This window comes from Saccostrea cucullata, unplaced genomic scaffold (genome assembly GCF_032062105.1).
Source record: "Saccostrea cucullata isolate Sc308-1 unplaced genomic scaffold, CSIRO_AGI_Scuc_v1 ctg5375, whole genome shotgun sequence".
Classification (NCBI taxonomy): domain Eukaryota; kingdom Metazoa; phylum Mollusca; class Bivalvia; order Ostreida; family Ostreidae; genus Saccostrea; species Saccostrea cuccullata.
This window is the reverse complement of record NW_026937197.1, coordinates 4,967-77,055: the sequence shown is the minus strand read 5'-3', so window position 1 is coordinate 77,055 and position 72,089 is coordinate 4,967. Positions and strand designations below refer to the sequence as shown.

Here is a 72,089-nt window from a genome sequence, read left to right as displayed (position 1 = left end):
GATTGAAAACATTGTGACAAAGACTTCTGATATATATTTACAAATGTAGGGTGGAAAATTACTGAAAATAAATAGAGTTCATTTGCCTATAGTTTTGAAAATTTCGACTTTTCTTTTATGTCAATTGAATAAAAAAAAATTTATTCTCGGGAAATATTGTTTAATACTGTTCAATTAATAAACAATAAAAACAACAATGTTTAAAGAAGAAATTCTGGGATTTTGTTGTCTTCTTTGCATGACAAGTACCCCTAAAATGACTGAAATTGTGAAGTCACAATACGTATTTATCATTCCATGTTTAACTGGCTGCACTACATTTAATAACAAGGAAACATGTCATATGCTTTTAACTGATTGATAAGCAAGTGCTAATTTATCATTATAAAAAGTTTGAAAATCTTGTGACAAAGACTTCTCCGACATAGGTTCTACCTTAATTAACATAAATGTCAGGCATATATGCCTAGCGACGGTCTAGAAAGTTCGCGTAATTTTCTAGCCGCGGATTAAACAGAAATTGAGATTCCGCAGAATTATGACCCCGTGGGAAAAAGTATGTCTTACAGTAATTTAAATTCATCACAAGTAAATTTTTTTTGTTCTTTTCACTTTTATAAAATTGGTCAGTTTGTTCTCGTTTTCTTCGAATACTAATTGTCAATGAACGTTGAACATTCAATGTTGCTTTACAACTGTCAAATAATAAACAATGTCATGTACATGTATTTAGTTATTAATTAGTAGCTTAATAAAACTGGGTCATATTTATCAAGTTAATTTTAGTATCTGATTACATCCAACCTTACCAAATTTTCTCTGGTCCTTTCAATACTTGATGTCGTGCTCTGAAGGGATGAGGACCAGTTTAACCACCAGTTTCGTCCCGTGGTGGACGTGTTGGTCCACAGTTGTTGGTACAAATCACAGAGTATCTCACACAAAGTGTTACTGACAACTCCCTGTAAATAAATGTGAAATTGGCATATCATAATAATTACATTTTTATTGTCCAATAGCAGGTTCTCTAAAAGTACTGTGTGTATATATAATTTGGCGTAACTATTCAAAATTTAGAGTAACTACTGGGTATGGAATTGTTGGCATTATCACAAATTACTGCTTCATATGTCTGTTCAGTGTATTGCATACGTAAATGATTTGTTAGTGGAATTCATTAATCAGTGCATTGTTGTCTACGCAAAAGCCATTAAAATATTAAACCTGCTTTTTAAAGTACACAAACAGTATTACGTAACTTAAGACCAAAAAATTAATCAATAGTTTCCCAGGCACCGTCACGTCAGTTCAAAAATCATTTTTTTTTATTTTGATCAATCTAATTCTTCGAAGGTGATTTCACGCAATGTACATTGTAAACAAAGGATTATTTTTTTGTGTGACCTAAAAAAAATATTTTTTTAACTTTTGAATTTTGATATCTTAAAAAGAAAAAGACTTTGGGGATATATTTAACAAAAGTTGAAATTATTTATGGACAATTAATTTTCAAGAAGAAATACAAATACATTTTTTTGACGAGATTAGAATCGGACCAAGGGTTTTAAGAGAAATAATTCAATTTTCTATTTTTTTTTCCAAGTTAAAAAAGAAAAACGAGTTATTCCCCTTTTCATAAATGCTAAGAAAGACGTTTTTATTAGAAAAACAATATATTTATTCTAAATTTTCAGTATTGTATTAATTAACTTTTAAATAAATGTTTTGAGTAACATTATTTAAAGTTCAATACATACTACAACCAATTTCAGAGGACAAAAATTAAGAATTGGTAGATATTATCATTTTATTGAACAAATGGTTTAGAAAAGGTGCTTCAAAAAAAAATAATTAATAAAAAAAACCTGCCTGTCGCATTGATTTCTGTTTTTTTTTTGACTGAGAAACTATTGATTAATTCACAAATCATTAACACATTTCAGATGACCTCAGATTCATTATAAAACACTGGATTACCTAACTTTTGGCTTCACACTTGGTTTTCAGTTTTGTTAAAGCCATTGGTGACACAGGTGTAAACTGGCTTCCATAGTTAACTAATGCCCCTATCTCTGGTGAAGCAGTACATTCTAGTGATGTCAACATTCTATTGACTAGCTTCAGCTCAGAGAGAACAAACATGTGATCATGAAGAAGCCAAAGGTCAACATTCTTCCCAGATGTTGATTGACTGAACTGTAACAATACATTGCTGTATTCTGATTGGTCCGTTCCCATTGCACTGTCCACTATCTTTCTTTCCTCTCGTGTCAGGTTATATTGCTGCCGGAGTTCTCTAACATTTCCAATGGTCTCTGTGTTATTGCCTGAAAGTTGATCAATTCAAATATTTGCAATAGGTAATGAAATGGAAAAATAAAATCATGAGGTTCAAATTATATTAAAACAGCATATGCAAAACTGATACACGTAATTAACCAATTCAGTTGAAAAGTAAACTTAAAAACAAGAGAATTTCCATCTTACAAAAGAATTTATTTTTCAGTTAAAGTCAAGCAAAATTCATACCATGTTCAATTCCAGCTTTCACTTCAGTCCCTGCATTGATTACTAATGATAAGAGTTCGCTCCTTCTGTCTAGACGTAACTGGACTTTATACTCCATAATGAGGTCAGCAGCCTCTCTATGGATGTCAGATAGTTTACAGAGGTCAGTTAGAGGCAAACAGTCCTCCGCCTCACTCTGGGTTCTGTAAGGAGATGGGTGACCATGGGAATTCCAGAACCTGATGTAACAATCTGTCTCCTCATATCCTGACAGCAGAACTTCACCTGCCTGGTACAGATGTGGGAAACACTCCATAAACCTAAAGGTAGAAAAACTATGTTTAATGAATACATAATATCTATGTTTTCCTTCTCACAGTTAAAGAATTCCAGTATAACATAAATTTTCTGTCGAAATGCCAAAATCAACAATTATCAAAGCACAGAGAAAAAAAAATTAAATTCTTTATTTTTGTCTTTTAAAAAATTTGATTTCAATGAATTTAACACAATAACTTAAGACTTCTTTTCAGTTCTACATTTTTTTCATTCACTTGAACAAGTTATTGACATGCCACTGTAATAAATCTTTCCAATATCCTTTCACTTGACTTATTTCTTTACCAGTCACCCATTACAGGCAGAAGTATGTCCTTGACCCAGGAGTAGTATAGAATGACCTTGTTAAGGTCATGATCCTGTGTGTAGGTAACCAAGGACTCCCTCATCCTAGCAACCCAATAAACCTGTCCATCACCTAGTAACCAATAAATAAATATTTTAACTTTAATGAAAATCCAGCTTTCTATGGTTAGGTAAAACTGAATCTTGAATGTTTTTTAAAATTGTGAAGTGAATTAGTGATTTGAACACTATCAATAGCTATATGGGTCAAGAGGAGTGAAAACTCAGAAACATACCTTAATTATGCTTTGGAATTCCTTGTCTTTACCTAATTGGTTGAATTGTTGAAGGATTTTTATCTGTATGTATTATGTCTGTATTATGTCTATCATCAGATTCTCAAGGATCCGATAATCTACTTCAAAATTCTCCTTGCTCCCATCTACAAACAAATATGATCAAAATTACTCTTTTTTTTCAAAAATTAGATAAAGGGCAACACAAATACATGACATTGCACAGTACCGTGTAACATTAATAAAAAAAAAATCATAGAAGCAAAGTATTATTATTGCTTGGTAGATATTGAACTACCCCCTAAGAATTTCTTCAGTCTGTCCCCTTGTGGAGCCCCCTACAGCTAAACTCCTACTGACGTGAGACACCAGCCCATACAAAACTATCTCCCTCCCAGACAGACCTCAGAACCTGGGGACAATGACGGGGGTCCATATAGTACTGTCTGACACCAGTTGATGAACAGAACATTAGTGTATTCAGAACTTATTCATCAAAACCATTAAGTAACTATTCTGAACTTTGTTTGCTGTTATTCTCTTTTATGTACATGTATGATATTATACAACATTTTAAAAGATGAATTTATAGAGAAAATTTGAAAAATAAATGTATTGCTACATGTAACAATTCGAACTTACCATTATCAATTTTTCTGTATTTCTCCAGCACCAGACTCTTTACATCGTTCACCACCTGTCCCATGACACCCTGTACAAGTTCAAGGTGACTTTTAGTGTCGTCAAGCAGAGAACTTGATCTTGACCTACTCAGTGCCTCCCTGTAACTCTCTAACATCTGCTGTAAGAGTCGGGAGCGCAGTGGGAGTGTGTCTGGTGTAGAGAGATGCATATACAACATACAGACAGACAGCAGACTCTGCCACGTACACAGGTCAGGTGACAGGTCATGTGACAGGTCAGGTGATTTATTGATAACATCTCCAGTAGGCAGTCTACAATATAAATAATTGTAATTTAACAAGCCTAAAGAGATCTAAACATATCAAATAGCAAAACGATCACACCTTACTTACTAGCATAAAAGAGTGAGAATTTCTTTATGCAATGCAGTTAAAGTTTTCAAATAAAGATTTGTAGTTATAAAACCTTCGATAAGTTTAACTTAAAGCTCATCTTAAATGCTTGTTTACTAACGTTTTAAATATTAGTATCGCCTTATAATGTTTCACTTTCAATATTGCTTCCTGTTTATCATGTCCTGTAGTATAATGTGTACCAGGGAGCATAAAACTGTTCAAAATTCCTCGACTGTATCCAACACAAAAATCTGTTTATCAAATTTTCATTCAGTATTTGCAGTGAAAATTAGTTATAAGTACTAGCTTTTACCTCCCATCTAAATAAATTTTCACCCCTCTGTTCCTAACTGCTCAGGAAACCTCTACAAACTTGACAAAACTTTTAATGTTACTTATACTCTCAGTTCTCTGGCAAACTGTTTTTTGTCAAAACATGACACATTGAAAAATACTTTATTTTCCAGTATTTAGAGGCCTCGCTTAACAACTTAACTTCAACATTAACCAAAGAAACAGTAACATCCCTCAAACAAAGTTCAATTCGAATAATGTGCCTCATGGCATACTTTCAGTTGATAAACTAAAAATCACACATGCATGTTTCAACCTCCCCTTTTCACATACACGATTTGACATTTTTATCAACTGTTACTTTGTCAAACCATATTATAGTAAATTTTACAAGTGTCTTACTGGTCTTGTGAAAAGTTCTATCAAAATGCTGCCCATACAATGGTTTATTGTTTATAACAAAAATGACTCATAAAAACACTTCTCGTCCAAAAATTATAAACTAATTTTTTTCAGCTCTCTTATCACTTGGGAGCGTACATTAATATTATCATCAAATTTTGAAATGTGAAAAAGAATATTTATCTAGACTAAGTGTATAACATGGTATAATGTTTCACTAGAAACAAAATATTTAAAAAGATATTAAATATTGTTACAATAGATTAATTCTATAACTTGTATGTCCATTTTTTTAATCATTTTTTTTTTTATTTAACACTTATATAATATCATGTATATTTACATATGCCCTCTCAAACCACAGCACATCCATATACAGGATAATCAAGAAGTTAAATTGTCATACGGCATCAAATAACATCTTGCACAATGCATACCATTTACAAGATCTTGTCATACGGCATCAAATAATCTTATTTTCCCTCTTTTTCATCACATCATAGGTTAACATGTACACAGGATAATATATCCACAGCTTTTACAAGATCAACCATTGTCACATCGACATCAAATAACATTTACACAGAATAATCATCTACAACAAAGCATCTACACTAGATCAATAAATATCCACAGCTTTTACAAGATCATACAAATGACATAAAATAACATCTACAAGATCAACCATTCATACACAACTTTTACAAGATCAACCATTGTCATACGGCATCAAATAACATCTACACAGAATAATCATCTACAACTTTTACAAGATCAACCATAGTCATACGACATCAAATAACATCTACACAGAATAATCATACACAACTTTTACAAGATCAACCATTGTCATACGGCATCAAATAACATCTACACAGAATAATCATCTACAACTTTTACAAGATCAACCATTGTCACACGTCATCAAATAACATCTACACAGAATAATCATCTACAACTTTTACAAGATCAACCATTGTCATACGGCATCAAATAACATCTACACAAGAATAATCATCCACAACTTTTACAAGATCAACAATTGTCATACTGCATCAAATAACATCTACACAGCAATAATCATCCAAAGCTTTTACAAGATCAACCATTGTCATACGGCATCAAATAACATCTACACAGAAATAATCATCCACAGCTTTTACAAGATCAACCATTGTCATACGGCATCAAATACATGTGTAACATATACACAGAATAAATCATTCACACCTTTTACAAGATCAACCATTGTCACACGTCATCAAATAACATCTACACAGGCATAATCATCTCTGCTTCTAGCTCTTTTTTGTGGTAGCAAGAATATATTCAACCATAATCACCACAGCTTTTACATCGTTGTTATACATCACAAAATAATCATCTACACAGCAATGTAACATCTAAACAGCAATAATCAAGCTTTTACAAGATCAACCATTGTCATTCTTACAGTTTTATCAAATAACATCTACACAGGAATAATCATACACAGCTAAGATTTTGTATTATAATACAAGGATCATCATAATTTTACAAGATCAACCATTGTCACACGTCATCAAATAACATCTACACAGGATAATCATACTCAGCTTTTACAAGATCAACCATTGTCACACGTCATCAAATAACATCTACACATAATTAATAATAAAGCACCTCTGATACAGCTTTAAACAAGGTGTGTAAAAGGCATTACACAGAATCTACACAGAATAAATTAAACATCCACTGCTGTCACAAGTTCAAACCATTGTCTTAAGGCGTCACACAACACGTGAGGAAGGGAGTTAATGTCTCGCAGTACGATGTAGAAAGGAAAAGGGAAGTAATCCATGTAGGGATTGATTTCTGGAAGCTGAAATTGACAAATACAAATGAATTGTACATATTAAGTCAACATGACTATTTTCTTGAACATTACTATGCGTGCCATCAAAGTCAGTAAAATGAACAAACATAATTTATTGTCATTCCAGGCGAAAAAACTTTTGCAGTTCTCCCCTTGATGTGAACATACTTTATTTTTTATAATAACTAAGATATTTGGATTGAACACAAAGTTTTTAAAACATTATCTGCCCTCTCCCTTTTTATAGGAAATGATTACAAAATTCCTGTAAAGAAATAATTTTCAGGAAAACATCAACAACAAGAGGATGAGGGACCACAATGTTACTTACTTTAGTGACATAAAGAGCATAGAGGCTTGCTATTGATTACTTATAATTTAATCCATCTCTGATTTGTTGAGTTCTTACCTGGCTTCTGCTTCTAAAAACTGGGACATTTATATCTAATATAGAATCCTGGAATTGGAAACATATGATATATAATATTTAAAGTAATATGAAAAACATTAATTCATTCCACTCAAGTTATCCAAAAATAGAACATTGGGAATACGGGAGTTATGTACCTTGTTCTGGGGATTATCAATGATAACAAACACCAGGAACACCCCAGCCTCCCGCGCCTGTCTGACGGCCGATCTGACCGTCTCCATTCCCTCATTAAACAAGCCCCGCCCATCAGACACGATCAGCAGTAACTGTGAAGTCTCAGGATTACCCAGCATTCCCCGCTGTCGGGACCGAGCGTCCAGCATCACTGATGTGGCTTTCTTCAAAAGCTGAAAGGAGAATAGAGTAACTAAGAATGATGTAGTACACAGACCTGTTGTCATAACTTTTATTGGCTACATTTGGTGCACATGTGCTAACATCTTTTCAGTCCTACCTGAGCCACTTTGGTTTTCTTCTGTTCAAATGTAAACTGCTGTAACAATCTGGACCCGGAGTGACTTGTGAACTGCTCAGTAAACGGGTGAAGGACTTGTACAGACTCTCCAAAACTGTGGATATAATTTTTGCTTATTAAAAAATGAACTCAAAATTCATACTATAATCTTTTTTTTAAATTCCCATTAACAGAAACTTACTTTTACATTGACCTATAGCATACCTGCAGATACTTAGATCTCCCGCCTCTAACAAAGTCAGAGCATTAGAAATCAACGCCAGGGACTCAAAGGCCAACTGTTAAAAGAAAATAAATCTGTGTTACTAAAACCTGACTGGTATTTCTTTTGACATAGACATGAAAAATCATCCACACAAATTTATTTTTCCCCATCATTTTGCATGTCTTTCTATAAATTTAAATCAGATTTATTTTTGTGTGTTATTTCTTTTCTTTATCCTTGATTTTTTGATTGATTTAAATTAATATGTTTCTGTCCTTGACGTTTTTGTTTGATTTATCCTTGTTTTTTTGTTTTAAATCTGTCTGTATCTTGAACTACCCTTCATGTTTTTTTATTACAGACCTGTTTGGAGTGGTTGTCCACCATACTTGAGGAGTCGTCTATAGCCAGCATGATCTGGTACTGTCGTTTGCTGGGTTTGGTACGACGGAGCCAGATTTTGTCTTTCCTGAACTGACTGGCGATGTATGGAATGACTTTCCTCATGTTTAATCTCTTCCCAGTCCTGTAGTCTCCCCTAAAACATATCAAGCGTGGATATGTATGGGATTTATTCAACTGAGAACTTTAAAACATGTACCAAATAAAAGCTACATTCTTTTACTTTTCTCAACTAAATTCACATTTTCCAAATACGCCTTTACTTTTTGTCGATACAATTTTAAAGTCGATTGTTAAAATTACATGTTTTACGCCAATACCAGTTTGACCACTGCAATAAACATTTGAATTTTTCATTTCTTTCAATACATTTCTGCGGAAAAAAAATATATGAATAGTTTCTTAAAATTTTCCTGATTCTTAGGTAATTTTTTATTTGAAAACATTATTTTTTTACAATAAGGAGGAATGCTGTAGAAAAAGCACATTTTAATTTCGAAGTTTTTTCTCGTAATTAAGTCAGAGTAAATTAAGAAATAAATGTTTATATTTTATAGGTTTTTGCAAAAAATAAACTTCTATAGAGTCTCAAGATTAAAATGGTACCTGACTTTTGGAAATTTTTTAGAGTTACGCTAGAAAAAAAAGGCTTATCGGTCGGATTTGACAGATACGATTGTCAAAGGGTTAACGTCATTTTTTTTCTCAGCAAATTCTTCCTAAAATGCATGAATTCCTTTAGTTTAAAACAAAACATGAGCATGAGGTCAATTCATAACCATCAGGATTATATGAACCACTTCTTTTTATCATTTAATTGCAAACAAAGAACCAGCCAATATTGTTTAACATTATGGTCACCTTTTCATGCTACCCTTATCTTCTTTAAATTATTGGAACCCCTTTTTCTTTAAATCCCGCAGCTTTGCAAAGAATACAAAGAGATTTAAATGTTTTTGTTTGAAGAAGGTAGTATACTGCGTTCTTCTTAAATGCACATAAATTACCAATGACTGACACTAATCATGAATGTGGGATATTGTAAAAGATATTCATTTTCCAGCTACATCATATAAAAGGTAATAAGTTTAGGTAGCATCTAGCAAGTGTTGTAAGATAAACCAACTTATAAGTACCTCGCCTTCACTATGATAATAATGATTTTTTTTTTACAGATTTGATAAACAAAAATGGATGAACTACATGTACCAGATACAGCCCAGCACTATATCGAGTGTGACATAAAATCTTGTAGAAACTTCTCTGAGTTTTATTGCAATACCTGTCATCAGGGATTCTGTGGCCATTGCAAACAGCGCCACCTAGTGAAGAACAAAGGACATGAGATTGTCCTTTATCAGGAGAAAAAAAGAAAACTTCCGTCAGAAAAATGCATGACCCACCCAACACAAGATATAGATATCTACTGCGATGATTGTCAGAATCCTATTTGTTCTACCTGCTTTACCCAGCACCACGGTGATCATGAAAAGTGTGACCTTGAAAATATCTACAATGAAATTCTACAGCAATGTCAGAGGGAAATAACTGAGATCTGGAAAAAAGCAATTCCTGGGGCTAAAAATAATGTCAAATCAATTTTAGAAAAGAGGGATAATGTCAAGAAAGAAATTGCCAAGGTAAGATTTTCCATGAAGAAGAGAGCAGATGAAATGAAGGACATTGTTGACAATATACTAACTGATAATAATAAAATACTGGATGAGATCGAGAACTCTGTGCTAAATATTATGGTGGAACATCAGAAGGAAATAGAGGACTACATAAAGTACCTGGAAAAAATGATTGTAGACTATGAGAGTAAAATGTCATCAATAAATCCCACTGAATTAATCAAATTCCATCTAGATATTTCATTAGCTACTGTGAAGATGCCTAACAAAGCTAAACCAGAATTGCCTATTTTCACAGTAGGTACACTAAATAAAAAAGAAATATCCAAGCAGTTTGGTGGAATTGAACTAGAGTCATCTGCAAAGTTTCAGCTTTCCTCTGTCACAAAAGAAAGTGAAATAGCTATCCAGGGACATGCTTATCATTTGTCTCCCTTGGCTCTCGATAAATTTTGGGCTAGTGATGTCTCAGGATATCTCATTCAGTATGAAGGAAACGTCTCATCAAATAATATACACATCAGTTCAAGGTATTTCCAAGGTAACCACTCAGTCACCACACAGGGAGAACTTCTTTGCACAGATAACAGTGCAAACACTGTCTACAGAGTAACTAATGACATGTCCATCAACAAACTAATTGAGACAGGGAAATGGATACCTGGAGCCATCTACTCCTCTCTTATCAATGAACACATACTGGTTGGGATGGAGAAAAATAAATTCATGAGGATAACCAGATACAGTAGAGAAGGAAAAAAGCTACAAGACATACAGTGGGATGATAAAGGACAAAATCTTTATCAAAGTATTTACTACCTCACAGAGAATATCAACTGTGATATCTGGACATCAGACTTGGATGCTGCTAAAGTTGTGGTGGTGACTGCAACAGGAGAATATCGGTTTTCTTACTCTGGTCACCACTCTCAGTCTGGATTCCATCCTTATGGAATCTGTGCAAATGTTCTTGGACACGTATTAGTGTGCAATGGCTTTAGTAAGAATTACTCAAGTGTCCACCTGCTGGACATTAATGGTCAGTTCCTGTCTTTCCTACTCACACCAGATCGATGTCCTCGAAATCCCTGTGCTCTCTGTATTGATGATCAACACAATTTCTGGGTTGGAAGAAGGAACAATTCTACTGTTTCTGTGTTCAAGTATTTGCACAAGACGTAAAGATAATAGTTTATGTACTGTATTACGAATGCCACCAGCAGGTTGTAGCTTCCCATATGAGTGAAAAATTCCCGAGAGGGACGTTAAACAATATACAATCGAACAAAAACAAATGTAAAATCAAATAATGTCTCAACCCCTGTCAATGTGAACTCAGTACAAACAAACTGGTTTGACAAATGAGTTTCTGTTTTTGAAATTATTTTTTACTCAAGTCCTAGAAGAGCTTGAGTTATCAAAAACGATGCTAGGTCATCGATTTACGAAAATATAACATTTGAGTAAATAAAAACATTTCAAGAGACAAAAATGAAGCTTTTGCTGAAAATGTCTATATATTCTAAGATATTAAGGGTTAAATGTTGGATTCTTTTCTATGTCGAATAAATAATCTATTCAGAGATTTCGCGCTTTTCTTTGCGTAGGGATCTCAGGTAACTTGCATCCATGGACGAGTTCATCGGTTAAACTGAAAGGTGATACAGGATGACTTATCGTTTAACATTGCTTACAATGATCTGCCTAAACTGAGTGACAATTATTTTAATTACACTAAAACTAATGTTAAATTCTACCCTTATAAGTCTATAATTTCGTTTTTTTTAAATCAGGATATCACGGCCGCAAGTGGCATGTTTCTGGATTTACGAGGGCCGTTCAAAAATTACGCAGACTGTGCTATTATTTACTTTTACAGACGACATATAGTTATGAAATTTCACATAAATATGTATCTTAAAGATTCCAATTAATTTTGGGCAAAATTTCTGTATTTTAAAAAAATTCTACTAAAATTATCGGTATGTTGATATCGCTGATTGAGAGGTATGGAGCACGACAAAAACATTGAAGCAAAAGCATGCGAAATCAAATATTTAATTCTTTTCAAGTTCGTGATTTATTTTCCACAGTTTTCTCAAATGTACCTTTAAATTGTTCTATTATTATGTATTTAGATTTCTGACGTGATATCTGATGTGCTAACAGAAATATAGTGATTTTTCTGTGATGCAATTCCCGTGAAAACGACTGTAAAAATGAGGTCTGCTGAATTGACCGCGCATCGCACTTTTGTTAAATAATGTGTAATGCTCGAGACATCGCCAACATAGATCCAAAATGAAACATGTAGTAAACTAGGGTATTCGTGACATTCGTCCACAAATAGCAAATTGAAATTTTAGACCGTTAGACCTCTGTAAAAAGGCTATAAGGGAGGAAGGGAAGAAGATAAAAGACAAAAACTTTATCCGGAATGTAAAGAACGTGATTGAGAGTCACCAATATCACCTTATATCTCATAAATACCTGTAGTTTTTGGTTTTAAAACAAAAAAGAATATTTTTTACTTGTTTAATAGATTTTAAGCTTGACAAGAAATGGTGATTGGATGTTGAGTAGATAAGGTAACTCAAACTATACAGGTACTCTTGGGAAAAAGTAGAGAAGATGAAAGCTCAATCACATATTTTTTATAATGCCTGTGACGTCGACGATTTTGCTGCTCCATGATTTAATGACATGTCCTGAAAAATCACTCAAAATTGATACCAATTTACAATATTTTGATATGAAATTTTTAAGACCATTAAGTAAAGATTCTTTTTTATTATGTGTCATATTTTGCCCGATTATGTCATCAAATAGTTTTTCTGTGCAACAAGTCCGCGTAATTTTTAAACGGCCCTCGTATACGGAAGATTCTATCATTGAAAAGGTGCACACAGTCACTTTGAAGTCATTCCTATAGGCCTATTTCAAGCTATTCTGATTGCTTCAAATCAGATTTACGATGTTATTTTATAAATACAAAATACAAATAAATGCGCACATTATTTATTACTTGGATTACAATATTTCAATTTTATAAAAAAAAAAAAGAATCTACCGCCGTAGTACTATGCTTCATAGACTATTCTTGGGAAACGTTTTTTTCCCTTTTTTTAAATACACAATTTGTTTTAGAAAGTAGTATACAATCATAATACATGTATTAATTTTAAGTTCGATTTTGAATTTAATTTAAAAATAAATTCTGAGGGTGTTTTAATTTTATTTCAGACACGTGGAACTTCGTAATAAAGTCACTACATGCATGTAAATGCGGTTTTTTTTCGTCGTATATGTATTGATGTTGAAACGCAATTAATAGCCTGCGTCTTCTTTCTTTTTAAGATATTCATGATACTTCAGAGCTTACACTCTACAGCTTGAGTATCTCTGACGTTTTGTAAGTAAATTCTTGCTTTTCTTTTGTGTGTTTGCCGTACCATAATTTATCATGTTTAGATCATATACCAATCTCAATCATTTTTAAGGAAAAATGTAAAGAAAAGCCTATTGAGTTTACAGTCCTTTTAGTGGTCCTTACATCAGAATTATTTACCCACAAAAAGTATTATATCCATTATATAAATGTCAGATTTAATGCGCTTTGAACTTCAGGGTCTTTGATTTGTGGAGGAGCATGCCCAGTAGACCTACATACACCCACTGTCTCCCTACTGTAATCATATCAGTCTCATCATCAGATACTATAAGTATTCCACTCAAACACTCCCTGACTATAAAGAGTTCAGTTCCCAGAGCTCCACACAGGAGATCTCTTATGGTTTGAATTATTTGCTCATAGTCCCTATGAGAAGGATCTTTATTCTGGAGGAATGTGATCAACTCTGACACAATTTGTTTGTATTTGTCCTCCAATTCCTTTGTTTTAAGCATTGTACAGTGGACAGAAGTATAGATACAAAAACTTGGATGATGTGCTCTCTCAGCAGTTTTCTAATAAAACAATTTAATTAATTTGTATAGTTTTTAATCTTTATCATTATAATGATTAAATTTTTTATATCTTTTATTTTTCCCTTGCTTTTTGAATTCCATGCTAAAATACACAAAATATATTCAAATCAACCCATGAATCAAAATTAGTTTTAATTAATAACTTTCCTTTTGAAGAAAATCAATGGTAAAAGATCAATCCAATTTTTATATTTTTAATTTATAAAATCAAAACTATGATTGATTTTGACTGAAGAGAATTTGGAAAATGAGTACATGTACATGTACTGAAAAAAAACCTGCATTTAAATGCATGCATCTTGTAAATACCTACATTTTAAGATTTAATTTAAACCTGGATAAAACTGACCTAGGCTTGATATTCCCATACATAGCACTGAACCTTGAGAACAGATGTGCTGCGATAGAATCTGAAATTTGTGTAGACTTGTTCTTCAGTCTTTCAGGGGGGGGGGGTGTCAACAATTAGAGGTCTTTCTTGTTATGATTTCTGTGTTTCATCAGATTCTCCACACATCAGATGGTAAGCAGTCTGACTTAGTCTGGGTTTGTGAAGAGTTTCAGGACCCTGTTATATTGAATGAATATTCAAAGCCTGAATTTTTGATTAAATAATTTATTTTCACTTAGGGTTTCAGCGGCGAGAATTTTTACAATGGATTCTAGAGGTTCACAGAGCCAAGTCAAGAGTGTCTCGCCGTGAACCTCTAGCATGCTGGAGTAGGTTTTAAGCTTACAATTGTCATATAAGTGGGTCAAGGGAATACAATAAAACATTAAGGTTTGAGTCCTTCTCCATTGAGAATTGTACATTTTATAGTTTATCATGGTCTTGATCCAGTTCATATTTTAAAGTTTATATATGACTTTCAGTTTTTTCCAAGCAAATTTTTGCTTTGTGATAGACAGTGAGACAGCTAGACAAACAGATTCTGTTACTCCCCTTTTAAAAAGAGATACAATTCAAATGCATGTACTGATAAAGCTTTTTCCCCTTTAAAATCTTATTTTGTTAATCAATCTGTTTGTTGACCTGAAAAAAAAGCTTAAACAGTAAATGCATTTGAACTTCTTTAATGACGATTCTTACAGTATATTCATACTAAAATGCACAAATTCCTTCAGTTTAATAATTATACATGAGCCTGAGATCATTCCATAGTTATCATAATTTTCTTATTCTGAAATCAGATCTTTTTTATCATTAATGGTAAACAAAAACATACAATTATATTGTTTAACATAATCGTCCTCTTTTCATGCTACCCTTAACTTAATTACTTCACGGTATTAATTCTAGTCCCATTTTGTTTCTTTAACTTCTGCAACTTTACAAAGAATGCACGGAGATTTAAATATTTTTCATTGAAGAAGGTAATATATTCAGTTCAATTAAATAGATTATCAATGACTGACATCAATCAGGACTGTAGGGTATTATGAAAAAAAAATCATTTACCAGATCACAGAAAAAGGTTTTAAGAAGGTAGGTTATTCTTCTTTTTCAAATGTATAGTAGCAAAATTGTTAGCTTTAAAAATTACAGGGCCTTACATACACTCTAATAATAAATATAATTTTATTTCTAGAGTTTTGATTAATAATAATGAATCAAGTACCAGATACAGCCCAGCACTTTATCGAGTGTGACACAAAATCCTGCAGAAACTTCTCTGAGTTTTATTGTAATACCTGTCATCAGCGAATCTGTTTCCAATGCAAACAGCACCATCTTGAGCAGAACAGTGGACATGAGATTGTCCTCTATAGGGAGAGAAAGAAAAAACTTCCTTCAGAGAAATGCAAGATCCACCCCACAGAAGAATTAAATGTCTTTTGTGATAATTGTCATGATCCTATCTGCTCTACATGCTTTGCCCAAAATTACAGTGATCATGATAAAAGTGACATTGAACCATCTACAATGATATTCTACAGCAATATCAGAAGAAAATAACTGAGGTCTGAAAACAGTCATTCCTAAGGCTAAAGATAACATTGAATCAATTAGAAATAATGTCAAGAAAGAAATTGCAAAGGTTAAAGATTCCATAAAGAGAGCAGATGAACTGAAGAAGGCTATTGACAGTGTATTAACTGATAATAATAAAAACTGGATGAGATCGAGAACATTTTCCTGAATGATATGGGTTAACAACAGAAAGAAACAGAGGACTACATAAATTACCTGGAAAAGATCATTTCAGAGTACGACAGTAAAATGTCATCAATAAAACACTCTGATCTCATACAATTCCATTTAGATATTTCATTAGCTTCTTTGAAAATGCCAAACAAACTTAAGCTCGAACATTCAACTTTAACATTAGGTACACTAAATAAAGAAGAAATAGCCAAACAGTTTGGTGAAATAGAAATAGATTCCTCAGTAAGGTTGAAAATTTCTTCTGTCACAAAAGTATGTGAAAAGACTATCCAGGGCAAAGAAATGTCCCTGAGTCATATGTCTTTCTTACCTCCAAATAAATTTCGGGTCAGTGAAAGGTGGGGGAATCTCATTCAGTATGACATGGAAGGAAACATCCTAAAGAAAATATCCACCAGTATGTCATATTCCAAAGGTAACCACACAGTCACCACAGCGGGAGAACTTCTTTACACAGATTACAAAAAAAACCACTGTCTACATAGTAACTAGTGCCACGTCCACTAACACATTTACTGAGATGGAGAGCTGGAGACCTGGAGCCATCTACCCCTCTCCTATCAACGGACATATATTGATCGGGTTGGAGAGAGATAGAGACCACAAAATAGCCAGATACAATAGGGGAAGACGGAAGTTACAGGACAAGCAGTGGGGTTATAAAGGACAAAGACTGTACAACAATGTGACGTACATCACAGAGAACATCAATGGTGACATTTGTGTATCTGACTTGCATGCGAGAAAGGTTGTGGTGGTCACCACATTAGGAGAGTATCGTTTTTCTTATTTTGGTCACCACTCTGTCTGAATTCTGGCCTCAGGGAATCTGTACAGATGTTTTAGGACACAGTTTGGTATGTAATGGTTTGTTTTTTTAAAATGCTCCAGTGTCCATCTGCTGGACATTAATGGTCAGTTCCCTATTCACACCAGAACAATGTCCTCTTTTCCCCCGTGCTCTCTGTATTGATAATCAAAATAATCTCTGGTTCAAGGGATTGACAAAGCCTACTGTCTCTGTGTACAAATATTTACAGAAGACTAAAATATGATTTTTTTATTTACTTTAACTAGTGTTTATGCTTGATCAATTTGTAATATACACAATCTCTCTTAGTGTTATTAAAGGAAGGATATGGAAATAACGAACAGTATTCAATCTCAACGTCCACCAAACAAATATACAAAATAAGAGCAGAGCAAACACGGACCCCCGAAACTTCAGAGGTGGGATCAGGTGCCATGGAGGAGTGAGCATCCCCTGCTGACCGGTCACACCCGCCGTGTGCTCGTTGTCATAATCAGGATATAACGGAAAAAATCCGTGGTCAATTCAGTGTATAAATAATGGACTAACAATTGGTATGAAAAACGTCAGTCAGCATTTCATTCAATGATAAATTGTATTTGCTGACAAGGTCATTGTATCGACCATAGAATTTACGAAATGATGACTTCAAACGAGACCGCTGATATTCTTGTTTCATCAACTTGCTTGTCAATAATTTACCTCGTTTAAGAAATTGTTCATACGTAGAGCATGCTCTTGCATATCGAATCAACTGAGATATAAATACTCCGTATGCAGGTGACGAAGGTATATTGCTGCATAAGTAAGGGAAGTTGACGATAGAAAAGTTAAAGTCATCACGTTTATCTATTGATAAATAGGTTAAAAAGTTTACTGGAAAATGGACTAATTTGGTTTACCTGATAAAATTTCAAGCCAAAAGAACTTGTAAAAGATTTCAATTGTGACACGATAGCCTTTTTTTCTTTTAAGTTTACTGTTCTGTATAGGCAATACAGATCGGGACTGTGGTGGGCGGAGCTACTTTCCGTTCTGTATTAGCCCTGCATATAGTACTGTATTTGCCAACTATTCTGTATCTAAAATACAGCACGGTCTAAAAAAATCTTATTCAATTTATCAAAAGCACGTACAAATAGTAAATGCTGATGTTTTCTCATTATAAATTTTAAAGAAAATATTTCCCCTTTCACTTTCAGATTGCTTTAATGTCGCATTTCAGTTAGAAAATAAAAATCCATGACATCGAATCCATCTTTATAGTATAATATCTTGCTTTTGTAAATCCAGGCAGTAAGATTTAAACCGGGATTATAAGACCCCTGAAATATATAATGATAAATCTCCATCTACAACAGACCACAACAATAACGGTTACCTTATCTACCTTATCCATCAAGACTGACCATCACTCGATAACGTATACGCCATTAAATTGTCAAACTAATCTGACCAATTCTTACGTTTTCCGTGGAAATATATTTGAAGCGGGTGCATACCCCCCTTGGGGCCTCCTCCACAAAACTTTGGCGGAAGTTTGGATGCTTTACAGATATAAAGTGGGCGGAGCTATTTTTGGTTGATCGTGTCACAAATTATTTAGAGAACTCGACAGGTTCTGTTTCTAAGATACAAAACCGTCACGTTCTCTACATAATACGTAGATTTTTTTTTTCTTAACCATATACTTGATTACTATATTTACATATACGACAAATATTAAACAAATATCAAGCCAGATGAGACAACTACCTTGTAACACACATGTCAATAACCTTGAAGTAGTTCACTTGCTCCCAGGGTTCGACATAACAGTAGACCGGCAGCCCAAGTCGACCATATAATTGGAAGGTCCTCAAAATGTTCTGGACAGGTGGACAGTCGGTGCACTTAAAATCTAAACACTGTTTGAGACAAGATAGCGGTATTTTTCTTTTAAGTTTACTGTTCTGTATTAGCAACACAAAACGGGACTGTGGTGGGCGATGCTACTTTCCTTTCTGTATTAGCCCTGTTTACAGTATTGTATTTGCCAACTATTCTGTATTTACAGTGGAGGATATAATGAAAAGGGGGGCTCCACCCTCCCCACCCCCATGAGTTTTTTAACAAGTGCCAATTCATCATTTTTAGCTCACCTGAGCCAAAGGCTCAAGTGAGCTTTTCTGATCACATTTTGTCCGTCGTCCGTCCGTCCGTCCGTGTTTACGAGAGTGCATTTATTGGGTATTTTTCATGCCAAGATTGTACTTATTGGGTACTTTTTGCTTATTGGGTACCCAATAAGAAGTGTCGCTGAATATGCTTAAAACACCCTAATTGGGTATTTGCAGGTTAGTATCCAACAAAACTTGGACACGACGATTTGTCCAAAAAAGTGTCCAAAAAAGTTGCTTTCACGGACTCACCGTGTTTTGTTGTTTCAGTTTTACATTCGGAACTCTAAATTCTCGAGAGTTCCGAAAATCAACTTCCGTTGATCCTGATCATAACAACGTTTGTTTTCATGGAAAAAAAATATGGCGACTAAGAAACACTTAATGTCAACAAGATTTTCTGACTGACAAGAGAAAAGGTAAGTTTATTCGATTAATATTTATCTATTGCTGGGTTCTTGTTTAAGGAAAATTGATTTTAATGTAATTTTGAAAAAAATTGTGCACAAAATTAAAATAGATATATCGGAACAATTAATCCTAAGTTGCACTTGTATGTATTTTGAATTTTCTCTGTCTTTTAACTCTCTTGAGGGCGAGAAGTATTTAGTAAATGATCGTATATTGTTAGATAATCTTTAATAAATCGAAAGTGTTTATTATTTAATTTTATATCATAACCAACTAAGTATGTTCTGACAATGTATATTGGAAAGGGAAATGAAAATTTTAACAATCGTGTGTTCATGAATCAGCTGTAAATTATCGGTTCAAGTAGACAATATTACAATCGCATAGTGAGCTGAGATGATGATAAATGGGATAATTGACAACAACTAAATAATTGTATGTAAGTTTATCTCATCTGATATGTAACTTAAGAGATTCATTGTATTACTGAAAAACTTTCAGTCAAAACAGTGCTTCTTTCTGTCTTTGATTTTGACTGAGTGTCTGCTTTATTTTGATTTTTTTTTTAATTATTGTTCTTGTCATTTGTTTTAATTGATTTAAAACAATACTGAAATTGATATAGGGCTACTATAACTATTTCACATGATGGGTGTGTAATTAGCATCGCGCTACACCCGGGGCTTCCATTTTTGAGGATTGGGCTAGTGGTTTTCTGCACTGAGGAATCCCCTTGGGCTATTAGGAATTTTAAAATACACATTCGGAGAAAATTCCGAGAATCCAAATTAAATTTTGATATCTTTATAACGCAGTTGACTTAGATTTTGTAATTTTCGGAAAATTTCTATCTTTATCATGTTTATATAAAATAATGATACAAATAATAAGTTCTTATGATTTTATTCTAATAATTTTCATTGTATATACGCCATATATGGCTTTAAATGATTCAAGATGAAAACAAAATGATTTTTGCTTCGTTTTAATTAGACGAACTAGTGAATGACCAGAAAAGGAATATTTAAATTTTTTTTTTCATTTTTTTAAATAATTAATTTATATATGATTAAATTTTACCAGCGAAAATTAAATTAATCTTTAATTTTAAAAAGAATCATTTGTAGTTGATACCCAGGGGCCCGTTTCATCAAAGGTCGTACGCCCAGTCGTAGCGCTACGCCGGCGTAAAGTCGGGACTAGCAAGAATATTTGCATTTCATTAAAGAGCGTATCCTTACGCCTGACTAAATTTAGACCAAAATTTTAAATCTACTCATGGGTAGGCGTAAGTTAGGACGTATAGTTAAAATAAGGCCTTTTTATTAATTTTAGCGAGTTCTAAAGAAAAAGTAAGGTTCTAAGAAGAATTTAAAATACAAACAATGCATTATTTAATTATACATATTTTGAAGAGGGGGAGGGGGGGGGGGGGGTTGTTACAACTACTTGGGGAAGTAGTTGATTTGAGTTATAACGTACTCAAATAATATTTTGATAAATTTCTGCTGAGAAGAAAAGATTGTCTTATTAGAGATTTCTTACGTTTTGACAATGAAATCATACACATTTGATTGTGGTATTGTATGTCTAAGTTATTGCAAATCAATTTACATATATAACTGAAAGCGGGACGATACATGTATATGTACATGTATATACTATTTAGTTACGCTTTGGGGGTACCCATCTCTATCCGCAACTCCTTTCATATCACTGATTGAAATTTGGTGAAATTTTCACAGAATCTTTATTATATATTGCCATTGTGCCTTATTGTACTTTTTGATCCGACACATATTTTGGGTTTCCCACAGCAAAACATGGACACTGCCATTATATTTATATGGAAGGCGGGGGGATATCTTTTATTGAACTCATTGCTTACGGTACCTCTAGTTTCTTTTTCATTTACTAAAAAGAGACCCATTAAAATTGTCTATTTTGAAAAATATTTTCCAACAGCATATTTTCTGAAAAACAAAAATTACAAAAAAAAAATCGGTTTCAAAAGCATAGTTATCATCTTTCATCATGTTCATGTAATTTTCTACATTTAAGAAAAAAATTCAAAAAAATAACCCATCTTAAAACCAAATAGTTTTTGTCATGTTTGAAGAGTCCATTTCTTATTTACTTCTCGTCCACATGCGTGGATCCAGAGGGGGTCGGAGAGAGGGTTCAGAATCTCCCGAATTTGCAGATTAATTAGCATTGGATGTACAGATTACTTAGTTAAGGATGAAAGTAATTATTTTCCTAGGTATCTGGGACAAGTGATGACTTTCCGGCGAATCATATACCCCAACCCAGGGAGGGGGTTGGGGTCTCATAGACAATAAGAGATTTTTGAAAGTGGTAATAAATTATTGCTTTTATAATATCGATGTAAGACGGTGATAATTACACAGTTAAGTTCAAGAATGAATTATTCCTAATTTTTTTTTTCTCAGACAAACATTGATGCAGAAGACATCTTTAATTTTCATAATTTTGTTTAAAAGAGCAAATCTTACATAGTATAAGATAATCTGAGCGCATATAAAGCACATATAAGATGAAAATATATATGTTTTTGATTTCCTGCATTACTTACATTTTAATGAAAATAAAATAAAGAGTAGCTGTAACTAAATTTTAAAGACAGAGACCACACAAGCAGATAATTTTTGTAGGAATATCTTTGTAGTCATTTTTCCAACCCCCTCTCTCTCTCTCTCTCTCTCTCTCTCTCTCTCTCTCTCTCTCTCTCTCTCTCTGCGTAAAAACGGTACAAATGTACATCACATTTAATCTGCAGATAGTAAAGGATTTTTTCTATAACTGAACAATTATGAATCAATTGAATTGACAAAACATTAATAAAGACAGAGAGGATTATCTTACATGTACCATAGTAGTAAACGTGTAAAATTTATTTCTTGACTCAAAATGTGTTCATATGTAAACTGTTTGCATTTTGTTTTCATTATTTTTGCTTGCATATACATTTCTTATTAAAATTTTTAAATCTTATTCTGTCTCAAACTTAATTATAAGTATTTGTCAGTAGAATCAGTTTTTATCGAATCATGAAATTTATTATCAAAGGCGAAGTTATTAACCTGTATCAATTTCGGGAAGAGGGGGTATGGCTGTAATTAAATTTCCAAAATGAATAGTTTTGCTTAATTCCGAAATACAAGTACATGTACTGTCCTTTTCATCCTTTCAATTTATTAGACTTTTATTATTGAAATATTGTAAAAAACTAAAATTGGTTTCTTAAAAGATGCATGTCTCTTACATAACACTATAAACCCATGCATGTTTCAATTAGTGCAAGTATTAATTTATCTATAACTTGTGTTATTCTGTACATTGACGTGCTACAATTTATACATGTTTGTACGCTTTGGGCCATGTTTATGTTTTTGCGCCTGTGCAATGCAACGTTGTCAAGGACTTAGTCCTGTGACTAAGCGTATCTTTTACGACTAGACTTACGCCACTTGGTGAAACGCAAATTACGCCCGACGAAATTTTGGCGTAATCCCTGGAAGTACGCCTAAGTTAAGGCTTAACTTTACGACTTTTGATGAAACGGGCCCCTGACTTTTTTTCACGATGAACCTTTTTTCAATGATACTTTTTAATTTTTGCCTTATATTTGGGCTTGTCACTTTTTACTCGGGGATAGTAACTTTATTGCCACAAAGCTGTGGATTAGTACTTGATTTCCTTTATTGCAGAGCGATGACTATGATTTAATAGCACAAAAAGCTAATGGGTTTACGTATGTGAATTTATATGATTAATGCTTACTTGGGATTTTAGGATAACTGGAGATAATGATTCCTTTTTTCCATTGATATTACATAAATATTTTCCTACGTATTATGTTACAATAAATTGGTTTAGATTTTTTTTTATAAAAGTAATCAATAATTACAATGGAAATTGTTCATTGAGGATTTTCAATATGTAACAGGTCAAACAGGAACTTCAGTTGTGAACATTGCAGGGAACACACCCATCAGAAGATGACCCTCAGAAATAGGACAATTGTAAGTAATCAGTAAAATGAACAGGAATACTTCATGCCAACCATAAGATTTTTAGAGACATTTTCGCTTCTTAAATTAGAAGAGATAGAGGGAAAAACTTGTACATACTACATAACTACTAGGCAACCAACCTTTAACTGCAGGAAAGCTTTTGGTATGTGCAATACAGCTACATAAAACCTCTTTAGTATTCATGTTAAGTTTGAGAAAGTACCTTAGTATTTTTTCTAGTGTTTGCCACATTTTCATGCACACTGTTTGCTTGTTTGTACTATCATTTTATTTTAAATTCTTCAGATGACCTTTACCTTTGCCAGTTTAGAATCATTTGTTTTAAGGACATCTGAGGGTTGGTTCCAGAACTTAATTAATTGTAAAGTAAATACTGGGGTACTATACGGTCATAGGTTATGTTAATACATGTACAATATAACATTTTGTTCTGATAGAGGTGGCATACAGGAAAAGAAAAAATACTAGATATCACTTCAAAGGAATAAAACAGCTTCATCTTGTAGGTGTATTTTATTTAAGGATCACTACTTCATGTCTGATGTGCTGAAAGTTATTCATAATATGTTTGACTGTAATTTTTTCATATTTTCAACTTCTATCCAGCTTAGTCAATTTTAATTAAATTTTGTGCAAAGCATACCCCAGGAAGGGGGATGGAGTGTCAAGTGTGTCTCTGTCCCTGTCAACATAATTTCAAAGCAGTTAGTAAGGTTTGGGTCAATTTTAAATCCTCTTTGGCAGAACCTTTGGGCTAAAAACAATACTAATGTGAAAGCTTTATCATTAAGTGTAGAGATGTTTATGAAGATTAGTACCCCTAATGTACTGATAGTGTTACATTAGAAGTCTAAAATTTGCAAGGAATAGGTGTAAAATCTTTTTAAAATCTACTTCTTAACAATCAGAAACTAACATACTGTCTAATTAATATGCAACATCGTTTTGTGTGTTGAATGATAATTCCATTTTGATAAAATTATGGCGGATGGGGGATAGGATGAAGATGCAGTTAGACATAGAAGAAGAAAAAGAGTTGATAGAATTTAGTTTTTCTTCCATTTTATTTATCAATACATATTTCTGAATAAGAAATATACTTCTACTTCTTGGTTGGGTTTGATCAACATAAAGGGTGGTCTTGCTGTAGTCAAGAAAAACATGTTTTATACGGCAAAGAAATGCCTTTATCTAATTGCAGAATGAATAAAATGGACAGAGGCAGAACTGAAGGAGATGAATGAAATGAGGAATATTTCAAAGATTGCCTGAGCATAACCACTGCTACTGGATAAACATATGGCAATATAAAAGAGCAGGGTCAATGGAGGTATCATACAGTATAGGCCATGAGAGACCCTGGAGAAGAAAGTATTGAACAGAAACAAAAATAAAACCATTTTGACATTTATTGAAATATAGGATCAAAGTCTTACATGTAAAATTTGGGCATGTAATGACTTTTCTCTAGCTCTAAGACTTATAAGAGTGATGATTTGATTTAATATCTTTATCCCGATTTGTCGAAAAGATTTGGACATAGTGCATCAATTATTTCAAAGTTTTAATACAACAAATTCATTCATTGTACTTGTAACTGAGTTTTCTGGTGCGATACTGTTTTATCGGCTTCAAAACTAAGTTTGTGATTTCCAAACCAGATTAATGAGATCATGTAATATCTTTTAACATCGGTGACTATTTGATCCATTTTTTTTACATCTCAGAAGTATTTTATTATTACAGGGAAAATATGCATTGTATATGTATCTGTAATAAACAGGATTATAGAAATTTTCCATATAATACAACACAATCTTAGCAACTGAAGGCAAATTTTTATCAAGGGTGTGATCTATTTATCAATATGGTTTTCAGCATCTTGCTCTACCTGTAATGACTTGCTCCAAGTTCCAATATTTAAATTTAAATTTTGCAAACATGGTTATAAAATTCTTTACAAGGCAAATAGTTTAGGCACAAAATGCTGATATATTTCCTATCATTTGTAAAGTGTACACTGAATGAGATGTGGAATGTTAGAATTAAAGTATTAAATATGTTTTGGAATTATGTATGCTTATGCAGATAAATTTGAATTCAACTAGGGAAGGTAAATGTCATACTTATTGGGTTTGCAATCTAATGCAAGAGTATAAATATCCAAAACAAATTTGACAATTTTAATGAAGGGTATAAGTAACCCAAGAAGAATTGGACAGGTAAACATCACCTGTTGGGTTTTATTTTAATGTTGGGATGTAATATCCAAGAAGAGTTGAACCAATGTCCAATACCTATTGGGTTTTCTTTCTTACGAAAAAAAATTGAGTAACCCAAGAAGAATGTCCAATACCTTTTAGTTTATATACTATTGAAGGGATGAAGATATCCAAGAGGAATTGGACAGGTGTCCATAACATGTTGGGTAGTATTCTGATGAGGGGATTCTCAAAAAACCCAAGAATTAGACAAGTGTCCATTGCCTGTTGGGTGGGATGTAGATATCCAAGAGGAGTTGGACGGATGTCCATTACCTGTTGGGTGGTATTCTGATGAAACAATTCAAGAAACCCAAGAAGAATTGGACAAGTGTCCATTACCTGTTGGGTGAGATGTAGATATCCAAGAGGAGTTGGACAGGTGTCCATTACCTGTTGGGTGGTATTCTGATGAAACAATTCAAGAAACCCAAGAATTAGACAAATGTCCATTGCCTGTTGGGTGGGATGTAGATATCCAAGAGGAGTTGGACAGATGTCCATTACCTGTTGGGTGGTATTCTGATGAAACAATTCAAGAAACCCAAGAAGAATTGGACAAGTGTCCATTACCTGTTGGGTGGGATGTAGATATCCAAGAGGAGTTGGACAGGTGTCCATTACCTGTTGGGTTGTATTTTATGTGGAGATTCAAGAAACCCAAGAATTAGACAAGTGTCAATTGCCTGTTGGGTGGGATGTAGATATCCAAGAGGAGTTGGACGGATGTCCATTACCTGTTGGGTGGTATTCTGCTGAAACAATTCAAGAAATCCAAGAAGAATTGGGACAAGTGTCCATTACCTTTTGGGTGGGATGTAGATATCCAAGAGGAGTTGGACAGGTGTCCATTACGTGTTGGGTTGTATTTTGATGATGCAATTCAAGAAACCCAAGAATTAGACAAGTGTCCATTGCCTGTTGGGTGGGATGTATATATCCAAGAGGAGTTGGACAGATGTCCATTACCTGTTGGGTGGTATTCTGATGAAACAATTCAAGAAACCCAAGAAGAATTGAATAAGTGTCCATTACCTGTTGGGTGGGATGTAGATATCCAAGAGGAGTTGGACAGGTGTCCATTACCTGTTGGCTTGTATTTTGATGAGGAGATTTAAGAAACCCAAATAGAATTGGACAATGTACACATGTTCAATTGTTCTTGGGTAGTTTAATCCCTTCGTCAAAATACAACCCAACAGGTATAGGACACCTGTCCAATGCCTGTTGGATACCTTCATTCTGTCCAACATGTAATGGGCATTTGCTTATTATTAATTGGTCATGACTCAAAAAAAAGTTTCTCCATAAATATTTAATTTTGTTATTCAAGAAAGGTTGAACAGAGTCTGAGATGTGTTGAGTTGTGTTTTCACAATTCAGTTTTTTTGCACTTAAGTATTCATATATTTTAATATTAGTTATTTTGAAATATACAGGTGTATATCCTTATTGCTAAGAACAAATTAGTTAGGTGTTACAATAAAAGAGCTATATCACAGAAATTGACAAAAATATGGGTTCAAAACCAAAGGTTTTCAGTCTTGTCTGAATTTACCAGCAAATATTAAATATATAATAAATTTGAAATGAATAAAAAAAAAATAAGAAAAAACCCAATAAAATACGGACACGAGGATTAATATCCAATAAGATTTGAACAGTAACTACCCAAATAATGCTCTCTCGTGTGTACACTTTTTTTGTATCCAAGAAGCAGTATCCAATAGGACTTGGACTTGATGTACCCAATATATAACCAAATGTGTGTCCGTCCGTCTGTCTGTCCGTCTGTAAACTTTTCACATTTTCGACTTCTTCTCAAGAACCACTGGGGCAATTTTGACCAAACTTGGTACAAAGCATCCTTGGGTTAAGAGAAATTTAAGTTGTTAAAATGAAGGGACATATCCCCTCGCAAGGGGAGATAATCAAGAAAAGACAAAAATAGGGTGGGGTCATTAAAAAATCTTCTTCTCAAGAACCACTGGGCCAGTAAAGCTGAAACTTATGTGGAAGCATCCTAGGGTAGTGTAAATTCTAAATTGTTCAAATCATGACCCCCGGGGGAAGGGTGAGGCCACAATAGGGAATCAAATTTTTATATAGAAATATATAGGAAAAATCTTTGAAAGTCTTCTTCTCAAGAACAACTGGGCCAGAAAAGCTGAAACTTATGTGGAAGCATCCTGGTATAGTGTAGATTCTAAATTGTAGGAATCATGACCCCCGGGAGAAGGGCGGGGCCAAAATGGGGTATCAAAGTTTTATATAGAAATATATAGGAAAAATATTTGAAAATCTTCTTCTCAAGAACCACTGGGCCAGAAAAGCTGAAGCTTATGTGGAAGCATCCTGGTATAGTGTAGATTCTAAATTGTTCAAATCATGACCCCCAGTGGAAGGGCGGGGCCACAATGGGGAATCAAAGTTTTACATAGAAATATATAGGAAAAATCTTTGAAAATCTTCTTCTCAAGAACCACTGGGCCAGGAAAAGTGAAGCTTATGTGGAAGCATTCTAAGGTAGTGTAAATTCTAAATTGTAGGAATCATGACCCCCTGGGGAAGGGCGGGGCCATTATAGTTTTATAGGCCATCAAAGTTTTACATAGAAATTTAAAGGAAAAATCTTTGAAAATCTTCTTCTCAGGAACCACTGGGCAAAAAAAGCTGAAACATATGTGCCCATGGAAGGATCATGGGGTAGTGTAGATTTCAAAATGTCTAAATTATGATCAGTGGGGTAGGGTGGGGATGCATTATGTATAACAAGGGGGAAATCTGGTAATTTAAGAACAGAATGGTCAAAGCTTCTCAGGTGAGCGATGTGGCCCATGGGCCTCTTGTTTTGTATTGTTAAGACTCTGATAAACACAAATCCATTGTTCAGTACAACTGTAAAATATACATCAACTTCGTAACAGGAAATCACTTTCCGTTTGAACGCACACAATACACAGGTAATCAACAGAGAGAGAGAGAGAGAGAGAGAGAGAGAGAGAGATCAGGGGGGGGGAGGTCAGTGCATCTAGTTGTAGACCATGTCGGCAGTACTTGGGTTCATTATGAATATCAGGACACAATCAAGTCAATAATGGTTTGACCAGTATTTATTGATGGTAATAATATAATGAAAGAAAACGTGAGCAAGATCACAATACCCAACGCTCTCCAAAAACTCAAAGTGCTGAAAATACCGAAAAAAATGAAAGAATCGAAATTTCCCGGTAATATGCACATCTACAAATTGTGTCCTAAATATCTGCAAAGTTTGATGGAATTCTGTGAAGCGGTTAATGGGGAGTTGCGCTGGCAAACTGTTCATCTCTATATTTAAGGTATGGCCAAAAATCTAAGTTGAAAAGTGTTGAAATCCTAAGAAAAAATAATGGAATCGGAATTTTCTGGTAATATGTACATCTACACATTGTGTCCTAAATACATGCAAAGTTTGACGAAATTCTGTGCAGTGGTTTATGAGGTGTTGCGCTGACAAACTGTTTATCTCTATATTCAAGGTATGGCCAAATGCCTAAGTTAAAAAGTACGGAAATTCACAGAAAAAATAACGGAATCGGAATATCTTGGTAATATGCACATCTACACATTGTGTCATAAATACCTGCAAAGTTCGACGAAATTCTGTGCAGCGATTTATGAGTTGCGCTGACAAAAAAAAGACTGACTGACTGACACTCTGACGGACTGGTCAGAAACATTATACCTCACGCAACTAGTTGCGTGGGGTATAATAAAAACCTGAAATGAAGTCATTATAATTAATAAACATTTACAAATCCTTAACGACTTTACTTCTAATTACAAATATAACAGGAAATACATGTACATAAGTAATAAATATATTTACAAACCACATTATTACCTAACCTACTATATAAATTATAATTAGCATTTTGAACTGTTTCACGGTTTACTTTATGTTTTTGCGTGATCATGAAACAGTGAACTGTTGACCGGTCCACAGAATGAACTGTTGACTGTTTAAAGCATCATCGTAATATTCAAGTGTTTTGATGATCACGACATCACTATTTACCTGCTCTATATTTAATCAAATTTAAATAAAACACACAAACAATCAGTTTCTAAAGTACTAGTATTACTTTAAATTAAAAATATTAGTTTAATCTTTATATTATGTGTTAAGCTAATTAATATACAAGTATGTGAATAAAAAGTTGTTAAAACTTTTTATTGATTGTTTGTGTGTTTTTTATTCCAATATAATTAACTATATAGTAGTTAGGTAATAAAACACTTATTCAATGACTACTCGGTGAAACAGTCAAACTGTTGTCCGTCGGTAGTAAGGGAGACCCGGGAAACTGTTGCCCTCGGCCTTCGGCCTCGGGCAACAGTTTCCCAGGTCTCCCCCACTACCTCGGGACAACAATTTGACTGTTTACCTCGTAGTCATTGAAAACGTGTATACTATATAAACTAGCTACGATAGTAACAAAATGCATGTTGCCTTCGAACTCAGATAATGGCTGTATAATATCCAGTTTTCTAAAATAACATAAAGATAATTTACATTTTTCATTACTTTGTCAAACCATATTTTAGTTAATTTTACAAGCATCTTAATAAATGGTCTCGTAAAAAGTTCTTTCAAAATGCTGGGTTAAAAACAAATCAATGATTATTGTTTGCATGTGACAAAAAATCATTCATAAACAAAATAAATTCATAAACACACGTCTCATCCAAAAGTAGTAAACTAATTTTTCAGCACTCTTATCACTTGGAGCCATACCTTAATATTCTCACCGAGTTTTGAAATGTTAAAAAAGAATATTTTTCTAGTGTATTACGTTTCACTCAAAACAAAATATTTAAAAAGAAAGTCACCATTGTTACAATACATTAATCAATAATTTTTAGCATGGTTTGTTCACTTTTCTTTAAAAACTCTAGTCACATTATTTCCATCTCACATGTATTGCACACATAGTGTATTAAAATTGGTATTGTATACATTGTTTGTCCTCGAAAATTCCCTCTCAAACCACAGCACATCCATCTACACAGGAATAATCATCCACAGATTTTACAACATCAACCATTGTCATACGACATCAAATAACATCAACGCAGTAATAATCATCCACAGCTTTTACAAGATCAACCATTGTCATACGACATCAAATAACATCTACACAAGAATAATCATCCATAGCTTTTACAAGATCAATCATTGTCATACGACATCAAATAACATCTACACAAGAATAATCATCCATAGCTTTTACAAGATCAACCATTGTCATACGACATCAAATAACATCTACACATTAATAATCATACACAGCTTTTACAACATCAACCATTGTCATACGACATCAAATAACATATACACAGAATAATCATCCACAGCTTTTACAAGATCAACCATTGTCATACGACATCAAATAACATCTACACAGTAATAATCATCCATAGCTTTTACAAGATCAACCATTGTCATACGACATCAAATAACATCTACACAGAATAATCATCCATAGCTTTTACAAGATCAATCATTGTCATACGACATCAAATAACATCTACACAGAATAATCATCCATAGCTTTTACAAGATCAATCATTGTCATACGACATTAAATAACATCTACAAAGAATAATCATCTACAGCTTTCACAAGATCAACCATTGTCACACGACATCAGATTAACATATACACAGGAATAATCATCCAGAGCATTTACAAGATCAACCATTGTCACACGGCATCAAATAACATCTACACAGAATAATCATCCACAGCTTTTACAAGATCAATCATTGTCATACGACATCAAATAACATCTACACAGAAATAATCATCCACAGCTTTTACAAGATCAATCATTGTCATACGACATCAAATAACATCTACACAGCAATAATCATACACAGCTTTTACAAGATCAACCATTGTCATACGACATCAAATAACATATACACAGAATAATCATCCATAGCTTTTACAAGATCAATCATTGTCATACGACATCAAATAACATCTACAAAGAATAATCATCTACAGCTTTCACAAGATCAACCATTGTCACACGACATCAGATTAACATATACACAGGAATAATCTTCTACAGCTTTCACAAGATCAACCATTGTCACACGACATAAAATAACATCTACACAGTAATAATCATCCATAGCTTTTACAGGATCAACCATTGTCACACGACATCAGATAAACATATACACAGGAATAATCTTCTACAGCTTTTACAAGATCAACCATTGTCATATGTCATCAAATAACATCTACACAGGAATAATCTTCTACAGCTTTCACAAGATCAACCATTGTCACACGACATCAGATTAACATATACACAGGAATAATCTTCTACAGCTTTCACAAGATCAACCATTGTCATATGTCATCAAATAATATCTACGCAGGAATAATCTTCTACAGCTTTCACAAGATCAACCATTGTCACACGGCATCAAATAACATCTACACAGACATAATCATCCACAGCTTTTACAAGATCAACCATTGTCATACGACATCAAATAACATCTACACAGAATAATCATCCACAGCTTTTATAAGATTAACCATTGTCACACGACATCAAATAACATCTACACATAATAAATCACCTCTGTTACAACTTTAAACAATGTATTTAAAAGGCATTACAAAGAATCTATACAGAATAAATAAAGCATCCACTGCTGTCACAAGTTCAAAGCATTGTCTTAAGGCGTCACACAACACATAAAGAAGGGAGTTAAAATCTTGCACTGTGATGTAGAAATGAAAAGGAAAGTAGTCTTTGTAGGGCTTGATTTCTAAGAGCTAACAATACACCGTCACTCACCTGACAGGTGCTTGGTGAGGCCTGCTGGGACTTTAAGGACTCTATCTATCTCTGTAACTTCTCCCTCCTGTCAATCAAATGGATGATCAAAGGATGTGTAGGTGGGAGGGCATGTCCAGCAGATGTAGACCTGTCATTCGTCTGTGTTTATGACTTTGACCTCAATATCTGTATTGATCTCCTCCAACTGGCAAAAAAGTAATTATTCGATTAATTCTTTTTATAACTTTAAAAGTATCTTAGTAAAATGTGCATAAATTTATTCTATAATACCTTCAAAAAATAAAAATCAGTTATAGAATCAAAATAAAAAAAATAACAAACCTTGGATAACACATGCATTTCTAATCAGTAGCAGAAAGCAGTCAACAGATTATTTATTTCAGCATCTCTGAATATTTATTGTACACATTCCATAATTCATCTTACCTTCCTTTGTTTTAACTGTAGTCTCAAGGCCTGTCGGGAGAATAAGATCTATATCTGACTCCATAACATCTCCCTCCGGTCAATCAAGTGGAGGATCAAAGGATGCTGTAGGTGAGAGGGCGTGTTCTTCAGATGTAGACCTGTCATTTGCCTTTACAATCTGCATTGATCTCCTCTAACTGATAACAAATTAAATCATTATAAATTTTATTTTTATTACTTGAAAACTTTATATATAATTTTTTCAGATAAAATTGATAATCAATAGCAGAAAGCAAATTCCAGTATTTTTTAAAACATATCTATATTTTTTATGTGTACACCTGTCCTTATCTTAACTCCCTTTGTTTGAGCTGTAATTTGATCTGTGTCTTGATCATGCTATCAACAGGGGACCTTGGTTTGTGGGGGAGCATGCCCAGTAGACCTACATACACCCACTGTCTCCCTACTGTACTCATATCAGCCTCATTATCAGAAACGGCAAGTATTCCACTCAAATACTCCCGGACTATAGATAGATCAGGCTCTATAACTCCACACAGGCGATCTACATCTGTTATAGTTTGGATTATTTGTTCTCCATCCCTATGAGAGGAAATGATGTATTGGAGGCAAGTGATGAACTCAGATACAGTTTGTTTGTATTTGTTCTCCAATTCCTTGTTTTGAACATTGCAACAGTGGAGTGAAGTATGGATACGAACACTTGACTGATATGCTGCCTCAACTGTTTCCTAAAGGGAAAACAAATGATTTCTTACATTTTTTTAATATTTACCATTAGATTAATTTTATTGACATTCCGTACATTCACTAAGTTTGTGAATACACACAACATCTACCGGTAGTTAAACTGACCTAGTCTGAAGATTCCCTTTACAGAGCATTAAGCCTTGAAAACAGATGTGCTGTGACAGAATCTTTAGTTTTTGTAGCCTTGGTTTTAAGTCTCTCAGAGGTACATCAACAGGAAGATGTCTGTCAAGTGATGACTTCCGTGTTTCTTCCGATTCTCCATACATCAGGTGGTAGGTTGTCTGACTTAATACTGCCTTCTGAAGACTTTCTGGACTCTATAATGCAAGTGAAATTAATTGAAATATGTTGACTTCGGATTCGCATTCAAAACTTAAGATTATTCCATATCAGAGGGCTGAAAGCCAATATAAATACACTAAGGAATGAATTTTATTTTTTGTCATTATCCCCTAGAAACTGAGTTGGAGGAGATATGATAATAATCCTGTATGTGTGGTTTCCAATGCTAAACGGATTGATTAATTGTATAATGTTTCACGTCCCTTTCAAAAGATTTTCACTCATATGGAGTCACCACCACTTTCAAGTAGAGAGATGCAAATTTTCTCCTTTAACCAGCTCTTTGGGATGTAGCTGCAGAACTGTAGCTCTCTGCTTGAGAAAATTCAGACAAATGAACCAGAGAGCTACAGATCCTTGTGTTGTAAAAACTTTCGATTTACGCCAATTTTTGTTGATCATTTCAGGTAGAGAACGCAAGCAGGAAACTTCACTTCTGCAGTTATTAGGGGCCATTGAGCAGTGAGGAATATCTATGGAGCCTGCATCTACTATTACTTAAAACTCGGTTTATATGGTCTCACCTAAAGGACCTGTCTCCATGTCCCGCAGTGGGATTCAAATCAATGAAATAAGGGTCAACTCCTTACTTCACCAGTCTAGAGCAGATGTTTTAACCACTGCAACAGACTGTTCTCAATGGAAGTGACTTAACGCTGTTTGATTTGTAGAGATGTTTTATGCGAGAGGATGCTCTGTTTTTGGTTGCTTCTGTTGAGAATTGTAGTTACATTTATTATACCACAATCTTCATCAATCATGAATGACTTTTGACAATTTTTTTACAGTACTGTACAGTTGTCCTGGCGTTGATCTTGAACAAGCTAAGTTTATTAAAGTTTTAGTTTTTTGCTGGATGTTTTTTGAGTGAATTTTCACTAAAATGCAGAAATTCCTAAGTTTAAGGAGAGTAAGATAGCATGATCAAGGTCAATATATCATTAATAAACCAATTCCTAAAATTTAAGAATTATAAACAAAACTATTAAAGAACCAGTATTGTTTAACGATTATAAATTCACTCTTTGCTCTTCTATTATTTAAAACCTGATATTCAAATTACATCTAATGTGTTTTAGTCTAGCCCATTTATTCTCTGACTTATTCAATTTTTGCACTGATGCAAGGACAAGGACAATCATGAAGATTTAAATGTTTTTGTCATTCGGTTCACCTCACCTTTTTATGGTATCTCGGCCACAATGTGTTTTTATAAAGGACGTAAATTACATTCTACCTGGATACACGTCATACAGTTGTACGTTACAAATGGCTGACATTTATCACGACTAGAGGTATTGTGATAGAGATTTATCTACTAGACTACAGAGGAAGTAATACTTTTAAATTATTAAGTGTTGAGCATGTTGAAAACTATACACACTTATATCACTACCTAGACTTTTTTCATTACCTAAACTCTGATAATAACTATTTTTTAGAGTTTGAAATAAGTCATGGACCAAGTACCAGATACAGCCCAGCACTTTATCGAGTCTGATACAGAATCCTGTAGGAATTTCTCTGAGTTTTATTGCAATACTTGTCATCAGCGAATCTGTGACAAATGCAAACATCACCATCTAGAGCAGAACAATGGACATGATATTGCCCTCTTTCACAAGAGAAAGAGATAACTTCCTTCAGGGAAATGTAGGATCCACCCCACAGAAGGTATAGATGTTTACTGTGATGTTTGCAAGGATCAAATCTGTTCTATGTGCTTTGCCTAACATCACAGTGATCATAATAAAAGTGACCTTGAAACCATCTACAATGACATTCTACAGCAATGTTTAAAGAAAATAACGAAAATCTGGAAAACAGTCATTCCTAAAGCTAAAGTTAACATTGAATCAATGAGAAATAATGTCAAGAAAGAAATTGCCAAAATAAGAAATTCCATGAAGAAGAGAGCAGATGAACAGATGATGGTTGTTAAAAGTATATTAGCTGACAATAATAAAAAGTTGGATGAGATCGAGAACTCTGTTTTAAATGATATTGTGGAACAAGGGAAGAAAAAGGAGAATTACATAAATAACTTGGAAGAAATAATTGCAGACTATAAGAGTAAAATAATTTCTATAAAACACACTGAACTCATGAGGTTCCATTTAGACATTTCATTAGCTACCATGAAGTTGCCCCGCAATTCTGAACCCAAACTGCCAATTTCAGCATTAGATACACTAAATAAACAAGAAACAGTTTGGTGAAATAGAAGTAGATTTATCGGAAAGGTTAAAACTTTCCTCTGTTACAAAAGTAAGTGTAAAACCATCACGGGCCACGGAATATGTCATTTGTCTCTCTTACCTCCCAACAAATTTTGGGCCAGTGAAATGGTAGGGAATATCAATCAGTATGATACGGAAGGAAACATCTTACATAAAATATCCACTGCTAGTTTGAATTTCCAAGGTAACCACACAGTAACAACAGAGGGAGAACTGTTTTACATAGATTACAATAAAGAACTGTATACAGAGTAACTAGTGATATGTTCACTAACAAACTTATCCAGACAGGGTACTGGGGACCTGGAGCCATCTTCTCCTCTCCTATCAACGGATACATACTGGTCAGGATGGGGAATAACAAACTAACCAGATACGACAGAGAAGGGTGGAAGTTACAGGACATACAGTGGGATGATGAAGGACAAACTCTCTACGAAAGTATTCATTACATCACAGAGAATATCAACGGTGATATCTGTACATCAGACTGGGGAGCCAGAAAGATAATGGTGGTGACTGCACCAGGAAAATGCCGCTTCTCTTACTCTGGTCACCACTCTCAGTCTGAATACTGTCCATCTGAAATATGTACCGATGTTTTAGGACACATTTTGGTGTGTAATAGCTATTATAATAACCCTAGTGTCCACCTGCTGGACATCAATGGTCAGTTCCTGTGTATCCTCCTGAAACCAGAACAATGTCCTCCAGATCCCTGTGCTCTCTGTATTGATGATCAACATAACCTCTGGGTCGGAGGATGGGAAATTTCGACTGTCTCTGTGTTCAAGTTTTTACAGAAAATAGAAAATTGATAATCCATTTATTTATTTATTTTTTTTTTTTGGGGGGGGGGGGGGGGCTTTTGCTTGATCATATCCTGTAACAAAGAACATCTCTTAATGTAACCTATATGAGGAAATAAACAATATTATAATAATGTAAAATGAACATATTTCAATACCTGATCAAATCCCATGATGTCCAAAAGGCTTCTTTGCAATGAGATTCCAAAAAATTTATAATATACCCATGTATTACAGTATGTGTGATTTTTTTTTCAAATAAACATTGTTAATTTATATGCCCAATATACATGTGAAAAATATTTTTTTTTCTTTTAAAATCAATAAAATTTAATAAATGTTTTTTTTTCTGCTTTGCATAGAATACTAATTGTATCGAGTGATTCAATGTTGCTTATGATGTCAAATATTAAACATGCTCATCTATTTACAGTACTGTAGCTTAACAAAATTGGGTCAAAGTTATCAAGTTTTAGTAAGTGAATGTTCATGAATTTCAGTCCCTTTATACTGGGTGTCTGATTACATATAAACTTACCAAACTTTTCCTGGTTCTATCAACACTTGATGTCGTGCTATGAGAAGATGGAGACCAGTTTAACCAGTTAAGTCCCGTAGCTGACGTGTTGGTCCACAGTTGTTGGTACAGATCACAGAGTATCTCACACAAATTGGTACTGACATCTTCCTATCAATAAATGTCGTAAAATTTGGTTCATTACATTATTATTGTCAAATGGCAAATTCTTTGTATGTTAGTTTAACAACAAAGCGCTCTTCATTTACTCATTTACGATGACCTCAGATTCATTATAAAACACTTAATTACCTGACTTTTGTATTCAGACTTTGCTTTCCGTTTAGATAAAGCCATTTGTGACACAGCTAAAAACTGGCTTCCATAGTTAACTAATGCCCCTATCTCTGGTGAAGCAGTACATTCTAATGATGACATCATTCCATTGACTAGCTTCAGTTCCGATAGAACAAACATGTCATCATGAAGAGGCCAAAGGCCAACATGATTTCCAGATGTTGATTGGCTGCACTGTAATAGATTGCTGTTCTCTGATTGGTCTGTTTCCATTGCATTGTCTACTTGCTTTATTTTTTCTCTGGTTAGCTCATACTGCTCCAGGAGTCGTCTAACCTTTGTAATAGCTGCTGTGTGATTACCTGAAACTCAAGCTTTGAGATAGGTAATGCAAATGGGAAAAAATCATGAGGTTAAAATTAAGGGAGGATATGAATGACAGGAAACAATGTCACTTGAGAAACTTAACTAACATCTACAAGAGAATTTCCATCTTACAAAAAGAATTTATTTTGCGTTAAAAGGAAAACAATATTCATACCAAGTGTATTTTCAATTTTTACTTCAGTCCCTGCATTCATTATTAATGACACAAGTTCACTCCTCCTGTCTAGATGTAACTGGACTTTATACTTCATAATGAGGTCAGCAGCCTCTCTATGGATGTCAGACAGTTCACAGAGGTCAGTCAAGGTCAAACAGTCCTAAACCTCACTCTGGGTTCTGTAAGGAGGTGGGTGACCATGGGAGGTCCAGAAACTGATCTGTATCCTCAAATCCTGACAGCAAAACTTCTCCAGCTTGGTACAGATGTGAAAAACACTCCATAAACCTACAGGGAGAAAGATGTGTTTATGAATATTACATATTCTCTGTGGTTTTTTTCCACCTCACAGTTGAAGAATACTAGTATAACATCAGTTTTCAACGGAAATGTCAAAGTCAACAAGTATCACAGAGTTTGTTTTTAATTCTTTATTTTTGCCTTTAAAAAAATAAATTGATTTCTTTGAATGTGACAAAAATTCAAATAATGACTTCTTTTCAGTTCAGAATTGAACCTGTAATAAATTAAGTACAGGAATATCACTTGATTCTGTTCTTTACCTGTCCCCCTTTACAGGCAGTAGTTTGTCTTTGACCCAGGAGTAGAACAAGATGACCTTGTTAAAGTCATGGTCTTGTGTGTAGGTAACCAAGGACTCCCTCATCTAGCAACCAATAATATATTTTTATTTTTATCAAAATCCAGTTTTCTATAGATACCTGAATGTTATGAAAATTGGGAAGTGAATAAGTGATTTGAACACTATGAATAGCTATATAGATCAAGAGGAGTGAAAATTCAGAAACATGCCTTAATTATATCTCGGAAATCCTTGTCTTTACCTAGGTGGCTGAAAGTTGAAGGATTTTATCTGTCTGCATTATGTCTATCATCAAATTCTCAAGGATACTATGATCTAGATCAAAAATCTCCTTGCTCCCTTCTACAAACAAATTCATGAACAAAATCACAAACTTTTTCTTAAAAAAATGAGATAATGGGCACCGCAAATACATTATATAGTACTGTGTAACATTCATAACAAATTTATTAAAGCAAAGAAAAGTTGGAAGATATACGCATTGTTTACCCTTATCAATTGTTCTGTATTTCTCCACCACTAGACTCTTTACATTTTTGACCACCTGTCCCATGACACCCTGTACCAGCCCAAGGTGACCTTTAGTGTCGTCAAGCAGAGATCTTGACCTTGACCCACTCAGTACTTCCCTGTAACTCTGTAACATCTGTTGTAGGAGCAGGGATCGCAGAGTGAGTGTATCTGGTGTGGAGAAATCCACATACCACATACAGACAGACAACAGACTCTGTCACGTAAACAGGTCAGGTGACAGATCATATGATTTTTGTCAACATCTCCAGAGGACAGTCTCTAATACAAAGCATTTTCAATTCAACAAGCCTGTAGAGACCTGAAAATATCAAATAGCAAAAGAAGTCTACAGTATACAGTGGAGCCTCATTTATCCGGGCGCTTTGGTTCCCAGTCAATTTGTCCGGATGTGTGAAGCATCCGGATATCTGAATCACCAGTTAAACAAGATAAATAAGGTTTTTAAAATTCTGTTCCGATGAAAAGTCGTCCGGATACTGAAGCATCCGGATATCTGGCGTCCGGATATCTGAAGGTCCACTGTAAATCATTTCCAATTCAACAAGCCTTTAGAGGCATGAAAATATCAAATAGCAAAACGATCACACGTTGCTCTTTAAAAAAGAAAGAAATTTTTTGTGAAATGTAGTTAAAGTTTCCAAAATTTGATAAAGATTTGTAATGAAACCTGAATGGTTTAACTTAAAGCTCCTATTACAATACCTTTTTATTAACACAATTTTAAATATTAAGAACGCCTAATATTATGTACATAGTCTGTACCCATATATAATTGAATTAACTTTGAATTCTGTTACCTTTTTAAGTAGTGTTTATCATGTCCTGTAGTATGTAATGTATCAGGGTACTTTGTTGGAAAAGGTTAGCTGAGAAAGTGACTCTCTGATGTGGATTTACACAGAACTAAGGGAGATAACTCTCTGCAGATCAGATTAAAGCATCTCCAAATCACAGTCCTGCCAATGTTCCTCCAACACTGATGTAACATGCTGTCATTAAGATGTGGTTATACGTTTAAGTCATTAAATATTACATTGCAACAAGGGCTGTCAACCATACGTACATGTCTACATGTAATCATAACTGCATACGACTGCCCAACATTCCCTGACTGTATCCAAAACAAAGCTTGATTTGTTTTTCTGATGATAAATCTGTATATCAAATTCCCATTCAGCATTTGCAGAGAAAATAAGTTTTAAGTAGCATTTTCCTCCAATCTAATTAAGTGTCAAGGCCTATTTTCCTAACTGCTCAGGAAATCTTATCAAAACTTTTAATGTTTGTGTTCTCAATCAGAATGTGTTTTGTCAATACATCGAACAAAACAGCTTGGTTCTTTGGTCCAACAAAATGCATGTTGCCCTCCAACTCAGTCAATGTCTGTATACTATGCAATTTTATAAATAACAAAGATAACATAAATTTTTGTATACTTTATTTTCCTGTATTTTGAGACTTAACAACTTACTTTGAACATTAACCAAAGAAACTTAAACATCCCTCAAACAAAGGTCGATTTGAATCACGTGTCTCATGGCATACTTTAGTAAACTAAAAATCACACTTGCATAGTTAAATGACTTAATTTGTTTAATCCTCCTTTTTCACATACACCATTAGACATTTTGATCATCTGTCACTTTGGCAGACCATATTATAGTAATTTTTACAAGTATTTTTTATTACCGGTCTTGTAAAAGGTTCTATCAAAACAATAGTTTATTGTCTATAACAAAAATGAATTCATAATAACACTTCTTGTCCAAAAGTAATACTAAGATTTCAGCTCGCTTATCACTTGCAACAATACATTAACATTATATTAATTATCATAGAGTTTTGAAATGTGAAAGAGGAAGTTTTCTAGTGTATAACATTTCACTAGCAACAAAATATTTAAAACATAGTCCCCATTGTTACAATAGATTAATCGACACTTTAATACGTGGATTGTTCATTTAAAATAAAATTATAGTCACATATAGTTATTTCCGACTCGCATGTATTGCACACATAGTGTACGATTTTTTGTATTGTGTACATTATGTCCTCGTTAATTCCTTCTCAAACCACAGCACATCCATCTACACAGAATAATCAAGATCAGCCATAGTCATACGGCATCAAATAACATCTACACAGGAATAATAATCCACAGCTTTTACAAGATCAACCATTGTCATACGGCATCAAATAACATCTACACAGCAATAATCATCCACAGCTTTTACAAGATCAACCATTGTCATACGACATCAAATAACATCTACACATAATAAATCACCCCTGTGCCAGCTCTAAACAATGTCTGTAAAAGGCATTACACAGCATCTTCACAGAATAAATTAAACATCCACTACCGTCACAAGTTCAAACCATTGTCTTAAGGCCTCACATGACACATGAGGAAGGGAGTTTATGTCTTGTAGTATGATGTAGAAAAGAAAGGGGAAGTAATCCATGTAGGACTTGATTTCTGAAAGCTACATCTTATATAACAAATGATTTTAAGTCTAATATCAACATCATGTTTAAAACTTTATTTTAAAAATTATCACCATGTCATGAGCAAGAAAAACAATTTTGCAGTGCTTTTCTAGATTTGAATTTTTCTTTTCTTTTTTTTTTTGGGGGGGGGGGGGGATATAATACATAAATTTTGGATTAAGCACTAGTTTTTAAATAACAAATTTGTCAAACAAGTTTTACAATAAAATCTATTTTTCATGTAATTTAATAATATGTTACAACCAAACCTGAATTATTTAAAAGTATGATGTCAATTAGATCCCACTCCACATATTCTCTTCAAAAAAAGAAACACATAATAGAATTTTAGTGACACATAAAACATAAAGATTCTTTAGTAAAATGATGCATTGATTAAACATAAATGTGGTAAGCAACAGGAATACTACCTAAATGTCATAAAATCATAGTCAGTTTAAGGCCATTAAAGATCAATATCTGGTATGCCCCCCGCAGACACAAATGATAGCCACAAACGAAATCTAATAGAAGCAAATGTGTGTAATAAAAACTGTATAGGAATACTCTCCCACTCCCAATGTAGAACTTTGGTCAGCTGTTGCAGAGTCTGGTGATGTGATTGTCTTTGGCAAATCATCTCAATCCATTTTATCCAATGCTGCTATATATGGATTAAATTTTGATGAATATGACAGAAACAGGTTGCTGTATGTCAAACGAGCCGTATGTTGCTGTGTATTGTGAAATTGCAAAACGGCTTTACGATGCTGCAAATTGGAATGGGCATGTGTAGGTAGAACATGGTTAGAGTACCCTTTTCCATCAAAGTCCATTGAAGTTGAACGAAATCAATCTTACTTTCATATAATACCATTTTCCATAGCATTACACTACCAACACCAACTTTTTCAACGTCCTGGAGGCATTTATCTGTCTAACATTCATTACAAAGCATAAGCACTCTTAAACTTATAAGAGGCTTTCAGATATATATTCTGGACTAGTACGTAAACCAAAATGTTAAGCAGTGATTCTGTGGTCACACTCTATTGATCTGAGATCTTTAAAGGCGATATTTTGGGTGTTGTGGGGTCAGAACAATGGCATGAATAATAGTCTTGCAATAATTCGTAGTCAACTGAAAACGGTCTTGTTAGATGATCTGTGCAGTTCAGGGATAGCCAATCATTTAGATGACGTCATTGAATTACATTCATGCAATTTATGCAATCCTCTGAAGTGATGTTGTGCTGCTTATGTCACACGTAGTCTACCATATTTTTTGTGAACATTGGGTGTTCGATGTTAATGATTTATGTTTTATAGGTTAGATATGGCGCTGTGCGTAACATTAAAAGCTCTTGTAATTGTAGATTGCAGTATCCCTGCTTCCAGTCGCCCATTTTCCTTTTTGTGCTATGCAACATTCAGATGCAGCATTTTTAGGAAGCGTCCTTTTCTAGATAAAATCAGATTCAAAATATCGAGAACCCCCGCTTTTGATAGCCCCTTTGTACCTGAAGGAATTGCATCAGAATTCAACAAATGAAAATTGAGATCAAAATTTTATGGTAAATTTTGCAAAATCAGGTCTTTTTTTGTCTGTGAGACTTGTAATATAGCTGTAAAGTTAACAATTGCATTAAAAATCACGGATTTCATTCATCACATCCATAAAAAATAAAAGGTATGACAAAACTATCATACATTTTTCAGGGCATTTTTCCTACTATGCATATCTTTTTTTTTGAAGAGTATTCTTATTATATTGGTACATGTACAATATACGTCTCAAAGTCTATAACAATATTACAATTTTTTAAAACCAAAGTCTTAGCTCCAATATATATGTTATATCTTAAAATATTGCATAATTAGATATACTATCTAACGTGAAACAGCCCAAAATAATACTAAGCTTTGGATCATGAATGATTGAAGAAGTATTGTATCTTGTTGAAGGGGTTATCATGTTTCATATGAAAAAAGCCATTTCCACTTATTCGAGTTTGATTTTCTTAATAATGTTTTTAATGCTAATGAAAATATTGCAATGTTTCTAACATTCAATGCAAGAGAAACTTTCCTCTCGATTTATTGGTAGTTAGGTACAGGATCAGTATTTAAGTCCATAATCATCATTAACAAGATTTTATGTCTAGAATTCTTTTGAGGTCTTCAAATTAGAACTTAAATCCAAATTAAATAAGATGTCACCAAAATTCTGCATGAAACTATAGTAATCAAACAGTGCTGGATTGATACCTATCTTTAAGGAAGTCTGCCGTTTCAGACGTATTTACAAGCAGTACATGAAAATCAAGGTAAAAAAAAATAACACTTAATGCAAACCTCATCCTCAATGCAAATATTTGAATGAGACAATATAAGTTTGAAAATCATAAAAATAAAAAAAAAACTTAAGAAGGGTTGAGGATCTAAATTTTGTTTTATAACAATCCAATGCAATTGGATACTTTCCTTATATACGGGAAGATAATGTTTGTTTTCTGTTTAAGGTAGACATAAAATAAAAAACGCAGTTCTACTTAAGTCAGGGATTACTATTGATAGGATTTTTGATAACACAAAATTTGGAAACGGGGGAATTATCCCTTTTTACAAAAGGTTTGCGTGCTTTGTCATTCCATTCCATTTTCAGGTAAATAAGGTGAAGGAAGTTCTCAAAAACATAATAACTTCATCGATCAATAGCAATACAATTTTTTTTCATCTTATGCATTTTCATCAGCTGTATTATCAGCAATACCATAGTATATGAGTGTTGAGTTAAACTTCATATCTGACGTTTTCTCAAGTTTTGAAGCTTCTTTACATTGCTGGCAGTGCGTTGCCCTCTCATCTGTAATCTTTACAGGATATGTGGTTAAATTTTCAAACTTTTCATCTTTTTTATGTTTTTTTTATTCTATACGAAAGTCGGTGCAGAAGTATACAATAGGCAGGACGAAGATTTCCAGATTTTTTGACAAAACAAAATAGCTCCCTGAGTTTTAATGTTTTCATTAGTTATTAATTTTCTACAGAATTAAAATAGAATGAACGTATAATTTTATTATGCCTTAAAGACGTAAATGGATATTTATCTAAGAAGCTCTAGATCTATAAAGACCATTCTTTAACTTTTCAATCAATTTTCCCTTACATATGCCACAATAAACCGTTTGTACCTGCATACGGAGTTAATCGCTCTTAATTTATTAGACACACAAAAGCATGCTCTACATATGTACAATTTCTAAAATAAGATAAATAATTGACAATCAAGTTGATGAAACAAGAATATCAGCAATCTCTCTTAAATTCATCATTTTTAAGTTCTATGTTGGATACAATAACCTGGTCAGCAAATACAATTTATCGTTGTGTCAAATGATGATGCATAACGTTTTTTAATACACCGAATTGACAACGGCGTTTCCAGTTATTTTCCGATCATGACAAGGAGAACACGGCAGGTATGACCAGTTTCTAATTGTTTAGACGTCCGTGTTTGCTCTTCTGTGTTGTATTGCTTTATGAACTTTCATATTGAATTCTGTTTATTTTCTCCATATCCTTTATCTATCAATAAACATCCACAACATATGACTGGCGGTTATAATCAAAGACCTGTGAAAGGAGATACATTTATTTTAAAACTAATTCAAAACATATTCAAGTCTTTATTTACACGTTAATAATATCATCTGATCCGTTTTTTTTAGCTACACTAAACAATCTCACATTTTTTTTCAGAGTATAGATAGGCGTTCAAGGACCAAATACCAGATTTTGCTCCATCTCTATATCGCTCTTTGGTATCCTCTGAGTTCTATCGCAATGTTCGTCATTAGAGATTGTCAACATTGACACAAAGAATACAAAATAAAGGGAACCAGTTAAACAGTTTGATGACATTGAAATGAATTCATCTAAAGAGATGACAATTTCCTCTTCTATCAGAAAAGTAAATGAAATAACTATCGAACACTTAAATAATGCACATTTATCTGCTTTGGAACCTGATAAATTCTTGGCCAGTGATGACTGGGAAAACCTCATTCAGTCTGACATGATAGGAAACATCTTGTGGAAAAAATCAACTAATAATTTTATGGGGGTGACTGCAAAAATAGTCAGATTTAGCAAAGGATGGATGAAGCTACAAGATATTCATTTGAATGATAAAGGACAAAATCTTTATTTAAGTGTACGCTTTATCACAGAGAATATAAACGGTGACATCTGCACATCTGACTACCTGGACAGTAAGGTTGTGGTGGTGACCAGAACAGGAGAGTACCGGTTCTCTTACTATGGTCACCCGCGTCAGATTGGTTTCCGTCCCTGTGGAATCTGTACAGATGTCCAGGGACATATTGCGCTGTGTAATGGCTATGAAGACTCTACTAACCAGTGCTCCAGTGTCCACTTGCTGGGTATGGATGGTCAGTACTCTACTAACCAGTGCTCCAGTGTCCACTTGCTGGGTATGGATGGTCAGTACTCTACTAACCAGTGCTCCAGTGTCCACTTGCTGGGTATGGATGGTCAGTACTCTACTAACCAGTGCTCCAGTGTCCACTTGCTGGGTATGGATGGTCAGTTTCTGTTTTTCCTTCTTACGTCAGACCAATGTCCACCCTTTCCCTGTGCTCTCTGTATTAACAATCAGCAAATTCTGATCGTGAGTTTAGCCAGTCCAACCGTTAATGTGTATAAGTATTTACACCGCAAATAAGAATAAAATTCTACGTACTGCAATGCTTAAACTATCATCATATCGTGTTTCACTTGCAGGTTTTGTTTTGTTTAGCGATATTTTTTGTATATGTAAATTTCAAAAAGGATATTTTTTATAGACGTTAAAAGGAACCGTAAAGATAAACTGTGAATTTTTTTTATTTTCATAGTCTATAAATTGACATATTTCATATTACTGTAGTTATCATGAAGATATTATAGTTTAGATATTAAAGGTGAATATGTTTTAATAAAAAAAGAGATTGACCAACTTGATGAAGAGAGCACCAAATTGTTGTAAAATGTGATTTGAATGAAAGAAACGAAGCAATAATAAATTTGTGAATTTTCCTTTATTTTTCCATTATAATGAACCTTTAATGAAGAGTATTTATTTTTGATTGTTTCTGATAAATGCCTGTGTGACAAGTCTGTGTTATCTTCACGCCAATAACAAAAAAAAAACTTAAAAGTAGTCCTTTATAAAAATGTAACGAAGTAAATTAAATCTCCCTTATGCTCAAATCATTTAAATATAGAGCTGGTAGAAACCGTATAAGTGTACTTATTAGCGAGGATTCAGTTTAAGATTATAAACTATGGTGCCAAGATTGTTAAACTTCAATATCGCTAAAAATAATAACAATTTATTTTTGATAGCTTATTTATAAAAACCTTTTTAAAATCGCTAAAATTACATTTTCCTAGAATTAAAATTATCAATTTTGTTAAGGAAAGATCGCTAAATTTGCGTATCACCAAAATTACTACTTATACGGTATCTTTCTACCATATTAGGAATTATTGAAATTTTCTTTCCAATAAATCAATGCCAAGTCAAACATCTAAATGATATGATTGGTAAGTAGAATGAATCTAAAAATAATTACTTGTATCGTGGAAAGAATCTTGTAAGAGAAAATTTTACGTTTAAACTAATGTAAATTAAATAGAGATTGAGAATATATTATTATTAGGGATGTCAACGAGTACCCGGTTAAGCGGGTACTCGATCAAACGTCCGATTATCGAATACTAAAATCGGTATTCGGTTACTCGAATGTATATTTTAAAATATTTCTAAGCTTATTTATTAGTGCATTAAAACATTGGTCTTAAACCTTAAAATATTCATTGCGCTTGTACATACAGTAATTAGGGTTTCCTGCGCCTCTAAATGACCGTTATCGTCTGTGGCAGTGTTTATACAGTAATTATCGTGACCAAGCACCTGTTACCCGGCTTTTTCTCACCTTCGGTTGTCTTCTACTCTTATATTTAGTTTGCTCTAATTATTTGTTTTCATTGAACATCGTTTAAGGTCTATTATGTTTAAATAAGATAATTTTGTCAATTTTCCAGAAGCCGTAAATTCTCGGGAAAAGAGACAGACGAAATTGCACGTGCGATTGTTGATATGGATGCGTTTGATTACGTGCCAATTAATGCAAATAGTTGAATACAAATTAAAGGCTTTAAAAATCTTATAGCCATCGTTGCACCAATCTACAACATACTGTCTCCTAATTTTATGAAATCTAGGATTGACGGATTTACGAAGATCGTAAATCCGCTCTGTTAAAGGATAACTTGATCAAGTTGATACTGTACATGTAGCTCTGACGACCTCTCAGTCGGACTTAAAACGAATCAGAGAGTTACATTAAATTAGGTAACAGATTATTATTCTAAACAAAACTACTGTGAACCATTTATGATTTTATTTCTCGTATTTATCTGATAAATTTAACTTTAAAAAATGTTAGATTAAATTTCGTCGGGAACAGAGTGGTCATAATTGTTACAACACATTTACAGGTAAACCTCCCATCAGACCATGTGGTTTTATTTCTACAAAAGTTTACAATGTTTTACATGTTCATATTTATTTAGACTTTTACTGAGTACCCGGGTACTCGATCGGAAAAACGTCCGAGTAACCGAGTATTAAAAATTGACCGATTTGACATCCCTAATTATTATATTTGTGTCTTCATGTAGCTTTCATTTCTGTATACGGTATTTATAATAGGTACTTAATTGACGTTATATGTACAAATTACTTTGTACACTTATTTGATATAAATTTGAGAGTTGAAATAACTATTATTAAAAAAATTGTAAAAAGTAAGCGTACTTCCAGCACCTAAGTTTTAGTTACATATTTCTATATCTTCGGAATTGGTTGTCTCAAAATTTCTTACTATTTTCCTTTTTAAAAAGATCACAATAATTTTCGATATAATGTTAATTCAAAAGTTATATAAAGAATTAAATTTGGTCTTGAGTCCTAAGACCGTTTGTAAAACGGGCCCTTGGTTACCAGCCTTACATCCCGGCCTCTGGATCATGAAAGAAACTTTGACTTAAGTCAAATTTTCAATTGCCCATAAAATATTTATCAATTATGAAATTTATTTCTAAATTTGCATATGATACATGAAATATTTCTGTATAAAGAATATAGCAAATTATTTTGATTTTGTTATGCTTGACTTCTACAATATTTTATTATTAAGTTTAGATTTTGATTTAAGCTTAAGAGTTTCATGCTATAGAGGCCTATATTAAAATTAGAGTATCACAAAAATGGGGAAGAACACAGCAATTTTGCAAAGGGGGGAAATATATCCTAATTTTATAATTTCTGATCATTGAGGTTCGGCGTTGTTTTAGGTAGGCATAAGTGATGAGTGCAAAACTGATCTACACATCATTGAAGGCTACCTGACAGGTTTAAAATACCAAAATGATATTCTTCATCCTGTTGTGAGACGTATTGCAGATACTCTGCGTTTACCTTACATTGTAACTAGGACATTGCGGGATTTGTATTACTTTTCATTTACCTTGACATGCCAAGTGAGATTAACTGATGGGAAAGTGAGATATTGGCAACCCCCTACCTCACCAAGAATAGCGCAATCTACCATTTTCTTGTGTTCTCGCTGAATCTCGATGGTCTGCGCCAAACCCCAATGGTTTGTTGTCGGTACGAACGCCAATGCCAGATGGATCGTTTCTTATGAGGCGATCTGCGCTAAAGTTCAATGATCTGACAGACCAAAGTTCGATGATGAGAAGAAACAATCAACGTTTTTGATTATCAAATTATCTACGATGTCTGAGATTACGAGTGACAGATATATACGTGTATTTTGTCATTGGACCAATTTCTTTTTACAAAACACAGATCTTTAGAAGATAATCATGTTTAAATACAAAAATGATTGTTTCTGGTAAATAATGAACCTTTTGTACGCTTATCTTTCCATTATTTGAAAACAGTTTATCTTTATTCCATAATATGATAGTTCTTTTATTCTCTTTACATTCTGTTCAGTATACAAAGAATGGACATTTAAATGTTTTGTTGGCAAAGGTATTGGATGTTGACTGCATACAACCTGAAGAAACATACATTTTTGTGGCTGGTACTAATCATGACTGGAATGGCATTGTGATAGGAATTCATTTATTAATAGGAGAAGAAGGTAATGGCTTCAGTGAATTTCTTTTAAATTTTGATTGTAACGTATACTAGAAAGTATTTCCGCTTATAAGTGTCTTACCTACGCTATGGTAATGTTTAAACTTTATTTTTAAGTTTTGATTAACAATAATGGACCAAGTCCCGGATACAGCCCAGCACTTTATCGAGTGTGACACGGAATCGTGTGGGAACTTTTCTGCGTTTTACTGTAATACCTGCAATCAGCGAATCTGCTGTCAATGCGAACAGCATCATCTAGATCAGAATAATGGACACGAGATTGTCCTCTTTCATGAGAAAAAAAGAAAACTTCCGTCAGAAAAATGCAGCATCCACCCAATAAATGACATAAATGTACACTGTGACGTCTGCCAGGATCCCCTTTGTTATATGTGCTTTGCCCAACATCACAGTGATCATGATTTCAGTGACTTTGAAACAATTTACAATGATCTTCTGCAGCAATGTCAGAAGGAAGTTACTCATATTTGGAAAAGAGAAATTCCTAAGGCTAGAGATAATGCTGCCTTACTTGAGAAAAAGAAAGAAAATGTCAAGAAAGAAATTGCTAAGTTTAGAGTTTCCATGAAGGAAAAAGCAGATAAACTGAAGGGTGCTATTGACAGTAAACTAACTGATAATAATAAAAAACTGAATGAAATAGAGAACTCTGTGATATCCGATACTGTAGAACAATTGAAGGAAACAAAGGAATATATGAAATACCTGGAAAAATTGATTACAGATTGCGAGAGTAATTTATTTTCAATTAAACCCACTGAACTCACGGATTTCATCAGACTTAAGATATTTCTTTAGCTGCCCTAAAAAGACCCATCAACTGAACCAAAACTGCCGTTGTTCACACTATGCACACTAAATAAAGAAGAAATAGTCAAACAACTCGGTGAAATGGAAGAAAAAGACGTAGAGTCGTCTGAAAAGTTTGACCCTTCGTCTGTCAAAAAAAAGGTGAAGTACACTGTAACTACCCCGGCATACAGAATTTACCATTTGTCCCCCTCGCCCCCGAATAGAATTTGGGTCATCGATGGCTTTGGAAATCTCACTCAGTCTGACATGGAAGGAAATATCTTATCAAGGGGAATTTCGACAAGCTTGTGGTACATGTATATCATAGGTAACCATACAGTCACAAGAGAGGGAGAACTTCTTTACACTGATTACGGTAAAAATACCGTCTATAGGGTAACTGGTGAGAATGCCATCAACAAACTAATTGATACATGGACCTGGGGTCCTGGAGCCATCTACTCCTCTCCCATCAATGGACACCTTTTAGTTGGGATGGAGCTAAATTCTGACTGGAAAATAACCAGATACAACATCGAAGGAAGGAAATTATTGGAAATACAACATGTCCAAGAGGACGAAAAAGGACAAATTCTCTACTTAAGAGAAGATAAAGGACAGACTCTTTATGGAAGCGTTTACTTCATCTCAGAGAACATGAATAGTGACATTTGTGTATCTGACTTTAAAGCCGAAAAGGTGGTAGTAGTGACCAGATCAGGTCATTATAGGTTCTCTTACTCTGGTCTCGAGTCTCAGTCTGGATTCTGTCCCTATGGCGTCTGTACATATGTTCTGGGGCATATTTTGGTGTGTAATAGCTATTTTAGACTTGATAAAAGTTACTCAAGTGTCCACTTGCTGGATAGTAATGGAAATTTCATGTCTCTATTGCTCAATCCGGAACAATGTCCCTTATTGTCCTGCGCTCTTTGTATTGATGACAAACACAAGAGATAGTTCTAATATCTTTGTGTACCAGTATTTGCAAAACATGGGAAAGTAATGCATTATGTATTGAATTGCTCGTATTTAATCAGTTTGTGTCACTACACTTGCTGGTTTGGACTCATTGTAAACACACCAATTAAACGAATGAATTTCTGTTACTGATTTGTTTTCCCAAGAATGACTGCTATACACTACCTTTATGGTATCTTAATCATTTTTGTCTAAATGGGAAAAGTTAGGAAATGATTACGCAGCATTGTTAAGGTCGAAAAAGGGATGAAAATGAAATAATTTGCAACTTTTAACTGTATTCGCATAATAAACAAAAATAAAACTTATCAATGCATTAAAAAAAGGTTGCTAGTTAGATCCCATGTAGCTGGTTATAAACAAAGCAATGATTGTGATGACCTTGTGAACATGACGCCATTATGGTAAAAATTACGTATTTCATGTGCTGTGAGAGACAAACTTAGGAATTTTTTTAACAATGAAAAATGTGTGTTATTAATAAACGAAATATTATTTACTGGTTTTAAATAGTCGATTAATACCAATGTATATACTTTGCTTACTTTGCGATTATTAATTAACTATCAAGAGAATGTATTTTTTTGATGATGTCGTGTTTATATGTACAGGAAACGTATATTTTACATCAATATGTCTCATAAATTCGTACTTTCGCAAGGGCATACAATTAATAGATCTGAACCCTTTTTCGAATATAGATAAAGGATATATTCCTTGAAAATTGCTGCTGCTTTTACTAAATCGAGAGCGTGATTTTATAAGTATACACAATATTTTGTAAAAGTCAAACATATTTCGATATTGGCCTATTTACTTGAAAATTTAACTATTAAAACGCGACCTCTATTCAAAGCAGTACAAAGTATGCAGAAACAATTCATAGCTTGAATTTTTAATTTCAAGTAGGGTATTCCCTTGCGATATTGAAATTTGTTAATTGCCTTCGTTTAGTACACGAACTATGCATTCATCACTTGACTATCCATCAATGGGACTATATAAACTTCATACAGTACAAAGTGGATTATACTATGTTATTTCCACAAGTATTTAAGTTCTGTGATAATACAGCAGATTAATTAAAATAAGTAATGTTTTTAAAAAGTCCCCCTTTTTTCTGCACGTTAATTTCTCATAGAAGGCCTTAGCGCTGCGTATATGATTTAGAAGTCATTTTTAAATTAGTAAGTTGTTACTGTCAAATTATTAATAAAACGCAAGGTTTCAACATGTACTCTCTTATATCATCTTCATATCATATTTTATGCTTTCCTTTGATTGTACATGGATTTTATCCTATTAAATGAAGTATACAGTCCAGATTTGACATGATGAATTTCAGGATCCGCAAAAGCATTCATAATATACACAAGTTAAGATGACCACAAAGAGATGTTATTTATTTTGAATATGCATGAATTGTTACATGTGTGTGTATTTAAAATATAATAATAATTACATATTATTGGAATCTGTGTTTCAAAATAAAAGATACCTTTTGTTCGTTCCATACACTATATATTACCACAGAAAGATAAAAGAAAATCACCGCAGATATGCGACAATTATGCATGGTGAATATACATATTATGAGTTCATCAAACCTTTTTAATGTAAAAAAACATCGCTAAATTATTGTTTTGGACCCAATATATGTCTACATAAGGAATTAAAAGTTGATTTACTTGATGGTGGATATAAATACAGTTTGATTTAGAAGCATTGAAAAATTATCTGTATAGTGTTCTCATTTTTTTTACTTTAAAGCTCTGTGCTTTTTTAATACTGATTGGTAATATTCCGTAGAATTTTACTTTGTTTATCAATAAATTGTAATTTTAAATTAATTGTGATTGTTATTGAATGAAAGCTCTTTTGAATGCTCAAAGCACTGGCACATTACTTTACTTATCATTTTGACAAGATAAATTCCTTTTAAATTAGAAATATAAATCGCACTTTATTCAAACACAACCTAGTCAAGAACTCCCGAGTCCGGGTATTGTATGCAATAAATAAGATATTTTTACACATGCGCTGATACGGATCTGCGGGGCTGTTACGGGTCGATATCACGTTCCTAGTAATTTAAACTTCAGAAAACAGTGGTGATACATATATTTTTGGATACACATTCTTTTTAAACTTTTTGACTGAAGGGATCACCTAATTGACATGAGATTGTTTTAAACTACAGATGGGACACATTTGAAATTGAAGTAGAAACATACTCAAACAATATGAGATAATAAGCTTTATCTCATACATGTACGTGTGGATGATACAGCCCGTTGGATAAACCTATGCTTTATCCACAGGTAGATACTTTAACAATAGCACTTCTGGTTTTGACACGATCCCTTGCTTCAAGATTTTGTTTAATTGGAATTTTTATTTGAAAAAAAAAGTCTTGCCCTTCTATAATGAATGGTAAAGAGCAATAATGTCGTTAAAAGCAAGGAAAAGACTCGTATATGTCAAAGAAGTTTCTTATTTTATCAATGTACCTGTATTGGCTACTTGAGGACGAATGATTACCCCTCCCCTTCCTTTTATTCATTTTAGAGAAAGTAAAGCCTACTAGTTAAGATGTTGTTATAAAATTCCTCTAACATCTTCAGCAATACCTTCTTATATTATACTAAGTATGTCTATCTAGTAATTTAGGTGTAACTTAACATGGATCAACCGTAATGAGTGTACAATTTAAGTAGAAACCCTTTGAATATAACAAAGTTTAAATTCAAAACCAAAAGTCCATAAACTACACAAATTAATAGCATTGTAAACACAGACCACTAAAACATCAAAGATGAGATAAGTTGCCATAGAGGGGTGAACATCCTCTGCTGACAGGTCACACCTACCTCGTGCTCTACATTGTGATCGGAAAATAACGGCAAAATCCGTAGTCAATTCAGTACATTTGACTCAGTGATAAATTGTGTTTGCTGACACGGCCATTGTATAGACTATAGAACTTGTAAAACAACGACTTAAACGAGACTGCAGATATTTCGGTTTCGTCAACTTGTTTATACTTTGCCTCGTTTTAGAAAATTTTTCATACGTAGGAATAAAGTTTCTCAATGCAATATTTACATTGCATTTTGCTCCAACAAAATATACCGGTATGTACTCAGTGTGTCTGATTCAAGAAAATAAAAGCAAGGTTTTCTTTTTAGCACTAGCATTTTTTTATAATTAAATCCACAAAAAGTCAGCAAGTAACAAAAATATCTTTTCTCTAGTAAAGGAAATTTATAACCCCCCCCCCCCAAAAATAAAATAAATAAATAAACAATATTCTCAATATTCCGACCGTGCGTCTATTATAACCTTGGCTTTACTCTGCATGGAGTTCATAATCGCATTTTTTTTTTCAAATGAATATTTAAATAATATTTATGAACCCTAACCCTAACCCTGCGTACAGGACAGGCCCTAGTTGGTCGAGATTAGTTGGGCCATACCGAGGACTAAATTCCAAGCGTCTAGTTCGACCCACAGATCTCGGATGGAGAAAAAGATAGTTTATTAAAAGTTGGTTGATTTACTTAATGTAAATTTTCAAGAATGATTAACTGTTTTATAACATATAGTGAGTTATATTCATCATTTCACCTTGGCCATTGCAGCTGCGAATTTATATTGCACCCTATTTGATTTGAATGTAATTTTTGGCAGGTAATGTACCACATACAACAAACTAAGGGTTGGGTATAAGATAATTAAGTTTTGAGTGAATAAGATGATGTTCTACATGTAGGGTCCGGGAAAGGCGCCATTTCAATATGTATGCTCAGGTGAAAACATTTTTCATAAATAATTCCAGAAAGCCAACTAATATTATGTTTTATTTTCACGCAACCCTTATATCATATTAAGTTAGTGCTTGATATATGTTATCTAGCCTCATTCTTCTCTCTTGAATATCTGCACCTGTGGAAATATCGAAAGTGCACGGATTTAAATGTTTTCAAACATTTGCATACTAACTGTGTATGAGGTCTTTCTTTACAAATGGCCGACCCGAATTATGACTGGAAAGATATTGTGAAAGAGACTTACCAGCATTTACAAGATCACTGTCAGGTACGAAACTTTAAACAGTTATTCCTTCCTTTAAAATATTACACATTGATATGTATTTAAACTGATTCTATGTTAAAAGTGCCTTATCTATAATCTCATGATAAATAATTTTTAGATGTGTTGATTAACAATAATGAACCAAGTACCAGATGCGGCCCACTTTATCGTGTGTGACACAGAATCCTGTAAGAACTTCTCTAAGTTTTACTGTAATACCTGCCCTCAGCGAATCTGTGACGACTGCAAACAGCCACATCTATTTCAGAATATAGGACATCAGATTGCCCCTGTCAGGAGAGAAAAAGAAAATTTCCTTCTAAAAAATGCAGGATCCATCCATCAAAAGATATAGACATCTACTGTAATCTTTGCCAAGACCCCTTTGCAGGAAAAACACAAATTGTCGTCCATTAAACACACTGAACTCATGAAGTTCTATTTAGATATTTCATTAGCTTCCCAGAAGATGCCTAACATAGCTAACCTTAAAATACCAATTTTCACACAAGGTAAACTTAATAAAGAAGAAATAGCCAAGCAGTTTGGAGAAATTGAACTAGATTTATCCGAAAGGTTTGAGGTTTCTTCTGTTACAAAAGTGAGTGAAGTTACTATCCAAGGACATAAAATTTTCCATTTGTCTACCTTGTACCCCAACAAAATTTGGGCTAGCGATGGCTCAGGAAATCTCATTCAATCTGACATGGAAGGAAACATCTTACAAAAAAGAGCTACCAAATTGTGGAATATTCGAGGTAATCACACAGTCACAACAGAGGGAGAACTTCTTTACAAGGATTACCATAAAATAGTATACCGAGTAACTAGCAAAAAAATCCAATAAACTTATTACGACAAAAAGCTGGGGACCTGGAGCCATCTTCTCCTCTCCTATCAACGGACACATTTTGGTCGGGATGGAAAGAAAAACAGAGAAGAAAATAATCAGATACAACAGAGAAGGGAGTAAATTACAGGGCATACAGTGGAATGATCAAGGACAATCTCTTAACCAACGTATACATTACATAACAGAGAACATTAATGGTGATATATGTACATCAGATAGTAGTGCCGGTAGAGTAGTGGTGGTGACCGCATCTGCAGAGTATCGATTCTCTTACTCTGGTCTCCACTATCGGTCTCGATTCTGTCCCTTTGGAATCTGTACAGATGTTCTGGGACAGATTCTAGTTTGCAATTACTCAGATGTCCACTTGCTTGACATAAATGGTCAGTTTTTTTCTGTCCTACTCGCGAAAGTTCAATCTCCTAAATACCCGTGTGGTCTCGGTATTGATGATCAACACAATTTCTGGATCGGTGCATCGGACATTTCTACTGTCTCTGTGTACAAGTATTTGGAAAAATACCACGAAACAATATCTTATTTACGGCATTGATAGGTTTGAATCACAACCCCTATTGGCATGAACTCGGTTTCTGTAAAAACAAAAACAGTTCGACAAACTAATTCTTTTTCAAATTATGTGTCCAAGGTGTTGTGGTCATACAATATTTTAATCATTTTGTTTCAAAGGAAAAATAATTAAGATAAGCTTATTTAACTTGAAGTCATTGAGCTGGCAATAACATCATAATTTTCAATCAAACCGGAAGTATGTATCTTAACATCAACATCTAATATCTTTTGCGCTGCTCAGTTGTAAACTATTTCTATCCTTATCATTTAAACAACAAGAGTACGTAGACTTATTTGGAAATGATGATTAGGTAACAGCAGAAAAATATAATTATCTATATTCAGAGGTTGAGAAATTAAAAACCAAAATAATCTGATTAACTTTGAACATACATTTATTAATAGTTACATATACTGTATGTATATTTAAATATAAACATGATATTTTCAATAAAATAGATATGTATTTGTTCCATACTCTTGTATTTATCTTTTAGCTCACCTGATTTCTAAAATCAAATAAGCTTTTCTAATCACACGATGTTCGTCTGTCCATTTGCTCGTCTGTACTGCATTCTAAACTTCATTCAAAGAACCACTGGACAAGTTTCAATCTAAACTTGCATAAAAACATCCTTTGGTGAAAGAAAGTTTAAATTGTTAAAATGAATGGCTAATTCACCTGCAGAGAAGAAATAATAAAGAAGAGACAAAAGTATATATATGTAGAGTCTAGACATAAGCGCTTGACCAAAAAAATTGAATCTTATGGGGAACATAATATTCTGAGCTTCAGATAAAGGATATAGCATCAAGTCTGACACATAGATCTGTTTAATCTTTGGATATTGAAAAAGACAATAATGATAATCTAATAACCAAACTAAATGATAAAAGTGATGAATTTAACTTTTCATTGCTAGTTTCAATCATCAACGTGTCTTATTTCTATGCAGCTGTATACCTTCATATCACCTGCATCCGGAGTATATCTCAATTGATTCGATATGCAAGAATATGCTCTACATAAGAACTATTTTCTAAAACGAAGTAAATTATTCATAAACAAGTTTCTGAAAGAAAAATATCAATGGTTTCGATTAAAGTCATCATTTCGAAAGTTCTATGGTTGATTTAATGACCTTGTCGGAATATACAATCTACCATTGAGTCAAATGCTGACTGACGTTTTTCATACCAATTGTTAGTCCATTATTTTTATTCTGTAACTACCCCTTTCATTGATCTAATAAAGATAACTTCATAACACAAAAACATTATCCAGTCACTGCTATAATAAAGCCTCGTGCATTTATTCCAATGTTCTAAAAGCATTGTGACGTCATACATATTGCATTATTTACGCTTTAGTGTCAAAAGTTTAATCTGCAGAGATATGCCAAATCTGTCGAAAATAGCTAGTTTTGGACGTTGAAATGTAATAAAAAAATATGTTGCAGGATAAACAAAATATATGATAACTGTCTTGAAATACTAGAGGTACTGTGAGCGATGAGCTCACTAAATAATATCCCCTCCTCCATACAGTTATAATGGCAAAGTCCATGTTTTGCCGTGGCCAGAAAACCCAAAATATGTGTCGGATCAAAAAGTAAAATAGGAGGTGCACAATGGCAATATAAAGATTATAAAATAAATAATATAAATATTAAAGATTCTGTGAAAGTTTCATCAAATTTCATTCAGTGGTTTAAGAGGAGTTGCGGATAAGAGATGGGTACCCAAAAGCGTAACAGACGGACGGACGGACGGAATTAACGATTACTATATACTCTCCCGCTTTTCAAGCGGGGGTATAAAAAGCGATATTTGGGATCGGTTCGATAACGTACGCCTCGCCCTAGATATCACGTTTTATCACCCTCGCCGAAATATCGCTGATACATGTATTTTAAAGACAGTGACAATGTATTTTATATATAAAATTGACAACGGATTTTTCCTTATTTTCCGATCATAACAAGGAGCACAGAGCGCGAGTATTCGGTCGGCAACGCTCACACCTTCATGGCACCTGATCCAACTTCTGATGTTTTGGAGATGGATGTTTGCCGAAAGATTCGTGAATTTCATTGAAGTGTCGGGACTTTGTTTGTGTAGTGTCAATACAAATGATGTATACGTCTTAGTTTGATACTAACGGCTTGACAAACGGCTTAATTTAAGATCACTTAGCCGTCGTGACCGGATATAAAATATGTTTGAAACACTTTATGTACAAAGTTTTAATAATTAATGACACTCAGCTGCATCACAACTACAAGTCTTTTCTTTATCCCTGTTGTCTTCACTCTCTTCGTTACTTTTTTAAAATTATGAACTGTTTTTTTTTTTCGAACAAGGACGTCGTTCTACAAGCCTTTGGTACATGAAATCGGATTAATTTTTTTAAGTAAATCTTAATAAAAATCAGAAGATAAAACAACAAACAAAATTAAGTCATTCATTTGTAAAAACAACTCTGTACAGTATATGTAAGTGCCAATTGCCATGTATTGGTGTAGACATAATTGACGTGTTGGTTCCAAATTGTTGAAAATAAATGACAAAGAATCTCAAACCAAGTGTTACTGAGAGCTTCCTGAAAAAATTAATATAATATATTTTGTCTTTCAATTATACTTTTATCGGCTTATAGTACTGCAGTTATTATTAGTAGACGATTTTAAAGAAGAATTCATTATAAATGTTCTTTATGAGACATCAATATCTCTGAAAAGTGTGGACCTCAATTCAACTGTTATAAAAACAATATATTTTACAATGAATTTAATGGTTAACCAACTTATATTCTATTGAAAAAAGTTGTAACGTGGGCCGAATACACAAATCTATATTGATAGCTCGCTGTGACACACTTACAACAACACAAAATTAATTTAAGCTAAAGCAAATTTTAATGAATAAAAACAAACAATATCGATAATGATCACAGTTACACAAAATAAACATATTCAGAAATCTATTCGGCTGTTTATATCACATTTTATATACAAATGCTAAAAGGAAATAAAGCAAGTTTAATTTATCATTTTTTTTAATTATATTTGAAAGATCGTTATAAAAATGTAAATTTCACTATATATAACCTCAGCGGGACTCAAAATCTGTTCGCTATATCTGTAAATTCGCTATATCCGTATTCGTACTAAACGAGTTTTACTGTATTTCAAACCATCCCTCAGTCTATTGCCGAATCTGCCTAGTCTCTCTGATCCAATCATCGAAGACGATGGCGTGCTAATGTAGCTTCCGAAAATCCATATGACGTCACACAGAACAAAAATAACTACGGCTGATATAATAATGACGATTCTTTATAGTATATCTTTACTGAACTTCATGAATTCCTTTAGTTTAATAATATAATGCATGTGCTTGAGTTAAATCCAGAGATATGATGATTATTTAACATTTTTGTATTCTTAAAAAAGGTTTTTTATCATTTCTTAGTAAACAAGAACCATACAGTTTATTTTATTATGATCCCCTGTGGTACTCTTAACACTGCACGGTGTTAATTCTAGTCCCATTTTATCTCTTTGACTTCTTCACCCTTACAAAGAATGCATGGAGATATAAATATTTTTGTTTGAAGTAGGTAGTATGTTGCAGTCTACTTATATACAAATAAATTATCACAGACTGACATGTATCAGGAGCGTTGGTTTTGTGAAAGAGATTCATTTACCAGATCACAGTCTCATAGAAGGTTTACTTAAGAAGGTAAATAACTATCCTCTTTCATATGTAATAGGAAAATTGTAAGCTATAATAATTTACAATTGCATTACGTACACTCTGATATTAAATATATTTAGATGATTTGAACAACAATAATGGACCAGGTACCAGATACAGCCCAGCACTTTATTGACTGTGACACGTTATCCTGTACGAACTTTTCTGCCTTTTATTGTTATACCTGTCATCAGCGAATCTGTGAGCAATGTAAACATCTAGAGCAGAACAAAGAACATGAAATTGTCCTCTATCAAGAGAGAAAAAGAAAACTTATTTCAGAAAAATGCAAGATCCATCCCACAGAAGAATTTAATGTCTTCTGTGATGATTGCCAGGATCCTCTTTGTTCTACATGCTTTGCCCTGTTTCACAGTGATCATGATAAAAGTGACCTTGAAACCATCTACAATGACATTTTACAGCAATGTCATTTGGAAATAACTGAGACCTGGAAAACAGTCATTCCTAAGGCTAAAGATAACATTGAATCAATGAGAAATAATGAAATCAAGAGTGAAATTGCCAAGATAAGAGTTTCCATGAAGAAGAGAGCAGATGAACTGAAAAAGGCTGTTGATATTGTACTGACAGATAATAACAAAAAACTGAATAAGATCGAGGACTCTGTCCTTAATGATATAGGGGAACAACAGAAGGAAACAGAGGGTTACATAAATTACCTATAAAAATGACTGCAGACTATGAGAGTAGAATGTCTTCTATAAAACCAACTGAACTCATGAAGTTCCATTTAGACATTTCATTAGCTACCCATCAGATGCCCAGCAAATCTGAACTCAAACTTCCAACTTTAACATTAGGTGAACTAAATAAAGAAGAAATAGCCAATCAGTTTGGTGAAATAAATTTATCAGAAAGGTTTAAACTTTCCTCTGTAACAAAAGTAAGTGAAAAGACTAGCATCCAGGGAAAAGGAATGTCTCATTTGTCTTTCTTACCCCCAAACAAACAGTAGACGAGTGATAACTTTGGAAATCTCATTCAGTATGACATGGAAGGTAACATCCTACAGAAAAGATCCACCAATGCGTCATTTTTCCAAGGTTTCCACACAGTCACAAGAGAAGGAGAATTTCTTTACATAAAAATAAAAACACTGTCTTTAGTGTAAGCAGTGACATGTCCACCAACAAATTTATCCAGACAGGGAGCTGGAAACCTGGGGCCATCTACTCTTCTCCTGTCAGTGGAGACATACTGGTCGGGATGAAGAGAAATTCAAACCAGAAAAATTCAAACCATAAAATAACCAGATTCAACAAAGAAGGAAGAAAGTTACAGAAAATACAATGGGATGATGAAGGAAAAACTCTCTACCATGGTATAGATTACATCACAGAGAATATCAATGACGACATCTGTACATCAGACTGGAAAGCCAGAAAATTTATGGTGGTGACTGCATGGGGAGAGTACCGCTTCTCTTACTATGGTCACCACTCTCAGTCTAGATTCCACACATCTGGAATCTGCACAGATGTCCTGGGACACATTTTGGTGTGTAACAGCTATTCTAATAACCCTAGTGTCCACCTGCTGGACATTAATGGTCAGTTCCTGTCTCTTCTACTTAAACCAGAACAATGTCCCCCATATCCCCTTGCTCTCTGTATTGATGATCAACACAATCTCTGGGTCCGGGCATTTAACAGTTATACTGTCTCTGTGTACAAGTATTTGCAGGACACAAAACAATAATATTTTATTTACTCTATTATGTGTACGCTTAATCAGTTTGTGTAACAAACAACTTCTCCTAGTTAGACATACATGTATGTGTTAACTTAATGGAAAAATAAATAACAAAAAGATTAATAGGTTCACTGGAAAATGACTTAAATTGAGTTGAATACATGTTCAAACCCCGATTTTTTTAGTAACCTTGTTGCTGATTCCTTATATTTACATTTGAGACCAATATTACACAAATAACAAGCCAGATAACTCTGTTGTGACACACAAATATTGGCCTATATCTTCAGCATTTGATTGTCATAAATAATCTTTGCAATATGAAATTACAGAGTATGTAATTTACACATGTATTATAATGTTTTTTCCCGAAATAATCATTATAATGTAAATTGTTCAATACACATGAAAATTCTTTTTTGTTCTCTTCACTTTTTTAAAATTTGCCAGAAAGTTCTGGTTTGCTTAGAATACTTATTGTCAAAGAGCATTTGAACATTCAATGTTACTTTACAGCTGTCAAATATTAAACAATGTCATGTACATGACAATTGTATTTAAAGAAGCTTAACAAAACTGGTTCATAAATATCAAGTTAATTTTATTATCTGATTACATCCAATCTTACCAAATTTTCTCTGGTCCTATCAATACTTGATGTCGTGCTCTGAGGAGAAGAGGACCAGTTTAACCACCAGTTTAGTCCCGTAGCGGACGTGTTGGTCTACAGTTATTGGTACAGACCACAAAGTATCTCACACAAAGTGTTAATGACAGCTTCCTATAAATAAACGTTGTGAAAGTTGCATATCATAAAGATAGCATTTTTATTGTCCAATAGCAAGTTCTTTCAAGGTACTGTATGTGTACATAATTTGGCGCAACTATACAAATTTTAGTGTTATCACTGGGTATTGAATTGTTGGCATCATCAAAAATTAGTGCTATACATATGTACGTTCAATGTATTGTATATGTAAATGATTTGTTAGTGGTATTCATAAATTTGTGCATTGTTAACTGTGCCAAAGCCACTCAAATATTAAGCCTGCATTTTAAAGTACAAATACAGTATTACGCTACTTAAATGGTCTTTTCTTTTCCAGGTGTATTTAACATCAATTCATCATCATTTTCAAATGACCTCAGATTCATCATCAAACACTGGATTACCTGACTTTTGTCTTCAGACTTTGTTTTCAGTTTTGTTAAAACTTATGGTGACACAGGTGTAAATTGGCTTCCATATTTAACTAATGCCCCTATCTTTGGTGAACCAGTACTTTCTGATGATGTCATCATGCCATTGACCAGCTTCACGCGGGTATGTTAAGGCAGCACATGGATCAGAATTCGACAAATAAATACTTTTTATAATTATGTAATACTAATAAATCGGAAAATTTAAGGGTAAAACTTTTACTATAATTATGCATTATACAGACTTCAGTGGAACTTATACTACAGGAAGCACTTCACCACGACGTCACCACTTGACGTCTATAATTAGAAAATATGCCTTAATGAAAAAGTGAAAAGTTCAACACTACCCAGGGGAAAATTAATTTCAATTTGTAATGATAGTTAAGTAAAAGCATCTCTGTACCATGAAAAGTGCTGCTAGAAACCTACTGTCCTATCATAGAAAGAATTATTCAACATTTTCGGACAACCCCTTCCCAGAATGTTTACATTTTGTTCATTACATTAAAAAAATGCATCAATTCCCGTTAACCATACGATTCTAGCAGCACTTTCCAAAAAACAATTTAATAATTAAGAACTTTAAAAAGAAACAAAAATTAAGTTTCTAGGTATGCGGCGTAGTGTTGAATTTTTGCATCTTTCTCAGAGGAAAGGCTGATCGGCAAGTAAACACCCTTCCTGCTTTAATTTTACAAAGAAATTGTAGAATTATTTTACCACACCTTATTCATAAGCTTTATTCCCACATAAATCACACATAATATTCATTTTAAGTGCTACTGCATGATCAACAGTTATGACGTCACGGATTTGGTATTTAACCCCTGTGATAGCTATAGAGACCCAGAAACTACAAAATTCCTTTTATATTATGCCTCTGCATATTTTGATTCATTTTTACGACCTCAAACCAATCTTAGATATCGATTATAAGAAATTGTTATCTCTAAACTTCACATCATATAGCTAACTATGACGTCATATCATATAGGCAAGTAAAATATTTGTTGTAACCTTAACATACCTGCGCAGCTCAGAGAGAACAAGCATGTGATCATGAAGAGGCCACAGGTCAACATGATTTCCAGTTGTTGACTGGCTGCACAGTGAAAATCGATTGTTGTATTCTGATTGGTCCGTTTCCATTGCGTTTTCCACTGCCTTTATTTCCTCTCATGTTAGGTTATACTGCTGATGGAGTATTCTAACCTTTCTAATGACCATTGTGTTATTGCCTGAAAGTTGATAAATTCTAATATTGCAAAAGGTAGTGTATTATTGCCTGAAAAAAAGTATAAATTCTAATATTGTAATAGGCAAAGCAAATGGGGAAAAAAAATCTTGAGGTTAAAATTAAGGGAGGATATGACTAACAAGTAACAATGTCACTTAAGAAACTTAGCTAACAACTACAAGAGAATTTCCATCTTACAAAAAGAATTTATTTTGTGTTAAACTAAAAGGAAAGCAATATTCATACCTTTGGCAAGTGTATATCCAGTTTTTAATTTAGTCCCTGCATTCATTATTAATGACACGAGTTCACTCCTCCTGCCAAGGTTTAACTGGACTTTGTACTTCATAATGAGGTTAGCAGCCTCTCTATGTATGTTATTAAGTTTACAGAGGTCAGTCAGGGTCAAACAGTCCTCAGCCTCACCCTAGTTTCTGTAAGGAGGTGGGTGACCATGGGAGTTCAAAAACCTGATGTAACAATCCGTCTCATCATATCCTGACAGCAGAACTTCTCCTGCCTGGTGCAGATGTGGAAAACACTCCATAAACCTAAAGGGAGAAAATTGTGTTTAATGATTATTACATAATCTCTGTGGTTTTTCATCTCATGGTTGAAGAATACTAGCTAGTATAATCATAAGTTTTCAGTGGAAATGCCTAAATCAACAATTATCAAAGCACAGAATTGTTTTTTAAATAATTCTTTATTTTTGTTACTAAAAAATTGATTTCAAAAAATTTTACAAAAATATAAATAAGGGCTTCTTTTCAGTTTCAATTTGTTTTCATTGAATTGAACCAAGTATCCCATCACTTGACTTAGTTCTTTACCTGTCACCCATTACAGGCAGAAGTTTGTCCTTGACCCAGGAGTAGAACATAATGACCTTATTAAAGTCATGATTCTGTGTGTAGGTAATGAAGGATTCCCTCATCCTAACAACCCAACAGACCTTGTTCATCACCTAACAAACAATAATATTTTTATTTTTAATGAAAATACTTGAATGTTTTGAAAATTGGGAAGTGAATAAGTGATTTGAGCACTATACGAGGGGCATTCAATAAATATTGTCTTTAGGGCTCGAAAAAAAAAACGCTTTTCTAAGACTTAGTCTTAATAATATTAATACAACTAGAAAATTCTTGTTTGATTATAACACGTGTCCGTAACATTTTCATTCAATTTCTAATTGTTTTCAAACACATTTTTGAGGATGAATCTTCGTATACTGGAATATGACAGATCCTATGATTTGCTGTACTTGTTTTTTTTTCTTTCTGGTAGGTGTCTTTCTAAGTTTGGGAAATGAAACAAGTCAAAGGTTGAAAGATCTGGCAAATTTTGTTTGTGTTACCAACATTAACTTTCTGTTTCCCCCCCAGAACTTCTTTACCCTTCATGGCCTGTGAGTTTGGACGCTGTCATGAAGAAATTTACATAAGTGAATTCCTTATTCTGTTTCCTGTCTCTCATGAACCTTTGATTTTTTTTCTAGACTCCTCTAGAAATTGAACTTCCTTCCCGAATATGACTTTAACAACAAGTCACTAATATTTAAGAAATAGCATACAAAACAGTTTTATACTCTTCTTATGCAATTCTTTACTCTTCTTAAAGCTTTGCTGTTTTTGTTAAGTATATCTCACTGTTAATGTGTTTTGAGGGCTTATAGCAAAATGGAATCAAGTTTCATTATCTGTTATAATTTCATACAAACGTGGATAAGTACATTTTTTTATTTTTTGAAATAATATCGTTTTGATATTCCTACACGCTGTCGTTTTCACTCATTTTTCAAAATATAGGGTGACCTTTGAGTATAAAACTTTTTTTTTTTTTAATGTTAATTTTTTATTTAAAACAGTGTAAACTACCCCCAAAATGATTTTTATCGATTAAGCTATGTGTCAATAAAATATAATCAGTATTAATTTGGTGAATTTTCGCAAATTTACATCGGTTGTTGTAAGTCATTGTTGCCAAGGTGGGTACCCATTTTTGGTGCCCATTATAGAGAAGTTTAGGTGAGAAATTGTCCCTGATTTGGATTAACATAAGGTGAATACCTCTCTGCAAATCAGATTCAATCATTTCGAAATCACAGTCATGAGAATGTTTGTCCAACACAGAAGTAATATGTTGTCATAAAGATATGGTTATACGTGAAAGTCATTAAATATTACAATGAATGATGGGGCCGTCACCCATACGTATACATGTCTAATCACAATGAGACAGAACACAGGGGTAAATTACAGACTTTGTTTTAAGAACAACGGCAACACACATATTAACTTTTGTTTTGGTTTAAAGAACCATTTTCAAAAAAAGATGTTTGAAACTTTCTCCCTGCCAACATGTTATTCTGATTCAATGAATAATGAAGCAGAAGTGGTCATATATGCCAGAGTAAATGTTTGATAAAAAGACGTGTTTTCAAATACTAACCCCCACACCCTAATAATTGATTTTTTTGTAGGTCAAAGGAGCATAAACTGCCCAAAGTTCACCGACTGTATCCAAAACAAAACTTTGTTTTTCCGATGAATAATTTGATTTCACTTGTATCAAGCAATTTCATTGGCTGAATAATTCAGAGGAACATAATTATAACATTTTGTATAACATAACTTGCCTACGTCACAATGAGTTACGTCAAAAACGTATTACTCCGCTTGACGTTACTATAAAATGCTGCTCAATTTGAAGCCTCTTTCCGGAGGAAATATTGTCTCATTGTCTACACTGAAATTATATTATAAGGCATGAAGCTAATTTCAACTTATGTTATCCGATATGACAAAACTTAGGGCAGTTTACGCTTTCTTATAAACCGCTTCGCGGTTTATAAAGCGTAAACTGCCCCAAGTTATGTTATATCGGATAACATAAGTTGAAATAAGCTTCATTCCTTAATTAAACTGTATATCAAATTTCAGTTGAGCATGTGCTGTGAAAATAATTTTTATAACTTAGCTTGTACCTCCAATCTTAACAAATTTTAATAATCCTGTGAGATGTTAACTGCCTTGCTCATGTGTGTGACGCCATAAGACATTGGTTTGAACTTGCGACAGCAGTGGATGTTTAACCTATTATCCGTAGATTCTGTGTAATACCTTTTAAAGACCTTGTTTAAAGCTGTAAGAGGTGATTTATTTTGTGTAGATGTTATCTGATGCCGTATGACGATGGTTGAACTTGTAAAAGCTGTGGATGATTATTCCTGTGTAGATGGATGTGGTTTGGTTTAGTCTTTTTAAGGATATACAATCCTCAGCCAGGAAAAATAACTCTTTAATTTATAATTTAATTCCAAAAGTCTTAAAATAAAGCTTGAAATTGAAATATTTTCATGCAACAATTTTCATTTTATGCCTCTACGTATGATTCAATGTTCCTTAAAGTTTTAACAAACGGTATTTAAAAAAAATGACATTTGTACCTCATGAAATTTAGTAAAACTTGCACATTTTAAAGAAATCAAATTTCTTTTAATTTAGCCTTAATTACCAATGTTTATAAGAATGATTTGAAATTAGAAGTGATTTACAGTGTTTTCTTTGAAAGGAAACACTTCATACACTATGCATTATGAAACGATGGAAGTAAGTAGGAAAAGTAAAGTACTAGATAAGTGTAAATTTCATGCAATTTTCTTTAAAAATATGGATACCTATGATTTTTATTCCTAAAATGTATTTCTTGATCAATTATCAATTAAAAAATATGCAGTAGGTAGTTCAAATCATATTTCCTGAAAAATTATTTGAGATTTACTAATTTTCCCTATATAATATGATTAAATTTAAAGATGAAGTTTAAAGAAACACAGTGTGTAAATACATTTTACTTTGAAAATTTAGAGACATCTTTGTTAGCATTTTCAATTACTCAATGCCTGATTTTCGGAACCTGAGGATCCGATAACCTTAAATATTTTGTTTCTAGTGAAACATTATACAGTGAAACATTATGCACTAGATAAATATTCTTTTTCACATTTCAAAACCAGATGACAATGTTAATGTATAGTTCCAAGTGATAAGAGAGCTGATAAAAAACAACATTAGTTTATTACTTTTAGACGAGAAGTGTTTTTATGAATTCATTTTAGTTATGAAATATGAACCACTTTTTGTTGACCCAGCATTTTGATAGAACATTTTAGGAGACCAGTAAGATGCTTGTAAAATTTTATATAATATGGTCTGACAAAGTAACAGATGATTAAAAAAAATTAAAATGGTGTATGTGAAAAAAGAGGATTAAGCAAAGTCATTTTATTGTGCAAGTGTGATTTTTGATTGAACAAAGTATGCCATGAGATACATGATACAAATTGACCTTTGTTTGAGGAATGTTAAAGGTTCTTTGGTTGATGTTTATTAATCTAAATCAAGTTGTTAAGCCTCAAAATACTGGAAAATAAAGTATTCAAAAAATGTATGTTATCTTTATGTTTTTTTCATATAAAATTGGATATGATACAGCCATTGATTGAGTTGGAAGGCAACATCCATTTTGTTGGACCACAAATCCAATACACAAAACATCTAATTAAATAAATGATCTAATTTTGATATTCCTTTTACACAGTACAGACCAGATGTGTCGTGACAGTATCTTTAGTTTGTGTAGCCTTGATTTTAAGTCCCTCAAGGGTACATCAACAGAATGATGTCTGTCTTGTGATGACTTCTGTGTACTGATGCGGATTTATGATACTTATTGCCAAAATAATAATTTTTCAATATTTGCACCATAAATTTTTAGCCCATTATATCCCATTTGTTTGTATTTAATAGTCTAACAATATATATGCAAAAATGTCAATTAGCATTTTACAAGTTTTACTTGATAAATTTTGACAAGTAGGGGTGAATCGATTATATGCTTCCTTCATGTTACGATACGTACTGTATAATTTTCTTATTTTACTAAATTCAGTCACTTAATAACCTGCCCAAAAGAAATTGATAAAAATTATTTGACTGTTGAAGATTATAATAAAAAAAAATATCAATCCTCCTAAATTTCCTCTTTTGATAGATATGCCCAGTTACATGTTTTTACCTATATGCTAAATCCGTCTGAATAACACGCCCGACTGGATAACAAACCGAACCAATGACCTCTAAACTGCAAGTATATTTGCTAAAATCATGTGATTCCGACATCACATGAGATAAGTTTTAATAAAAAAAAAATCTAAATATCCTCAATATGTAGATTTAAACAAGTCATTACATTTTTTATATCAGTAAAATTATTAAAAGAATCGCCCAGTCAAATAGAGTATTTATTAATTTTGTATCTTAAAAATTCACCAATATTTCCATTTGTAACTGCGTCATGATAAAGATTTCTAAATGACCAACCAAAAGTGTGTAAAAGTACATTAAATGTATGCTCCCCTTCTCATGTTACCTTTATCTTAATTAAACAAATGCTTGATAGTGATATCTACCAGTCCCATCTCCTCATCTGTTTAAAGATTGAATGGAGGGTTATACATTTAAAGCAGAAAATGACATTCTACCTCATCGGGATACATGTCATACATTACAAATGGCTGACACTTATCATAACAGTAAGTATTTTGATAGAAATTTCAAAGAAAAATTAATGTTTTATGAATCTCTTTTCAACATCAGTATGTATGTGTTTTAAGTTGTACTCATTAAAAAGTGCCTTATTTAGTTTCACTACGATAATAATAAATAATTTCTAGATCTTTGGTCAACAACATTGGACCAAGTACCAGATACAGCCCAGCACTTTATCGAGTGTGACACAGAATTCTGTAGGAACTTTTCTGAGTTTTACTGCAATACCTGTCATCAGCGAATGTGCGTCCAATGTGAACATGTTCATCGAAAAAAGAACAAAAGCCATACCATTATCCCCTATCACGAGAGAAAAAGAAAACTTCCTTCTGAAATATGTAGGATCCACCCCACAAAAGATATAGATGTTTACTGTGAGGATTGCCAGGATCCTGTCTGTTCTATGTGCTTTGCGAAAGATCACAGTGATCATGTTTATAGTGACCTTGAAGCCATCTACAATGACACTCTACATAAATGTCAAAAGGAAATAACTGAGATTTGGAAAACAGTTATTCCTGAAGCTAAAAATAATGTTGAATCAAT

At 33.4% G+C, this 72,089-nt stretch overlaps 3 protein-coding genes and 2 long non-coding RNA genes across 5 annotated transcripts in view; 3 read left to right on the top strand and 2 right to left on the bottom strand.

Annotated features, from left to right (window-relative positions):
* Positions 1-6,887: 6,887 nt before the first annotated feature.
* LOC134247513 (midasin-like) lies at positions 6,888-8,669 on the bottom strand. The gene is made up of 6 exons (XM_062729865.1): positions 8,496-8,669; positions 8,132-8,205; positions 7,907-8,021; positions 7,587-7,799; positions 7,429-7,476; positions 6,888-7,025 (listed from the first exon to the last, which is right to left on the bottom strand). Exons 1-6 carry the CDS (start codon positions 8,637-8,639, stop codon positions 6,888-6,890), a joined length of 732 nt encoding a protein of 243 aa, XP_062585849.1. The 5' UTR covers positions 8,640-8,669.
* A 1,055-nt stretch (positions 8,670-9,724) lies between these two features.
* On the top strand, positions 9,725-11,350 carry LOC134247512 (uncharacterized). The gene has a single exon (XM_062729864.1). The coding sequence runs from the start codon at positions 9,725-9,727 to the stop codon at positions 11,348-11,350; it is 1,626 nt and encodes a 541-aa protein (XP_062585848.1).
* Positions 11,351-19,481: 8,131 nt separating this feature from the next.
* Positions 19,482-25,950, top strand: LOC134247514 (uncharacterized). The gene is made up of 3 exons (XR_009987869.1): positions 19,482-19,711; positions 23,674-23,749; positions 24,963-25,950. It is a non-coding gene; the product is annotated as an uncharacterized LOC134247514 (long non-coding RNA).
* An 8,367-nt stretch (positions 25,951-34,317) lies between these two features.
* Positions 34,318-64,753, bottom strand: LOC134247515 (uncharacterized). The gene is made up of 3 exons (XR_009987870.1): positions 64,662-64,753; positions 38,006-38,155; positions 34,318-34,393 (listed from the first exon to the last, which is right to left on the bottom strand). It is a non-coding gene; the product is annotated as an uncharacterized LOC134247515 (long non-coding RNA).
* Positions 64,754-71,505: 6,752 nt separating this feature from the next.
* LOC134247510 (E3 ubiquitin-protein ligase TRIM33-like) overlaps positions 71,506-72,089 on the top strand; it is a 1,863-nt gene continuing 1,279 nt past the window's right edge. Inside the window, exons 1-2 of the mRNA XM_062729863.1 lie at positions 71,506-71,527; positions 71,669-72,089. The exon at positions 71,669-72,089 is cut by the window's right edge and continues 1,279 nt beyond it. Coding sequence (XP_062585847.1) covers positions 71,506-71,527; positions 71,669-72,089 — 443 coding nt within the window. The remainder of the gene's footprint in view (positions 71,528-71,668) is intronic.

What these genes read in the sequence shown, in the direction of transcription:
- LOC134247512 (XM_062729864.1), top strand. Translation starts at nt 9,725, where the DNA reads ATGGATGAACTACATGTACCAGATACAGCCCAGCACTATATCGAGTGT.
- LOC134247513 (XM_062729865.1), bottom strand. Translation starts at nt 8,639, where the DNA reads ATGAGGAAAGTCATTCCATACATCGCCAGTCAGTTCAGGAAAGACAAA. An exon ending in GGAGATCTAAGTATCTGCAG is followed by an intron (nt 8,022 to 8,131) that starts GTATGCTATAGG and finishes TTATATCCACAG; the next exon opens with TTTTGGAGAGTCTGTACAAG. An exon ending in TTGATAATCCCCAGAACAAG is followed by an intron (nt 7,477 to 7,586) that starts GTACATAACTCC and finishes TTCCAATTCCAG; the next exon opens with GATTCTATATTAGATATAAA.